Consider the following 64134-nt stretch of genomic DNA (forward strand, 5'->3'; position numbering starts at 1 on the left):
GAGCCCCGTACGTATCCTTCTGTTCTCCATCAGGAGCTCCGTACCTATCCCTCTGTTCTCCATCAGGAGCTCCGTACCTATCCTTCTGTTCTCCATCAGGAGCCCCGTACCTATCCCTCTGTTCTCCATCAGGAGCTCCGTACCTATCCTTCTGTTCTCCATCAGGAGCCCCATACCTATCCCTCTGTTTTCCATCAGGAGCCCCGTACGTATCCCTCTGTTCTCCATCAGGAGCCCCGTACCTATACCTCTGTTCTCCATCAGGAGCCCCATACCTATCCTTCTGTTCTCCATCAGGAGCCCCGTACCTATACCTCTGTTCTCCATCAGGAGCCCCATACCTATCCCTCTGTTTTCCATCAGGAGCCCCGTACGTATCCCTCTGTTCTCCATCAGGAGCCCCGTACCTATACCTCTGTTCTCCATCAGGAGCCCCATACCTATCCTTCTGTTCTCCATCAGGAGCCCCGTACCTATACCTCTGTTCTCCATCAAGAGCTCCGTACCTATCCCTCTGTTCTCCATCAGGAGCCCCGTACCTATCCCTCTGTTCTCCATCAGGAGCCCCGTACCTATCCTTCTGTTCTCCATCAGGAGCCCCGTACCTATACCTCTGTTCTCCATCAGGAGCCCCGTACCTATCCTTCTGTTCTCCATCAGGAGCCCCGTACCTATCCCTCTGTTCTCCATCAGGAGCCCCGTACCTATACCTCTGTTCTCCATCAGGAGCCCCGTACCTATCCCTCTGTTCTCCATCAGGAGCCCCGTACCTATCCTTCTGTTCTCCATCAGGAGCCCCGTACCTATCCCTCTGTTCTCCATCAGGAGCCACGTTGAATGGATCCCTCTACTCTCCAAAAGCAGACCTCACCACTAACCTTGTACATAGCCATTTACCCTCTTTTTTCTTTCAAGTCTCCCCCAAGCCCATTATTGTCCCCTTTTGCCTCCTAGTGTCATTTTATTTTTACATTTGTGCAGCTCATGCAAGTTTAGTGTCATTCTCTCCCTTTTCCTCTAAATGCTGCTCATTAGAAATTTTCCCAAAATAAAGATGGCGCCACATAGAAATAGTTTTGGGCTTGGGACATTGAGCACCAATGTTCCCTGTAATTTCTTTTTGGCAGTGCAGGAGAATTATCAGAAATCAGATCCTTTTGGCAATAGTTACCACCTGTCTCTAAGCAAATGTTTTAGGGCTCTGTTACCTGCACCTTGGGCAATATGATCTGTGCTGTGTGTGTATATTAAAACTGTGCTGTAGCCATAGCTCCTAAAGGGACCTTTATACCTCTGGACCCCCGACCAGCCTTGTCCCTATTGTTACTCCCCTGAGGAGCCTAATAAAGCCATATTTAAAGTAGTACAGGGCTGCTGAACCTGGGAGGTTAAACACATCTGAATGCACAGGAACACACTTAATAAGCAAAGTTAAGTTTGGTTCTAGTTCCCCTTTAGGAAGATGCTCAGTGATTTGGGGGCATTATTTTTGTGTAGGTTTCCATTGCTTTGTTACCCCATTCCAGCAATTCTTTCCCTCTCCATGTGTGTTGTACTTCAAAATGACAAAAGAAAAGAACTCTACCACCCAGTCCCCTGAACCCCAGAATAATGACACACACAACTGCTTTGTAGTCAGTCTGTGAAATCACAGGTTTATTAATATGATGGAATGCTGGGTCTGTAATTGGGTTCCCTCCCATCTGCGGCTCCCAAATAAACTCCTGATGGAGGCGCTGCCCAAAGGCAGAGCTTAGGATAGGAGAGGGGCTGCTATGACCCTTCCCTGAGAGCCGCAGATGGGAAGTGACCCTGACCCTTGTTGGGCTTTTTGGTCCTGAGGAAGGCAAAACCCTTTTTGAGAAGCTTGGGCCAATCTGCTTCACTACAGGGAAAAATTCCTTCCTGACTCCTTAACGGCAATCGGATTTACTCCCAGGATCAATGCGTCTGATCTTGCACAGCATAGGGCTAGGAACCCAGCAAGAATGTGGCTGCATGCACATGAACTTTCCAGCCGCTTGGTGCCCTCTGCATACCTCTCCATTCCATTTGCCTCCCCGGCGGCCTGCAGAACCCCGCACCTGCAGCCCGACAGATGGAAGGGAGAGAAATACAGAGGCCCCCTAGTGGCTGTAAGGCCCATGTACGTATGCCGTCTGATGTTAAATAAACCTGCTCTGGGGAAAAAAGTCAGTCAGGTTAAAAGTCTGTTTGTCTGTCTGTCTGTCTTTCTGTCTGTAGTCCTGTGTCAGTATGTGAATGTATGTCTGTGTGCGCATCTGTCAGGCCGTATGATTGTAATGTGTGTAGTGCTGTGAGTATGTGAGTGTGCGTGTATGGGAAATGTCTGTAGCACCCTGTCACATCACCCTGCCAGCTGGATACTATTCTGGGTGCTCTGTAGATGGTACAATAGGAAGATGTTGTTCCATTGGGTGCTGTTCTTCCTCTGCTGATCTTGCTGGCTGATCATCCTAGAAACATCTGTAACAAACAGAGAAAATGGGATTATTGGGATTATGCTCCAAAAACTCTGGGTGCATCTCTGATACCTGCACCTGCCTCTCCAGCCTGCCCTGGTCTCTGCCTTTAGACAAGGCTGAATTTATAAACTAGGCTTACAGTGAGGGGGTAACAAGGGTTTCAGGGGTATTTTTAGCCTTTTCCCACAATGCTTTGTTAGGTCAGTACTTGTAAGTGCTTTGCTTTTCCCAGAGGCTCTTAGAATTAGATTGGGTGCAGGAAAGGGGCAGAAGATCAGGCAGTTGGATTAATACTAAATTAACTAACTCATCTCCCTTGCCATAGAAGAATATATAGATCCCTCACTGCAGACCCCCAAAATAAAACTGTTATCTATGTATAAAAGTGCATGTATGGAAACCCATGAATATTTCCCAGGACAGAAATCTATGCATCCTTGTAAGTGTGCAAGCACTGTATGTGAATGTGTGCGTGTAGGTCAGTATAATATATACCTGCCACTATTGTTAGAGTATTTATAGGTGAATATGGCACCACAATACTCCTACCTGCTACCGAAGCACGACCTGATGTCAAAACTGCCTCCAAGCACCACGAGCTGCCGCCTTTCTTGATGTTACTGCCGCTGATCTCCTGCCTTCTGATGACTTTTGGGAAGAGCTTGCTCCTGCCTCCATTTTAGGTGTTATTTTTGGTGTTTCTCTAGGCCGCCTGCTCATCTCCATGATTGGTCAGATTCCTGGTGGGTGGTGGAACCAAGTCTGGAAAGGTTTCTGGAAACACACCTGGCATAATCTTGTGAAAGAAGATCTTGTTGACTGATACCAGGTGGGTGATGTTACCCATGCACTCCTGCCATAGGGGGCCTAAACAGTCTCTGGGGTGCACTCTGTTCCAGGGGTCATATTGAAAGATTTGGTCTGCAGCTGTAAGGCAGCACTGAGCCAATAGAGATGGTGGGTAGGCAGGGAAGCCATACTTTGTCATGCTCAGTGCTGCGATGCCTCTAGCAGCTGTAAGGGCATTGGCTGCTCTGTTGATTTTGGCAGCCGGACATTCCTTGTTGGACGGAAACACAGCCTCCTTAATACCAACCGCTCTAAATAGGACATTAATGGAGCTGTGAATCCATCTTCACAGAACAGCGCTAGAAACTGGTTGATTTTAGGAAGGCTTTTTTCCATTACTTTGCAGGCCAAGTACAGGCAAGTGCCACCCATGACCTTCAGATTGGCAGCTTTTAGGGGAGTGCAGGCCAGAAACCTTTCCAGATAGTTGACAGCCAGGCACAGGGTCTCAAAGTCCAGTTTAAATGCCCTGTGTGCAATAATCATGGTGATGACGACGTCCTTCCAACATTTTGCATTGATGTCACTTTGATTTGCTAAAAAGTTGTGAGGTATGAAATCCTCTTCCAGGCTTTTCTTGAACACGTAGCAGGTCTCTCCATAGTCCATGAAGGTCTGCAGCGTATCCGCCATGTTCCCAAAGGTGTTCCATGGATCCTGTACAGGTGGCGCAGGGCTGCACTCATACTTGGGCTTCTTCCAGTAGCACCAGGGGTTATGATGGCTTCCCTCCTGGGTGTCAGGGATAGCCTCTCTCTTTCTCTTGTTGAAAAAATTTGCCATATTTCTCACTCTCTCTCTAAATTGCTGCTCTCTCTTCAACCGCCTCTCAGCAACTGTCACTCTTTCACTGTCTCTCTCACTTGAGAGCTGCTGCAGCACTCCCCAGCATGTGATCTACACTGATTGGCTAGAGAGGAGTCTCATTGACAGAGCTTGATGATAAACCCATAAGTTTTCTATCACTCAACTCAACTACTGTCTAGTGGCCTCATTTTATGCCCTAAGTCTTAATTTGGGCTTTGGATATCTGACTGTCAGATGAGAATCAGGGTAGATGAACACAAGTTTATGTGTTTGAATATGAAATATTTGCAATGTATAACTTTAATCGAACCATGAGAAGGGAACCTTGGGTGATAGCAGACTACTGAAACAGTTGGAAAGTATAAATCTGTTGCTCTGATTCTGGAACCAGACAGACCCTGACCCTGAACAGAACACAGAGAGGGACAGTTACATTAATATGGGGAAAGAGGGGGACATCAGAAGAGAAAGCAGCCACAGAAGGTACCAACAGCAGTCCTGTACAAAGACTTATGTCACGAAGGACAAGAACACTCCTTCCTACAGCTCAAAAGCTTCTTTCCAAAGGTGATAGAAGGAGTGGTTGATCAGCTAACCTCCTCTGTGGAGGTATTCATTGAAGGTATCACAGTCCTTTATTGCCTCAATTATCTCTGGTCCCATATGTGGTCAGAATAGCAGAATCTTTGGCTTTGCGAAGGCATGCATCTATGCCCAGGTGACTTGAGTGTATTCTTGCTATCATTTCTGGGCACAGAGTCTTGGGTATAATGACTCTATGTCCTTTATAGAGAATTCCATTCTGTATAGTGATTTCTCTAAAACCCCAGTAGTCCCTGATGCAAATGGGTACTCTTTCTTTCTGATCAGGCCATCCAGACAGAACAGTTGTCTTTAATGACTGTAAGGCTTCATCTTGTTCAGTGTGGTGCTCTATTTGTTGTAAACGTATGTCAGATACTCTTAAATATTCAGCAAAGTTGATCTGTTCAAGTTCCTTGCAAAAGGCATTGTCAGCATAGATGGAGAATATTTCATAGTCTGGTGTTTCAGGTTTTACTTGGGTTTTGGATAATGGTGCTCTTGACAGAAAGTCTGCAATATACATTTGTGATCCTTTCTTATGTCACATTTAGATTGTACATTTGTAGCTGCAGCATCCTGAACTATAAGTGTCTTGGGGCTCCTAGTAGAGGTTTCTTAAAAATACTTTCCAGTGGCTTGTGGTCAGATTCAATTTTGATAAGGTTTTTTCCATGTAGGTATTGATCATATTTCTGACAGCCAAACACAATAGCCAGACATTCTTTTTCAATCTGTGCATATCTTTGCTCTGTTGGAGACAATGTGCGTGATGCAAAGGCACCTGGCTGGCCTTGTTGCATTAAAGTTGCTCCTAGTCCCTTTTCGCTGGCATCACATTGTACTGTCAACTCATTTACATCATAGTATCGTAGTACTGGTTGTGCAGTTAGCAGCTTTTTTATTTGCTCAATAGATTCATCATGGCTAGATTGCCAGATCCATACACTGTCTTTGTCTGTCAGCCTTCTTAATGGTTCACATACATCAGACAAGTGAGGTAGGAATTTGGATAAGTAGTTTACAAATCCTAACATTCTTTGAACTGCTTGCACATTCTCTGGGTTTGGCATCTCCAAAATGGCTTTTACCTTGTCCGGATCTGGGCGTAAACCCTCAGCTGTCAGTAGATGCCCCATGTATGGTACTGATGATAGTCTCAGTCTTAGCTTCTGTTTGTTTAACTTTAGGTTAAGCTTTCTGGCTCTTTCTAAGAGTCTAATCAGATTTTTGTCATGATCTGCTGTGGTGTCTCCACACCCATACACCAAGATGTCATCAGCAATAACCTCCACTCCTGGCAGGCCATCTACTGCTTCGTGTTGTCTACGCTGGTATTCCTCTGGAGCAGTGGCAATCCCAAAAGGCATGCGTAGCCACCGGTAATGGCCAAAAGGGGTCCAGAATGTGGTGAGATAGCTGCTGCTTTTATCTAGTCTAACTTGCCAAAATCCATGTTTTACATCCAACACAGAAAAGACTTTTGCTTTTGCCAAGCTTGGCAGTATTTTATCTATGGTGGGCATTGGATAATGTGATCTTTTAAATGCTTTGTTCAAATCTTTAGGATCAATACATACTCGTAACTTGCCTGGTTTCTTGACTGCAACCATGCTGCTTATCCATGGTGTTGGGCTTCAAAACTCCTAGTTTTTCTAATCGAATGATCTCCTCTTTTAGTTCTGCTTTAAGAGGTGCTGGTACTTTCCGTGGCTGGTGTTGCCCTGGGGGCACTGTTGTATCAACCTCTAAATGATATTCTCTGGGTAGACATCCAAGTCCTTGAAAGAGATCTTTATAGTCACTTGTGATCTGTTCGTATGATAGGGGTGGCCTTTTAACATTTTGAGTGTTAGAATGTGCTGTTGTTAGCACCTCATGCTCTGTATTTACTGTGAGTAGTCCCACTTTTCTGCAAGTGTCTGCTGAAAGAAGTGGCTTGTGAGTACCTTTAACAACCTGAAAAAGAAGGCGATAAGCTTTGCCTTTATATGTGCAGTTTAGAGTACACTGTCCCCTTGGTATCATATAAGTGTCATTGTACCACTTTAGCTTAACATGGCTTTTCTGCAACATTGGGTTTCTTTCTTTAGTGATTTTGCAATAATCCCTGAATGTCATAAGATTAAATGTGGCCCCACAATCAAGTTGACAAAGTATTTGTCTTCCTATTTGCTTACTTGTTCCGAGCTGTAGTTGTACAAACCACTGTGACCCTTGGGTTCTTACAGATCCTATTTGATGTATGACAGTAAGCACTGATTCATCTGAGTAGCAGTTTTCTGTCTCTGTAGTCAGATGCACTTTGTCATTTGCCCTCTGCATACAAACTCTGGCAAAGTGATTTTGCTTTTTGCACTTGCTGCAAGTTTCCCCATATGCAGGGCAATGCTCTCTACCCCTGGGATGGCTGCTTCCACAATATTTGCAATTTATGGTTTCACCTTTGTAGCCTTGCACTTTTGTCTGCCTTACTGTCCTGCATTGTTTGTATTTGCAGTTCTGTGAGCTCATGGCTTCTGCACATGTCTATAGCTTTCTGCAGGTTTAGTTCTGGCACTCTTAGCATTCTCTTTTTGGCACTGACATCTTTTGCTCCCAGTACAATTCTGTCTCTGATAAGCTCATCATGCAGTGCTCCAAATTCACAAGTTGCTGCTAGCTGTCTCAGTTAAGTGACATATTGGTCTATGGTCTCTGACTGGCCTTGGTGTGGGCTATTAAATATGTATCTCTCATATATGATGTTCCGAGCAGGCATGAAGTGGCTCTGTAATGCATCCAGAGTTTTCTGTTCATCCTGCTTGTCAGCATCAGAGAGTGTGAGGTGCTGATAGATACGCAGTCTCTCCCCATTACAGAACGTAAGGTAGCCATCCTTACCTTGGGGTCTTTTTTGTCCAGTTCTGTAGCTACCTCATAATCCTCCCACTGTGATCTGAAGAAAGTCCAGTTCACTGCCAGATCTCCTGTGCAGTCCATGGGACTTGGGGTAGGGAAAGTGTTTGCAGCCATTTTCTCTCCCAGTGTCTGCCTGTTGCTGAGATTGTCAGATTATGCCTTTTCTATCCTTTTTACTGAACTTTAGTGGCTTAATAAACACCAACATTTCTGCCAGCTTCTGACACCATGTTTCCTGAGGCCTTGCTTGCTTGTAACAACAAACTTTATTGAGACACAAACAGACAATATAGCAAATCTTAGAAACAGTAGTACTGGTCCAGACAGTAGATGGCAGCACATATTAAGATCTCTAGATATGTGAACAACCACTAACCTTGTACATAGCCATTTACCCTCTTTTTTCTTTCAAGTCTCCCCCAAGCCCATTATTGTCCCCTTTTGCCTCCTAGTGTCATTTTATTTTTACATTTGTGCAGCTCATGCAAGTTTAGTGTCATTCTCTCCCTTTTCCTCTAAATGCTGCTCATTAGAAATTTTCCCATAATAAAGATGGCGCCACATAGAAATAGTTTTGGGCTTGGGACATTGAGCACCGAAGTTCCCTGTAATTTCTTTTTGGCAGTGCAGGAGAATTATCAGAAATCAGATCCTTTTGGTTATAGTTACCACCTGTCTCTAAGCAAATGTTTTAGGGCTCTGTTCCCTGCACCTTGGGCAATATGATCTGTGCTGTGTGTGTATATTAAAACTGTGCTGTAGCCATAGCTCCTAAAGGGACCTTTATACCTCTGGACCCCCGACCAGCCTTGTCCCTATTGTTACTCCCCTGAGGAGCCAAATAAAGCCATATTTAAAGTAGTACAGGGCTGGGGCGTGGCCAGCAACTCCATGTGAGAAGTCGCACTTCGGGTGAGCTCCGCTTCCAGGGCCCGCCTATCCTGAAACAAATATACCCCAGCGAACCAACACGGACCCTCACCACATACACTGGGAAGTGCTACCCCAGAGGAACCTGATGGGTCAAAATAAAGCACAAAAAAGAGCCTCAGAGACGGCCGCAAGGCTAGAGAAATTTACCCGGGACAACAAGAAGGGACAAGATGGCGACCAGAGAGCAGGCCCCGAGATCACTATACCTGATCTCAACAAAGAACAAGAACAGCAGTCACCTACACTGCTGGATGTAATTGCAGAAATAAAATCTACCAAAGAGGTCTGCAGTACGCTAATAAATGCTAAAACTGACGAAATTAAACTAGACCAGTCCATAATCCGACAAGACTTTCAAAGACTCCGCGAGCGCACTACAGCCGCAGAACAGCGCCTTAGTGAACTGGAAGATGCCTGCGCCCCAGTACAACGAACGATGCAAAATCTCAGCAAAGATGTCCAAAGCTGCCTCACAAAAACAGACGATCTGGAGAATAGGCTAAGAAGGAACAACCTACGCCTGGTCGGTTTCCCTGAGAGAGCCGAGGGCTCAACACCGGAGGAATTCGTCTCAACGTGGTTCCTAAGCAACTTCGACCGGAATAAACTGTCGGGAGCCTTTGCCGTAGAAAGGGCACATAGAGTGCCGGCGAAACCCCCACCTCTGGGCGCACCGACGAGACCTCTCCTGGCACGTATACTGAACGCGATCGACAGGGACGTCATACTCCGAATGGCAAGGGAAAAGAGTACCCTGCAATACCAAGCCAGCAAAATCTCCATCTATGCCGACTTCTCCTCCGAGGTGCAAAAGCTCTGTGCCAAATTCCAAGACGCCAAACGGAGACTCCGGGCAGAGAATATCCAGTACGCCATGTTTTATCCAGCGCATCTCCGTGTAACAACCAACGGTAGCAACTTGTTCTTCACCTCGCCGCAGGAGCTGAACCACTGGCTTGACGTGAGAAACAACGCACCCTAACCATCTTCCATCAAAGATCCAATCATACTTGTGATCCCGACCGGCCAGTGCATACAGTTTTATGTTATTACCTTTCTTGGTCCTTGAACTATCACCACTACACGGCCAGACAGAGCTCCACACTATGGACGCGTAAATATGCACACTTTGAACAATATATTTATCCATAGTTTTCTGAACTGCCTTTATGTTTATGAGTAATACTGCTGGGGTAAAAAAGACCCCAAACCCTGGTTGGGGAGCCCATAGGAGGATCAGCCCTAACTCTTCCCTCACGGCCCTTAACGGCCAGGCTGCATAGCCAACCCCCCCACGAATATACAAGATTGTGCACTGCATAAAGTTAAGCCGGCTGCAAGTGACAGCCGAGAGTTTTGGGTACTGTTGGGTATAGTTCCACCTAGGTTCCAAATGGTGGAAAGGGAGGGTCAGGGCAAGTTAAGCGCACTTGCGCAAGTATGGTTTATGCTCGTTAAGTGTTGTAAATGCTCAAGGAAATATAGCAATCTGGTAACGGTACAAATACAGGAGGCTAGGACCATGGTCGGCATACCGCACCAGCAGCTAACTAATGGCGGTTAATGTTATTTCCTGGAATGTGCGTGGCCTCAATAACCCCATTAAACGTAAGTTAGTACTAGATCACTTAAAGCATAACAATGTGCACATTGCCCTCCTGCAAGAAACCCACCTGGTAGGCAGCAAAACAATGGCGCTCAAACGCCCCTGGATAGGGTGGGCATACCACTCTTCCTACTCAGTTTACTCAGCGGAAGTGTCTATCCTAATACATAAGCAGGTACCCTTTCAGCTAGAAAACCTAAGCATTGATCAAAAAGGGAAATTTATCTTCTTCCACTGCAAAATTGGGCAATATGAACTAATCATAGCAAACGTGTATATACCCCCCCCACTCAGATGAATGTGTTAAGATATGGGTGGACTACTCCGCAAAATATCCACACGCCCTGAACCCACTAGCTGGGGACTTTAATACGGTCCTCACCCCAGATGTCAACCGTCTACGGAGAGTAGGATCAAATATTGCAGAACCCGCCACTAACCTCCGGTACCTAATGGAGGAACTGGCTATGACTGAGGTCTGGAGGCACCAACATCCCCATGAAAAGCAGTTCTCCTGCTTCTCAGCCTCTCACCTGGTATTGTCAAGGTTAGACATGATATTTGCCAATGCAAGTCTTCTCCCCAAAATAACGCAATCGAAATATCTGCCTAGGGGTATATCAGACCATGCACCAATGTTGGCTATCTTATCAATCACTAACCCCCCAGCAGCTACCCGATGGTCAATAAACCCAGTCTGGTTCCACATACTTAGAAATCAAACTGAGCTAGATGAGGAAATCCTCGAGTTTTTCCAAATAAATAGCGGAACTGCAGACACCCTTACAGTATGGGAAACTTTTAAAGCCTACGTTAGAGGCACGCTGAATTCCCAAATCAAGGCCCACAAAAAAAAAAATAGGGCTGCAGTGGTTGAAACAGAGAGCAAAATAGAGCAAATGGAATATCAGGCCACTCAAAATCCCACAGAAGACAACCTAAAAATATTGTAGCAGTGGCAGGAAACATACGCCAAACAGCAATGGGAAATATCTAAACACAAGCTCTTTTTCACTAAAATTAACACCTTTGTGCATGGGGAAAGGGCGGGCAAGTTGTTGGCATATATGGTTAAAAATCAATCTAGCCCACCAGCAATAACTACACTAAAAGATAAAAATGGCCAGGCCCAATCTGACCCCGAGATGGTTAACGGTATACTATCCTCATTCTATAAAGACCTATACTCCTCTAAACTTGTAGCCTCACAAGAGAGTATTAAAATCTATTTGACAGCCTTAAAGCTGCCAAAGCTGAATTATTCCTTGTAGATTGTAAGCTCTTTTGGGCAGGGCCCTCTTCACCTCTTGTATCGGTTATTGATTGCTTCATATGTTACTCTGTATGTCCAATGTATGTAACCCACTTATTGTACAGCGCTGCGGAATATGTTGGCACTTTATAAATAAATGGTAATGTAATGTAAGACTACAAAGCCTTCCTCGAGATGCCCATCACAACAGAGGAAATTGCAGATGCTATAGATTCCTTCCCCTCAGGGAAAGCCCCTGAGGGGAAGGAGCTGACGGAATCCCGATAGAGCTCTATAAAAGGCACTCCAAAACTCTCTCCCCAATGCTCCAAAAAGTATATGCAGAAGCCCTACGGGTGGGTACCCTCCCTCCCTCAATGTATGAAGCTGCAATAGCTCTTCTGGCCAAGCCGAGTAAAGACCCCCAGCTGAGCGAATCCTACCGCCCAATCTCCCTGCCAAAACATTGGCCAAGAGACTGGCACAAGTGGTTAAATACCTGGTAGGGGAAGACCAGACAGGTTTTATCCCTGAAAAAACAACTGCACTTAACCTGAGAAGGCTGTTTTTAAATATGTCAATAACGCACACAAATAGCAGTACCAGGGCAGTCGTTGGACATTGCGAAAGTGTTCGACACGGTAGAGTGGCCATTCCTATGGGAGGTCCTGAGGGTAAATGGTATCGGCCCAAATTTCATATTGTATGTTAAGCTCCTATACACTAAGCCCATTGCAGCACTAAGGGTGAACTCTGACTTAACTAAGCCATTTGACCTATCCAGGGGAACCAGACAAGGGTGCCCTCTATCCCCCCTACTATTTGCTCTGGCCATTGAGCCGTTTGCCCAGGTGGTCAGGCAACACCAGCAACTGGTTGGGCTTGAAGTAGCAAACAGGCTTGAAAAAATTCAGTTGTATGCAGATGATACGCTTGTGTACCTGGGGGATAGGGGCCCCTCACTTGATATTCTTATCTCCCTTACCACCCAGTTCGCTACGGTCTCTGGTCTATGTGTCAGTCCATCTAAATCAGTTCTGTTCCTGCTAGATCCCCTCAAAGAGGGGGAGAACTTAGATAATTGTCCACTCCAAGTGGTTCAAGAGTTCACATACCTGGGCATACGAATAACAAGCCCACTGCCTAAGTACTACGACCTGAACATTAGACCTCTCCTAGCGTGGGTGCAAGCCAAGACTGAAACATGGGCGGCACTCCCCCTAGGTCCAATGGGGCGCATTCAACTAACTAAAATGATAATAACCCCAAAAGTACAATATGCACTGTGGCACTCCCCAATATGGGTAACAAAACAGTTCTTCAATGCACTTGACAAAATTTTGAAACAATTCATTTGGGGGAAAAGTCGTAGCAGACTCGCAGTGGAGACCCTGCAACTACCACAGGGTGCTGGTGGACTAGCCTTTCCTTACATGTTCCTCTATTTCTTATCTGCACAGCTATCACATTGTAGGCAAATGGTGGAACGCACTGCTGAAAAGAGCATACATTACCTGTGGAGGGCGGTGACCCCAACACAAACTACCCCCCTGGGGGGGCTCCTTGCCAAAGGTCCCACGGTCAAAGGCACTAAGAATAACCCTCTCCTCGCTCTACACCAGACAGTGTGGCGAACTGCACACCAAATAATGAATGATAAGACAATGCATCCCCAAACCCCAATCTTTAGCAACCTAGAATTCCCATCCCTAAGAGCTACCCAACCCCACCCAGCGTGGTTAGAACATGATGTATGTATACTGGGGAGTGTGTGGGGAAGAAAAAGTATAATCCAATTCAGAACCCTTCAGTCAGAGTGTGGAATCCCCAAGTCCCAGTGGCTAATGTATAATGGTATTGCCACAGCACTCAGGAAGCGTAATAATGCCAAGAAAATAAAAATTGGTATCTCAGATATAGCCATTGCCATAACCGAAGGTAAAAAAAAGGGGCTCATATCTAACCTCTATAAGAAACTAATAAAGCAAAAGGTCCAGGCCAACACCATCAAAGCACTAGCTAAATGGGAGACGGATATCCCCTTACTAAATGACTCCCAGTGGCAACAGGCGCTCAAAACCCCAGCGCAAGTATCCCTAAACTACAAATACAGGCTACTACAGCTCTACATTGTACATAGGGCCTACCTTACTAAAAGTAGGCTACACAGAATGGATGCCAGTATTTCCCCCTTATGTAACAGATGCGGGCAAGAGGAAGGCACCCTAATGCACACATTATGCTCCTGTGCGAAACTGAATGCATACTGGACCGAAGTGCTAGGTACCCTCTCATACTTGTTACAACACCCCATTCCAAGGGCTCCTGAAATATGCCTACTAGGCGTGACAGCCTCACTAAAACTCCCTACCCCAGATCTGCAATTTCTGCAAAAAGTGTTATTCATAGCTAGAAAGGGAATCACAAGGCTCTGGAAATGCTCTGACCCTCCAAAATACTGCCAATGGTATAGCGCAGTGGGGGACCTGTGCAAAATTGAGAAAGCTGCATACATTAAGAACGGAACCTACAATAAATACCTAGCTATATGGAATAAATGAAATAATACGCACAACTTAATGTCTTAAAAACCAATGTGATATAACCTACTACTCATGTACCCTATCGAGATGCCTTGTAAAATAACTGATGTCTAACGCCTATGTAACAGAAGTTTTATCCGAATGTCCAATGTACCTATGTATTGCTATGTATTTTTCTTTTTCAATAAAATTACCTGAGCAAAAAAAAAAAAAAAAAAGTAGTACAGGGCTGCTGAACCTGGGAGGTTAAACAGCATCTGAATGCACAGGAACACACTTAATAAGCAAAGTTAAGTTTGGTTCTAGTTCCCCTTTAGGAAGACGCTCAGTGATTTGGGGGCATTATTTTTGTGTAGGTTTCCATTGCTTTGTTACCCCATTCCAGCAATTCTTTCCCTCTCCATGTGTGTTGTACTTCAAAATGACAAAAGAAAAGAACTCTACCACCCAGTCCCCTGAACCCCAGAATAAAGACACACACAACTGCTTTGTAGTCAGTCTGTGAAATCACAGGTTTATTAATATGATGGAATGCTGGGTCTGTAATTGGGTTCCCTCCCATCTGCGGCTCCCAAATAAACTCCTGATGGAGGCGCTGCCCAAAGGCAGAGCTTAGGATAGGAGAGGGGCTGCTATGACCCTTCCCTGAGAGCCGCAGATGGGAAGTGACCCTGACCCTTGTTGGGCTTTTTGGTCCTGAGGAAGGCAAAACCCTTTTTGAGAAGCTTGGGCCAATCTGCTTCACTATAGGGAAAAATTCCTTCCTGACTCCTTAACGGCAATCGGATTTACTCCCAGGATCAATGCGCCTGATCTTGCACAGCATAGGGCTAGGAACCCAGCAAGAATGTGGCTGCATGCACATGAACTTTCCAGCCGCTTGGTGCCCTCTGCATACCTCTCCAATCCATTTGCCTCCCCGGCGGCCTGCAGACCCCCGCACCTGCAGCCCGACAGATGGAAGGGAGAGAAATACAGAGGCCCCCTAGTGGCTGTAAGGCCCATGTACGTATGCCGTCTGATGTTAAATAAACCTGCTCTGGGGAAAAAAGTCAGTCAGGTTAAAAGTCTGTTTGTCTGTCTGTCTGTCTTTCTGTCTGTAGTCCTGTGTCAGTATGTGAATGTATGTATTTGGAAAGACACATGTATGGGACTGGCACACCTATAATTAATAAAATTTAACCTTTAATATGGAAATACTAAAACATATAAAGTTTAAAAAAAGATAGAAAAGCAAGAAAAGAGGTTTCTAAAATCATTACCCTATGCTTTATTTATAACTCGTACTGACATATCTGTGATCACTGTCACATGACTGCTCTCTCGAGGTTTTTTAATTAAATTCCTCAGATCAGTATAGCAAATGTAACAAATGCATTAAGTGTAAGCAGTTCTGCTGATGATATCCTGATCTCTACTTTGTTGCAATTTGACCAGCAATTGTATCAGAATCGTGTGGTACGCTTCGGAGCCGGAGTACAGGGTAAGTTTTTAACCTGTTTATTTCACAGGATTCTATGCATCGGAGCCGAAGTACAAGGTAAGTTTCTAACCTGTTTATTTCACAGGGTTCTATGACCTCCTGACCTCCCAAACTGTTACGTTCGGATTTGTAGTTAATAAAGAAATACTACCTCTTGGCACATTCGCGTTTCTTTATTCATTTGTATATACTTTGCAATTAGCCGACAAATGTACCTGATTCGTATGTAGCACACAGGGACAGGAACGTACGGTAAGTTTCTAACCTGTTTGTTTCAAGGTTCCCCAACCGTCTAGGTTATGTCACTCAAAGCGTTATTGATATAAGTTAAGAGTTTAGTTGTGGCATAGACATAAATCTAGATCGCTGCACCAAAATCAACACAGATTAGTCCGGTGGTCATTAGCAGTTGACCTAAACTATAACTCCCACATATTGTTTAAGTAAGGGAGAGTTTCTGCTTCCATTATAATCTACAACGCTTATTGGGTGAGGAGCAGTCGGTCTTTATTGTGCACATGCAATCGGGACTTAGTCCCCCCTGATTAGAGTGAGTTTTGTAAATGGTATTCCACTTATTTATATTATTATGTCCCTGCCTTCTGTACCTGGCGTGGTGGAATCTCAAGAAATGCGTAAGTGTTAGATAGCCAGTCTTACTCAAACGTTGCATTAACAGAGCTCTGTGCCTACACCTCGACTCTTTTACCTCAGCACAGATATTAACCCCAGAATTATACGCTCCTCCCAATCACACTTTGACGGTGAGGATTTACAATAGCGAACTCAAGTTCTGAAGCGGTAGAATCTCTGTGCCTACACCTTATTGTTCTTTACCTCGGCACGGAGATTTAAATATGTGGTAAAGGCTGCCAAACACGAAAGTTATTGTGATTCCCTGCAATCACTACAGGAGTTGATCGATAAAACAATTGGTTTGCAAGCTAATTACAGCTGTCAGACGTTATTCAGCTGATTTCAATGGTCTGACAAGGGAAAATAGAATCTCAAGGTGTCCCTTTTCCCACTCAAAGGACAACAACATTAATGTCCACCCTTGTGAGCCATTGTTTACGCATTCACTGATTTTGCTTAACCGCCTGCTGCTAGCCCCCAGTACTCCAATATCAAGTACACAACTTAAGGACTACAGAGGCATTCTCTTTTAGCCGACAGTATCACGCAGTCCTAGTCCGTGAGCGCCGATACTTATTAAACTCGTGCCGAGTTTAATAAGTATCGGCGCTCACGGACTAGGACTGCGTGATACTGTCGGCTAAAAGAGAATGCCTCTGTAGTCCTTAAGTTGTGTACTTGATATTGGAGTACTGGGGGCTAGCAGCAGGCGGTTAAGCAAAATCAGTGAATGCGTAAACAATGGCTCACAAGGGTGGACATTAATGTTGTTGTCCTTTGAGTGGGAAAAGGGACACCTTGAGATTCTATTTTCCCTTGTCAGACCATTGAAATCAGCTGAATAACGTCTGACAGCTGTAATTAGCTTGCAAACCAATTGTTTTATCGATCAACTCCTGTAGTGATTGCAGGGAATCACAATAACTTTCGTGTTTGGCAGCCTTTACCACATATTTAAATCTCCGTGCCGAGGTAAAGAACAATAAGGTGTAGGCACAGAGATTCTACCGCTTCAGAACTTGAGTTCGCTATTGTAAATCCTCACCGTCAAAGTGTGATTGGGAGGAGCGTATAATTCTGGGGTTAATATCTGTGCTGAGGTAAAAGAGTCGAGGTGTAGGCACAGAGCTCTGTTAATGCAACGTTTGAGTAAGACTGGCTATCTAACACTTACGCATTTCTTGAGATTCCACCACGCCAGGTACAGAAGGCAGGGACATAATAATATAAATAAGTGGAATACCATTTACAAAACTCACTCTAATCAGGGGGGACTAAGTCCCGATTGCATGTGCACAATAAAGACCGACTGCTCCTCACCCAATAAGCGTTGTAGATTATAATGGAAGCAGAAACTCTCCCTTACTTAAACAATATGTGGGAGTTATAGTTTAGGTCAACTGCTAATGACCACCGGACTAATCTGTGTTGATTTTGGTGCAGCGATCTAGATTTATGTCTATGCCACAACTAAACTCTTAACTTATATCAATAACGCTTTGAGTGACATAACCTAGACGGTTGGGGAACCTTGAAACAAACAGGTTAGAAACTTACCGTACGTTCCTGTCCCTGTGTGCTACATACGAATCAGGTACATTTGTCGGCTAATTGCAAAGTATATACAAATGAATAAAGAAACGCGAATGTGCCAAGAGGTAGTATTTCTTTATTAACTACAAATCCGAACGTAACAGTTTGGGAGGTCAGGAGGTCATAGAACCCTGTGAAATAAACAGGTTAGAAACTTACCTTGTACTTCGGCTCCGATGCATAGAATCCTGTGAAATAAACAGGTTAAAAACTTACCCTGTACTCCGGCTCCGAAGCGTACCACACGATTCTGATACAATTGCTGGTCAAATTGCAACAAAGTAGAGATCAGGATATCATCAGCAGAACTGCTTACACTTAATGCATTTGTTACATTTGCTATACTGATCTGAGGAATTTAATTAAAAAACCTCGAGAGAGCAGTCATGTGACAGTGATCACAGATATGTCAGTACGAGTTATAAATAAAGCATAGGGTAATGATTTTAGAAACCTCTTTTCTTGCTTTTCTATCTTTTTTTAAACTTTATATGTTTTAGTATTTCCATATTAAAGGTTAAATTTTATTAATTATAGGTGTGCCAGTCCCATACATGTGTCTTTCCAAATAAATACAAAATTCCTATCACACATCTGTGCACCCTATAATAGAGCTGTAGTGCGAGGTCTTCTCTAAATTTACAAGTATGTGAATGTATGTCTGTGTGCGCATCTGTCAGGCCGTATGATTGTAATGTGTGTAGTGCTGTGAGTATGTGAGTGTGCGTGTATGGGAAATGTCTGTAGCACCCTGTCACATCACCCTGCCAGCTGGATACTATTCTGGGTGCTCTGTAGATGGTACAATAGGAAGATGTTGTTCCATTGGGTGCTGTTCTTCCTCTGCTGATCTTGCTGGCTGATCATCCTAGAAACATCTGTAACAAACAGAGAAAATGGGATTATTGGGATTATGCTCCAAAAACTCTGGGTGCATCTCTGATACCTGCACCTGCCTCTCCAGCCTGCCCTGGTTTCTGCCTTTAGACAAGGCTGAATTTATAAACTAGGCTTACAGTGAGGGGGTAACAAGGGTTTCAGGGGTATTTTTAGCCTTTTCCCACAATGCTTTGTTAGGTCAGTACTTGTAAGTGCTTTGCTTTTCCCAGAGGCTCTTAGAATTAGATTGGGTGCAGGAAAGGGGCAGAAGATCAGGCAGTTGGATTAATACTAAATTAACTAACTCATCTCCCTTGCCATAGAAGAATATATAGATCCCTCACTGCAGACCCCCAAAATAAAACTGTTATCTATGTATAAAAGTGCATGTATGGGAATCCATGAATATTTCCCAGGACAGAAATCTATGCATCCTTGTAAGTGTGCAAGCACTGTATGTGAATGTGTGCGTATAGGTCAGTATAATATATACCTGCCACTATTGTTAGAGTATTTATAGGTGAATATGGCACCACAATACTCCTACCTGCTACTGAAGCACGACCTGATGTCAAAGCTGCCTCCAAGCACCACGAGCTGCCGCCTTTCTTGATGTTACTGCCGCTGATTTCCTGCTTTCTGATGACTTTTGGGAAGAGCTTGCTCCTGCCTCCATTTTAGGTGTTATTTTTGGTGTTTCTCTAGGCCGCCTGCTCATCTCCATGATTGGTCAGATTCCTGGTGGGTGGTGGAACCAAGTCTGGAAATGTTTCTGGAAACACACCTGGCATAATCTTGTGAAAGAAGATCTTGTTGACTGATACCAGGTGGGTGATGTTACCCATGCACTCCTGCCATAGGGGGCCTAAACAGTCTCTGGGGTGCACTCTGTTCCAGGGGTCATATTGGAAGATTTGGTCTGCAGCTGTAAGGCAGCACTGAGCCAATAGAGATGGTGGGTAGGCAGGGAAGCCATACTTTGTCATGCTCAGTGCTGCGATGCCTCTAGCAGCTGTAAGGGCATTGGCTGCTCTGTTGATTTTGGCAGCCGGACATTCCTTGTTGGACACTCTTCGAAGGGAAAAGTGTTCCAGGAAATATTCGATGGTAGGAGCCCCCAGACGGAAACACAGCCTCCTTAATACCAACCGCTCTAAATAGGACATTAATGGAGCTGTGAATCCATCTTCACAGAACAGAGCTAGAAACTGGTTGATTTTAGGAAGGCTTTTTTCCATTACTTTGCAGGCCAAGTACAGGCAAGTGCCACCCATAACCTTCAGATTGGCAGCTTTTAGGGGAGTGCAGGCCAGAAACCTTTCCAGATAGTTGACAGCCAGGCACAGGGTCTCAAAGTCCAGTTTAAATGCCCTGTGTGCAATAATCATGGTGATGACGACGTCCTTCCAACATTTTGCATTGATGTCACTTTGATTTGCTAAAAAGTTGTGAGGTATGAAATCCTCTTCCAGGCTTTTCTTGAACATGTAGCAGGTCTCTCCATAGTCCATGAAGGTCTGCAGCGTATCCGCCATGTTCCCAAAGGTGTTCCATGGATCCTGTACAGGTGGCGCAGGGCTGCACTCATACTTGGGCTTCTTCCAGTAGCACCAGTGGTTATGATGGCTTCCCTCCTGGGTGTCAGGGATAGCCTCTCTCTTTCTCTTGTTGAAAAAATTTGCCATATTGCTCGCTCTCTCTCTAAATTGCTGCTCTCTCTTCAACCGCCTCTCAGCAACTGTCACTAACTGTCTCTCTCACTTGAGAGCTGCTGCAGCACTCCCCAGCATGTGATCTACACTGATTGGCTAGAGAGGAGTCTCATTGACAGAGCTTGATGATAAACCCATAAGTTTTCTATCACTCAACTCAACTACTGTCTAGTGGCCTCATTTTATGCCCTAAGTCTTAATTTGGGCTTTGGATATCTGACTGTCAGATGAGAATCAGGGTAGATGAACACAAGTTTATGTGTTTGAATATGAAATATTTGCAATGTATAACTTTAATCGAACCATGAGAAGGGAACCTTGGCTGATAGCAGACTACTGAAACAGTTGGAAAGTATAAATCTGTTGCTCTGATTCTGGAACCAGACAGACCCTGACCCTGAACAGAACACAGAGAGGGACAGTTACATTAATATGGGGAAAGAGGGGGACATCAGAAGAGAAGGCAGCTCTTCAAACTGGGCCCAGGCATTTACTTGGGTAAAAGAAAAGGCATCTGATGATTGTATTGTGCAGTAGTGATTTTGCATGTCGGCCCGGGATCTATTGGTTTGGGCAGGTTGGGACCAACATTTGTATTTTTGTAGTAGGTCGCCCACTAGTGTGGCTGCCCCGCCCCCTGCATGATGTCAGTGATGGGGTGGGACCGGCACAGGTCTGTTAATAGACGTGGATTCTTAGTTCCTGTTGGGGTGCGGGTCAACTATTTGTCAACCAGCACATCACTATTGTGCAGATATACAGGGCTGCCATCAGAAATCATGGGGCCCCTCACAACAACATTTTTTTGACAGGCGCCTGCTTCTGTTTAGCCTGAACAGTTCAGGTAGGGTCCATTTACTTTTGTAGGGGTGTGAACTGCAAGAGAAATAGATTGATTAAACTTCGAACAGGTTTTAATGTATTTCTAAAGAAATACCTTGATATAGTAATTAATAGACAGATAAGGGAAAGGGATATATCCAGTAGGGCTAGATGTCATGTTAGGGCTATGAGTTCTGCGTGTGGGTGCACTGTTCGGGCACAGCCCCCCCCGCCCAACTTCCTCCGGCTTCCCCCGGCTATGCCCCCTGACTCCCCGCTGCATCCTCACTTTTATAAGGTTGCGCCACATGCGTACTGACGTCACACATACGCACGGGACACGACCAATAGGATTACCCGCTGACCACCAATGACAGGGCCCGGAATTGATTAAAGGGCGCCTGAGCTACTAAGAAATCTGTAGCACGCCCGTGGTCACAGCCAACTTTGTAGTTATTTAATGGCAATCCATAATATATAATTACCCCAAAAAGTACTGCTTGGTTGTAGGGAGTGATGCAGAGCAGGTAACATAGAGCCGGTTTAAGATGGGGGGCAATAGCACTGGGCCCCCTGGTGGGACATGGCAGCATCCTTTGGCACCCATTTAGCTGCTTATGAGTGCAGGGCTCCCTTGTACCTCTCAGTGCTGCCCTTTGTGCTTTGAGCCAATTTTTGAAATTAAAAAAAAAGTTTAATTTTGGACAACTGCATGGTTTTCCTTGCAGCTACAGCGATTCCACAGTTTTGTTGCTTTCATCAGTACAGCTCTAGGCTTAAACAATTCATCTGCAAATTATGAAGGTAGATTGGCCCTTGTAAGCTTATGGTAACGCACTTGGGGGGGGGTTAGCAAGTCCCTAATAAACCAATAGCAGTAAATGGAAATCTACCGAAAACACAGATTTTCCACTTTTTTTATTATATGAAATTTACTATATACACTTACAAATATATGAAAAAATAGTAAATTACAATTAGACCTTAGCAATGTGCTGTAAATTACAAGGTTTGGCTGTGATTCGACTTCTAACCTACATTTTTGCCCTTGTTGGTTGAGAGACCACCCTCCTTTGTATTTCGGCAGAGTCTCTCAGTATGGCCATCTAATACTGAGTGCTTTAACACCGAGAGAAAACCTCATACCTCCCAACATCTGGCTACTTCAAGACATACCCTAAACCATATCTCCAAAACCATAATCACTTGTTTGAAAGCCCTGCCCCTATTTGAGACCATTCCACCCATATCTGGACAATTGGGAGGTATGAAACTTTTTTTTTTCTTTTTTGTGGACAGAAATTAACTTTGAGAAAACTCTGGAGAATGAAGTTAATTCCTTCTATTCCCTACCAGTTAAGCCAAACTCTGCCTAGAGTAAAGACTCTGAAGACTCCCATACAGTTACAAGCAACTGACTTTGGCTCTTTACCATCTCAGGAGGAAATCAGTCCTTTTAAAGGCCAAGGATAGTGTAAATCACAGAGCATTACCTATATGTCAGGCAGCCCTCAGCGACTACAGTTTCTAAAACCCAGGTCAGTGCGCCTCTTTGCTGAATATCAGCATGGGATTGGGCCGGTGAAGTATTCAAGGAAGAGGAACACTCGCCCAGGGTTAGTTACATGGGGTTGCATAGCATATAGGCACCCCCCGTGATTTACACTTGTCCTTTATAGTCTTAGAATGAAGACACGCAGGCCATCTCATCTCTTAATTCCTCTTCTTCTCGGCAGTGTATAGAGTCTTCATCACTGTACAAAAGTCCATTCCATGCCGTTTCATCTTGGTAGGAGTGTCCATTATTTCCAGTCCAACTGCCTTTCCTGCTCTGGCTTAGCAAGTCACTGGCGGCACTCTCCATCTCATCAATGGTCATCTGACAGGCATCTGCGATCTCACGTTTGGCGAAAGCGACAAACTTGGGGTCCCGTGCATAAAGCCCTAGGCCTTCTGATATCAAAACCTGCGTTGAATGCAGTTTTGGTTATTGTGGCTGCCTTTTAGATTATAAGGGAATGGATTTATCAAATGGGAGAAGGTTGGCTTGTTCCTACTCACCGCCTCCACTAGACTGTCAGCGCTGCCTCTCTTCTCGGCAAGCCTCTGGCCCGGCACACGCAGCTGGGTGTAGTGGCAATAGGGTGCTTTGCTATCCTCTTCCTGATACCAGCGAGTGCATGGAATAGTAGGCAGGGCGCTGTCTTCCTCCACCAATATAAGGGGTGCATAAAGAAGGCGCCCACGCTTTGGTGGGTTGGCCCATGAGTGAGTGCCATTGGTGGAGTAACTATTTCTTTGCCAAGAATCGGTACTTCCATAAACCTACACAGGGCAGAAAAGCAAGTGAAAGGGAATTATGAGTAGAAAGGAATACAAGGAAAATAAGACCAGAGGAGACAGCTAGAACAAGAAAAAGTGAGAAAAGTTATGTCACCTGGCCTCTTGTTCTGCATGGGGGTGCATTCTGATGGTATGTTCCTGGGATGGGTATATCATCACAGCTCCCCTGTCTCTTCAGGCACTGGATGCTAAATGCAGACTTGGTACCTGGAAAGAGATTAATTTCAAGTTAACACTGGCCATGTTGAAACTGTAAATGGAATTCTTACTTGCAATGTACTTGCCGTAGGTAGAAGCAGCAAACTCTACTTACCTGGGGTAGGAGGCAGCAGGCGCCTTCTTTGGGTTGCTCTTCCTTCCAAGGTGCCATTCGCTCTGAAACTAGATGGAGGGGCAGCCGGAGGAGGCAGAACTTTCACTCTTTCCTGAGGAGATGCTGAGCGCTGCTGAGACTCCTCCAAACTAGACTGGCTGAATAATGAGTTACAAAAACCAGATTAGCCCATTACTTTTATAATATTCTGATCTATCAGGACATTAAGTTTCATGTGGCCAGCTCAAGCCCAGATATTTGAAAACATTGCAACATCAGCCATAGCATAGCTTCCAGGGGTATTTAGAAGAGCAAATAGATCTTCCCGGATCTCAACCTAAACAGCCTTCAGACTGAGCCCCCTGCCACTGCTCCAACCACCCCCCTGCAAGGTGTCAGGCCTCACACTTTGGATCCAAAACAAAATACCAGGGGTAAAAGAGACAGATTTATTATCAGTGATAGTAATTCTATATGCCTTTTCCTGGAAATGCACATAGAACTGGAGGAAATGGTCTTTTTGAATGCAAGATCTGATCAACCATATTCCCAGAAGCCTAGGCATAGAGCATGCGCAGTGCTTCATACAATATCCCAGCGTGTACTGCTGCACCACCAGGTTCCCTCCTAAACTGCTTATGTTTTCCATTTCTTGAACCTTATTTGGCCGATTACCCCACCCCCACCCCCTTTTCTCCAAAACTGCATTGGTTTTTGCATCAAAAAAAGAATTCTGGAAATAACGCAGCCGAAAGAAGCCTATCAATTTTCTGCATTCTCCGTGAGTATATGTTGTTTTTCTTGTCCTTTAATCCTCTTGTTCTTAGCATGATAATACTAGTAATGGCCTTTTACCTCAGCCTGTTTAAGTATTATCTACAAAGGTGGCCACACTCTTTAAGATTCCCTCAATGGGCAAGGTCACAAAATAAGCAGATCTCCGCCCTTTTTGGCTGGGCCAAATTGGGCTGATCTGATTGATCTATCAGACCCACATAGACTTGACTGCACCAACACTCTGATGTAATCCCCAGCTCATTGGATTTTTTAGAATTGTCTGATAGATATCTGCTCAGTTTGGGTCAGGTATCAGTAAGGCAGACTGACTCGGCAGCATTTATCAGTCTATATATTACCACAACAACACATAAGTCAAAGAAAACCCACCGCTGTATCTCATTGCTTTGGTCGTACCCCGGTGAGGGAGGTCTAGATCTCAGCTCATGTTCTGCTGCACTCTCCTCTTCCTCTTCATGCACAGTGGGAGTGATACCGCTGCCTTCTGAGCTTCTCCTGTTTAGAGCAAAAATGATATCCGTCTTAAGCTTAATAGAGAGATGGATTCTATAAATTACTGTCACTTTTATACTTTTATACACATATCTTCTCAAAATAGTGACTTCTTTATAAACTGCTTTAACCGGCAGGTTAGCCATGCCCCCTGTGTGTGGCTATATACCTGTTTGGAGTTTCTACCTGATTGACCTATGTATGGCTGCCTTTACCTCCGTGTGGTCATCTGCCTCCTCTTCATGCTGGACGACACATTGGGTGGTGGTGTGGGTGGGACCAACAAACTGTCCTTAGATCCTCCTACAGACCGATTTATTAGTGATGATCTTCGAGACATTGGTAGCTGCTCTTCTCTTCCTCCTCCAATGGAGTTAGTAAGAGATACTACAGATCCAGAAATCTTATTTTCAGTTGCCTGCACCAAAGTTAAGTTTTCGCACAATGATTTGTCTTCTGAAACCTATAAATGAGATACAACCAGTTATATCCATTCATGGTGTCTCTAATTCCATTTTAATAACATTACCTTTCTTCCTTTACCATACCTCCCACCTAAAAATGTTACACCTTTGCCCACTCCCTCTTTAGCTAATGGCACACCAATCCTAGACCTGCTTGTACTCACTGCCAACTTTCTATTAAGCCCTGCTTATGCTTTTCTTACCTGAAGCCCCAGTGCTCTGAATCCAGAGATATCTTCTTCCTCCTCTAGCTCAGTGGATATCACTCGTCGTATCTCTGAACCAAGATCCTGTAGGCTCCTCAGCCCTGCCTAGGAAGGTCGCAGGAGAGATAAAGTAGTAACACGGATAGTTCACTGAATATGTAATGATGTAGTGTATGTATAGACCTGACACTATGAGGCCACTTGGATACTAGTAAAAATCCATATGTAGCACCATATGATCAAGTCCAACCTTCTCTCTGGTGCCAGCAGTATGGCACTTGGTCAGTGTGCTCTGAGCTGCCCCAGGCTGATACATCAGCTCTCTGTATAAAGTATATAACATTAAAGCTAATAATTTGTGGGGTTTAGTTTCTGGGGGGTTATCTGCTTTGTGTGTTTATTGTTGCAAGTAGATCCTAGTTACAGAGAATACTGTGCTATGTCTACTGACCTGCAGTGTTGTGGAATTACAAGGCAAATTCTCTGTTCCCAGGAGCCCCTTTTCTTTTCTTCGGCGAAACTTGCGAAAGTAATCCTGGATCAGGAATGTGGCATAAAATTTCCCAACCGTCACCTCCTCCTCTTCAGAGATACAAAGAGAACACATGGGAGTCACATCCTTGTAGCTGCATCAGTTTGATCAATCCAATGGACTAAATACATTATTTGAGGGATTTCCTGCATCCTTAATTATGTATTGGCATAGCTAATAAGATTTCTGATTGGCAGATACTTAAGGCCACACCCCAATACACACAGGACCTAATTCTGCTGTTTTATTCATCTTCAGCACTTACCTTCAGGAGGGGGAATCACCTCATCTAGTATCTTCTGCTTGGTTCTTTTCCAGATCTTTTTGATGACAGCTCTCAGTTCCTCATTGGCAGTCTCTAGGTTACCTAGGAGGGACACAACATGTTATACCAGACCTCCAGTTCCAAAGTGTGAGCAGCTATTAATGTTATGGAGAAGCAGGTTGTGTGGGACACAACATGTTATACCAGACCTCCAGTTCCAAAGTGTGAGCAGCTATTAATGTTATGGAGAAGCAGGTTGTGTGGTGTTAATTTACTGGTTGGAATTCCTGTTAAAATTGTAAATGGGGCTCTGTATATTGTATGGTATAAGGTATGTTTTTCTCTATATTATTCCTGCTTGGCATGAAGGCCTGTGAAAGGTGTGAAATTACCCAGAATGCACTGCTACATTAGTATATCATGTGATGTGGGATTATGTAGGGAGAACATCTATTAATGCAGTATGAAGCCCATGATGGCAAATAACTGCCCACAGGATCCAACTATAGAGCCAGAGACCAAATGCTTGGATCAGCCAGATTTGTTACCGTATTTGGAGGCCAAATTATCCAGACAGCTGCTTCAGGCAAATAAGTGAATCTTCTATCTAAACACATTTACGTATGGCACTACCTAACATAGAATGTACTTTGGGGTTTTTCCACAGAATGCTTTGCCGCATTTTCAGATTCCAAATGGTGGGCCTCACCCTCCTAGAAATGATTGATGCAGAGATGTTCATTGTGACACGATGAGCAAGTAACACCCCTTACCTGCCACCTTCTGTACAATAAGGGTAAACTTCCCTAATCCCCCCACAATATATGAAACCCACATGTACATTTGGAGGTTCAGGAATAGGGAAAAAAGGGGGATACAGATCCTCACCAGGTCTCCTCTGCCCCTGGGTCCATCTGCTCCCCATATTGTTAAGCCACTAACAGCCATATGTACCAATGCCATCTCTTGGTTCACTCAGATCACACATATAGACTTTTATCTAGAAAGCTGTTGCCTCACTTGAGGCACTTACCTTCAGTTTTAATCTTGAGTGATGTTCGAACAAGGGCAAAAAGTGTAGCATTAAAGGTGACAGTCCCATCTGCATTTAAAGGCATATTCATGGCCACCAGCCTCTGGGGAGAGAGTGAATATTAAGAAAATGTTTAATTATAATTATATATATAATTATAAGTTTAATAATCTAGAGGAATTTGTGCTATAGACAAAAGTGTGATGCTATGTTCCCAAGCTCTTGCATGCATTGGTCAACATTTATAAACCCCAAGCCTGACAGCTGCACAACAACCAATGCACCCCTTTAGATTTAACAAAGACATGTTTTTTTTATATCATTTCATTGTTATAAACTTTTAAATAGGAGCCACATGTACTTTGTTAGTTTACTTTTCTTTTTTAAATGTATTTCTCACCTTACATGCTACACGATGGGGGCACAGCTTCCCAAATCCCAGTGGAGGCTGGATCCTGCGAAGCAAGGTCACAACATCCAGGTGCTTGATGCGACCCCTAAGAAAGGAAAGATAATGACATTTTTATGAGGGTAGGAAATGCTGCTGTGATGCAATTATGTGTTGGGTATAGAAGCGAAGGTGCTAGAGCAGTGGTTCTCAACCTTCCTAATGCCATGACCCTTTAATACAGTTTCTCATGTTTGGGTGACCCCCAACCATAAAATTATTCCTAAGACCATCGGAAATATGTGTTTAGGTGACCCCTGGGAAAGGGTCCCGACCCACAGGTTGAGTCCCGCTGTGCTGAGGATGGTAATGGGTGGCTACAGCTAGTCATATTTTGATTGATTTGTCATTCTTTGGTGATAAATTGCCCAACCATCACTTCTCTTGACTCTGTGACCCCCCCCCCCAGCACTGAATACTCATCTGCCTCTCACTGGTGAGTGTGGAGCGTCATCAGCCAACCAGGAAGTGTCCACACAACTCCCTGGTTCTGATCAAAATGATTAGCTCACAAGCCAAACAAATGACTACACTTTATATATGTGACCAACAGGGCCTCATTGGGAATTCTCTTCTACCAGGGCCCCATAAAAGTGCAAAATATGTACCCACTGTGCCAGATTAAAAAGTACTAAATATAGATTCTCAGAGACCTGTACATGAGTCCTCTACAGCTCTACACCCCTAATGTTTTCTTACTGGCCAGAACTGTCCTTAGTACTGGTTAGGCCCATTAATTATAAACAAACCTGCCCTCTTCCGCAATTTCTGAACTACAACACTAACATTTGGTCGGGTCATGCTGGAAATTGTAGTTAACTGGAAGCTGCAAGCTGGACAGCCGTGTTGAGATCTCTGTGAAGTACAATAAAGACCAAACCTGCCACCCTTATTTTAAAATGCTGCTCACAAAATAAAGACCCTTGGAAGTTTGCACTGCTGGCACCCCTTTACAGGCAGCTCTGGCAGTGGCCAAACTGTACAGTATCATCTAGCAGTCCCGTTAATAAGATATTCAGAAATCAGTCCATGTATGGCTTATTGATTACAAACAGTTGCTGCTGGAGATCGTGTAAAGGTCTTAGGTAGTTGGTGTCTAAGAAGAACTAGTAAGCATCTGCCACATGGGACATATTCTCAGCTTATGTTTATTTGCTGGCTAAGAATCCACCCCTTATGGCAGGAGCCTTAATGCAGATGAAGGTCTCAGACAGGACTGTGACACACACAAGCAGTTGTGGGGGATAAGGTTATTGGAAGATAGCCACTGTCAGCAGTCTGGTATCAGGCAACAGGGTGTGGGCACAATTCTTACTTAGCTTCGGGATCGTATTCCGACCAGATCCTCTTAAACTCATCTAAATGATGTGGGCCCAGAATTGACCAATCCCTAGTGAGGTAGTCAAAGTTGTCCATAATGACAGCCACAAACAGGTTAATGATCTATAAGATAAAAAGTGTGAGCAAAATCAATGATGAGTTCCTACACCTACCTCATGCCAGAGGGGCTGCTGTAAGATGCCATAGACAGTCACAATTTAATGGGCTGGTGGGGAGCTGATTGGGCCCCTGTGTATTTGAAATACCAGGGCCTATTTTGAATCCAAGTCCAGGCCTGGAGGTGACACATTTTTTTAGAAAAATATCTATCTCTCCTTTTTGTTTTATCTCTCTAGGAAAACTATTTGCTTCCCCAGAATTATGCACTCCAGGCTCCAGGCTCCAGGATCCATTGACACTGAGATCATTATGCTGTCTCTTTTGGCCCTACTTACAAGGAAGGCGCAGAGCATGAAGAAACTGATGAAATACACAATAGCGAAGTTACTCCCACAGGTAAATTCCTCCCCAGGACCAAAGTCGGACTCGCTGTCACACCGCTTCCCAGGCAGGCTTGCCAACATGATGTCTTGCCAGGCCTCCCCGGTTGCACACCTAGAAAATGGAGAAAGGAGAGGGTTTGTATGTGTGTGGCTGTGCCTTTAATTGATTTAAATATTGCTGTCCATGACCACCAAAACGTGGCAACTGTAAGGAGAGTCTTAGTACCTGAACAGTAAAAGCACAGCCTGAGGAAAGGTCTGAAAGTTGTTATTTCTGTTGATTTGACTCGCATCTTGCATTGCAATTTTCCCAAATGTCTGCAGAGGAGAACACAAGAGGTCACAGAGCCCAACTACAGGGAAGTAAAAAATTGTTCCACGTGGTGAGTGAGGCCAACAACAACTGTTTATCAGACCAGTGCCTGGACTTGCCCAACTTTACATTCATTACCATGCTTTATGCACTTACAGTGTCCTAAGCTCCTGTTTGCGGTATCATCCTGAGTCCTGCTTGTTCCAGTGTGCTGATATTCTGAGTCTAGAATGTATTCCTAATGCCTGCTATTGTTTCTCCATAGGCCAAGGGAGCAGCATCTAGCACATATTGCCAGGACTAATCATGGTGTTCCAGAGTATTGCTGTTCTTCAGGGGACCCACCTTTGATCCAGACCAAAGGTGTGTGCTCAAGCACATGCATGCAAATGGTACAATTCCTAGTTCTCTTGTTCTTGTAACTTCCAGCCCTGTTTCGGTACACTTTTTTAGATACCTGTGACGTATCCATCTATTCAGTATTTATCTCCTTAAACCAATTAAGCAGAGCTTTCTGTGTATAAGTTTTCAGCCCAAATCTGATTCTTGCTGCTGTGCCTTCCTTACAGTCTAGCCAGCAACCCAGTTCAAGTCTGGAGATCTGTACCTTTACGGCAGAGATCCCCAACTTTTTTTACCCTTGAGCGACATTCAAATGTAAAAAGAGTCGTGGAGCAACGCAAGCATAAAAATGTTTGTGAGAGGTGCCAAATATGGACTGTAGATGGCAATTTGGTAGCCGCTGAGTGGACTGGCAGCTTGCAGGAGGTTCTGTTTGTCAGTACACCTAGTTTTTATGCAACCAAAACTTTTCTCCAAGCCAAAAATTCAAAAATAAGAAGCCACTGAGGCCACTGGGAGCAACATCAAAAGGGCTGGGGAGAAACATGTGGCTCACAAGCCACTTGTTGGGGATCATTTCTCTACCCAATGCTTCCTTCACATCCCTCCTTACAGTCAGTTCCATAACTCTAACCAGATGTATTTCCCCAGAGGAAGCTATCAGTCCCAGAGCATTAAGTGACCTTTTAAGTTTAAGAAATTTAAGGTTAAGAAATTTTAGGTTCCACTAGGCTCAATTGAAAGGAAATAAAGTGGCGTATAAATAAAAGAACATGGAGCTGATGGTGGATTCTTGGGATGTTGGTGTTCCTTAAAATCATCCTAAACTTACATAAAGAAGCATTAGGTCCCAGGTATCTACCCCTTGATACTGAATGGCACAAGTACTTTCAACAATGCTTCTACCTCAGGCACACTCACAGAGTTTAAGGAAGAAAGTGCTTAGGATGTTAACTGTCATAGGCACAATGTATAATACCAAACAGCGCACAATGCAGAACACAACCAAATCACTCACCTGCATGCCGATGACAGCGTAGATAAAAAATATCATAGCGATGAGCAGAGCAACGTATGGCAAAGCCTGAAATTAGAGGAAATGAATTATTATGGGAAAGCCAGAGAAGGGAAAAGAGCATAATAAAAGCACTGAACATGGAATTATGTGTGAACAACACAGAGAGGAATATGGGAAATTTACAGATGGACATTGAATACAGACAACAAAGAGAACACGCAATGCAATATTTACACGGGAGGTGATAAAGTATAACAGTTAAAGAGACAAAGTATAAGGGTTAAAGAGACTGACCCATCATTAAAGAAGTACTAATAATGGGGTGCAAGAGTATAAAAACAATGGTGAAGGCCACACAGTATGCACAATGACTCTGAATGTAAATTAAGGTTGCTGGAGTGTGTAAAGAGATGTGTATATAATGCAGTGTAATTGAGTAGGGGGACAGGGATGAGCTCAGAAAAGAAAAGAAGAGGAAGGCAATACTAAAGCAACGGAACAACTGATTTATTAATGCAGAATTGAGGTGGCCATACACTGGCTAATTAAAGTTAATTAAACTTAGCCTCTTGAGTCTATTGGACAGGTTACAAAATCCTAAAAAGGTCTCCAGTGACATAGGTTTCTTACTGAGGCCTTTAATATGTGAGACCTATCTCTGTACTGCCCCATACGAACAGCCACATTATGTACCACTTACCTGGAAGGATTTGATGAATGTCCACAGCAGTGTCCTGATTCCCTCTCCTTTACTAAGAAGCTTTACCAAACGCATGACGCGGAAGAGCCGGAAGAATGTGATGGAAATACGAGAGCTATCCTCTGAACTCTGGGGGGAAATGGTATCCGGAAAAAAAACAGGATAAAATAGTTGATAAAGACTAAAATCTGGGGATACACAAAGAAGGCAAGCCACAAGTTCTGTAGTTCCAAATGGTGTTCCGTGATTTAATGAACCCTGTGTAAAGTACTGGTGTATTCAATGTGCATTAGTTTAATAAAGCATGTTAGTAGTTAGGACAGCCCAGGAGAAAGTTAGAGAGCCCCACAGAAGTGCTTGAACCCCCAGCCAAGGCAGCCATTGGTCTTACATTCTCTGACTTAAAACGCACATGTTCCATGGTTATTATAAACAGAATGAAGAGATGATCCGATGATTAAACCTACCTCACCAACATGCCATCCATTCTAAAGACGGATATAGAGTAGAACAGTTGGTTTGATGAACGTTGGAAATTAAATGGATCATGGATATAAGGTGATGGTGGTTGGGTGATGAATTCATACATGAATAAAGCAAAGTGAGAGAGACAATAAAACAATTATTAAGGGTCAGTTTCTGTTCTATACTTGGACACACTAGTTAGTGATGCAAGGTTCTACAGGGACTTAAGATATTACAAACAAGACGTCATATAAGCAGTCAAAGTAGTGTTTACCAACAAAGCTCTTACTCCTAATCTGAAATCCTGTCTACCCACTCAGGGTTTTAAGGCCCACAGCACACCAGAGTTTGGCTCTAGTGAAAGGTCACTGCTGAAGCTGCCTGTCATTGAAGTAATCAGCAATGGCTATCTGTCACCTCAGATGAACATCACTTTCCATTCCATGCAGCGTCAAACTGACCCATTAGGGTGCCAAGAAACTTCCTGGTAGCCTCAGGTGTCAATTGGCCCTCTGCTTACCCAACTATTTGGTCTTGTATGCCTATATTTTGTTCATTCCCCAACTTTGTCTGTGATCAAAGAGGAAAAGTGGAGGGAAAGAGAGATCATCATCTCTCTTTCCCTCCACTTTTCCTCTTTGATCACATACAAAGTTGGGGAATGAATGGAGAGAACAGACTAAGAGATCACAAATCCTATTTTCTATATAATAATTCCACATTTTATTAAGCTGTCCTGGGACTTACATTGACCTCGGTGACTGCAATATCCACAAGGCTGCCCACTACAATGAGAGCATCAAATGTGTTCCAGGCATCGCAGAAATAATGCTGGTGGCATAAAAAAAGAAATAATTAAAATACATAGCAAGAAATGCCCACAGGGAATACTCAATAAGAGGTAACTAATAACTGACTACTGGGTGGTTCTTGAATGCTAGGTGGAGTCTTACAAAAATATTATTTCTATGTTTATATGTTCCTGGCACCAAGGGAAATGATTCTGCTCAAGTTATACTGCATCTTACCACATTAAAACCTGGGGGCCTATGGTTTGGTCTCATAAACCAGCACCCAGTGCACCATAGGATTTAAACTCCATGAGCCTTGCAATGATACACAAGTTGACAAATTGTCAACCCTGTGCTTGACCTTAACCCACCATCTCCCATCTGAGACCCAACCTAACCAACGTCACTGGAGGAAAGGGGCATTAGTTTATAAAAGAAAGTGGAAGGCTAGAGTTAGATTTAGCTTGGATTTATATAATGGATGGAGTCTGGTCGGAGCATATTTGGGCAAGGCTAGGCATAATGGAGCAAAACCTCCAAGAAATCACATCCATGAGGTTGACACCTCTGCTTTATAGATCTTTATAGATCTCTGCTTTATTGCTTGGTGTTATAGCTATGGAGGGGCTCTGGTTTGAGATCCCTGTTACAGCTCCCATTAATAAATGTATGCACTAGAATCAGATATAAATAATCCCCTTACCAATAATTCTCTCTGCTGTTAAAAGTCATTGGATTAGTAGAGGGGAACAAAGTTATAAAGGCTGGTCTCCCTACTTGTGGTATAGAGCTGCTCGGTTGCCTTGTGCTTTATTTATAAAATAAGACAGACACAGCAACTTATTGTCTGTGCTCTCCTATTTTAGGAGAAACTACAAAAATTAGAATAAATGGATACAGGAAAAGACTAAAACAGACTAACTACTCGATAGGTAGGACTGACCTTGGGTCGAAATGCCATCAGCTTTAGCACCATTTCCACGGTGAAGAGTCCAGTGAAGACCATATTCAGGATATCCATTGCATAATTAAAGGGCTTGGACTGCTCATAATGCTGCCAAGAAACACAACTACAAAGTGTTAGTTGAGTCATTTATATGTTTATGATGGCATAGCTCTAAGGGTGAAGACACAAGGAAATACTAGTAGCAGCTACTTGTCATGGCTACTAAAATAGCAGAGGCAATTAGTATTGTCTATGGCAGGGTTTTTTCTGGTGTTTAGGTGGACAGTAGCAGATGGGGAGATTGTGCATCATGTGCAGGTTATGGGACAACTAAACTATTTACATGTGCAGCATACCACACACATTATGGTTAGTGCAGCAATTCAAAGAACATACAATTTAGATGATAGAATGAATGTCACATACTGTCTGATGAATGATTTCAAGAAAAGTAAAAAATGAGGACACTCCACCTGCATGGCTAAAGCAACAGTGTTGAGCAGGATAAGGACAAACATGATGTACTCAAAGCCAGTTGAGTTGACCATGTACCAGACTTTGTACTGATACTTTGCCTTGGGGATGTACAGCCGCAGAGGCTGAGCCTTCAATGCATATTCCACACACTGGCGCTGGAGAGAGGAAAAAAAATAGTATGAGTATATAAAGACCCGGTTAGCTAACTTGGAACTAACACATGATCCATAAATAAAATACAAAAAAAAAAACCACAGGATCCAAGGTTACATAGCAGCAAGATATGATAGCTGCAGAGTAAAACAAGGACATTAGGTATATCAGGTTTACTAGAGCATACATACCATCACTGGGCTATCTAGTCAGTATAGTGTTAAAGGAATATAGCAACCAAGGCACCTGGTTCTTGTCCAGTTCACAGTTCTTGTACTCCTGCTCTCCTTGTGCTCGGAAAGTGATAATCACAAAACCCACAAAGATGTTCATCATGAAGAAGGCAATGATGATAATGTAGACAATAAAAAAGATGGAGATCTCCACACGGTAGTTGTAAATAGGTCCTACGTTCTCCCCATAGGCATCAATGGCTTTGTATAGTAACCTGAGGGGAGAGTAAAACAATGTACACTGTTCTTTTTACCGCATCTGGCTCATTGTTCATTCTGGAACACCAGTATTCTCAAGGACCTAGCCTATTTGCTGGAACAGCAAAGCAGGCTGAAATTTGTTCCACCAGAAAACTGCCATAGGGGAGTCAATTTTATGTGCCATTAAAATGTAATTTCAGACTTGTTCTGCCCTGTGCTATTAATCATTTCCTGACCTAAGCTACAAATGAATGACTTTGATATTTATGGGGAAAAAAGCAGACAAAACAGGAAAGGGAATAGAGATCATTGCTAACATCATGGTGGCTTGTAATTTAGGGTCAATTAAAAGGAATGTCCACAAAGATAGCAGATATACTGACCCCTGTGACTTATGTAGCCCTGTGTCCTGCACCATCTTATGACCTGGATTGATGACAGGGAGCTAAGTATTTTCACCCCATTTTAGCATTGCTCTATTATGCAGGGTACAAGTACACCATAACCCCATTTATACTTACGCTGGCCAACCTTCAAATGTGGACACTGTAAACAGAGCCATCATGCCTGACAGGACGTTGTCAAAGTTGAAGTCACTGTTGTGCCAAATTCTTTCCCGCACCATGGGGTGTGAAACGTCCCCTTCCTTATAAATAATGAATGTGCCCCTGCATGGAGTAAGAACATAGGGTTTATTTGTAAATACATCGAATCAAAATCAGAGTGCATATATATAAATATATATATATACCTTTAAACGATTATTGCAAGCGCACTCCAAGGACTTTTTCATAAAAAACAATCTTTATTATATCATTGCCATCTTATCAACGTTTCGGCTCTGGCCTAGAGCCTTTCTCAAGATATGCTCTAGGCCAGAGCCGAAACGTTGATAAGATGGCAATGATATAATAAAGATCATTTTTTATGAAAAAGTCCTTGGAGTGCGCTTGCAATAATCGTTTGAAGGTGTAAATGGATCCCTAAGCTGCACCCGGGCAATAAGCAAAGCTGGCTGAATAGTATTTCGGAGTGCGAATTGTGATGCGATTGTATATATATATATATATATATATATATATATATATATATAAATCTTTCGAAAGTAGACCGCTCCACACAGGACTTATGGTGAACAAAAAGATTTATTTGTAGAATATAACAAATGCTGACGTTTCGGCTGGCGTTCCAGCCCCACTTTAAGAAAGGCTGGAACGCCAGCCGAAACGTCAGCATTTGTTATATTCTACAAATAAATCTTTTTGTTCACCATAAGTCCTGTGTGGAGCGGTCTACTTTCGAAAGATTTTTGTTTAAATACATGAGGACTGCACCCAGGCAAGTTTAACCTTTGAAAATCGTGAGTGCCTACCCTACGGATTCTGTACTATATATATATATATATATGTGTGTGATGTGGTCAATGACCCCTTTAACCATGCACGCAACTTATCACAGCAACACCAAATTGCAAAACAATCGTTTTGAATTTGTATACAGGTGTATGTATGTAGATGTGAGATACAAAGGCTTGGACAACAGATCCCTTACTTGCACTCCTCTGGGCTGCGTTTGGCCTCATCAGTGCAACTGTAAAACTTGCCCTAAAAAGATACATCATTATTAATATGCTTTTGTGTGTTCGTAACATCAATACAGAAACAAGTATATGAAAAAGAAAGGTATAGAGCAGACAAGATGGCCATGGTTGCATGACACCAACAAAATGAAGACCAGCAAACAATGCTATGGGCACAGGCAGGAGGACAAAAAGACACAAACTAAGGCAAAGTCATATGTATATAGTGACCCAAACATTGGTATAGGTCAAAGATGACAAGGAAATTACTCAACAGGCACAACTAAAGCTGGATGACAGAATATAAGCATATCCAGAAAAAGGGAAAGACCATAGACCCTTGTCACAGAGACAGGACTAAAAAAAAAAACAGCAGCAATCAACTTTAACAAAGGAACAAGTCTAACCATAAAGACAGATGCAAGTATAAAAAACAGCAGTACAGAATAACAGAGGATCATAGGAAAAAATGACACAATTAATTAGATTGACATGCTGAAAAGACATGATTTTGGGGATCCCACCTTGAAAAGCTGAACACCTATGCAGGCGAACATGAACTGCAGCAAAGTAGTCACTATCATAATGTTACCGATAGTGCGGATTGCAACAAAGACGCACTGGACCACGTGCTGAGAAGAAAGGAGAACAAAGGTGTTAACCAATGGATTGATCTACAAGGTTTCTACTAAATTACTAGTTACCCCTAGGTATGAACAGGATCTCCTGCAACTGGAACCCTGCAAGGTTTGTGCCTTGTATATACAGGTAAGTTATTATACCTTAAGCCCCTTGGCTCTGTTGATGGCTCTTAATGGACGCAGTACTCTCAGAACACGTAGAATCTTTACAACGGAGATAGCGCTAGAACTGTAACAGATACAAAATATTAGAGCAGAAACTTTTTAAACCAACATAACTAAAGCAGTACATTACAGTTATAGAATACCAAACTGGAGGGGCAAATCAGGAATTGGTTCTATGGGTAGCTGAGAGCTTCTTGGGAAGTGCACACCATTAATTTCTAACTCACTGGATTCCAAAACTGATGAGAGACACGCTGACAACAAGGAGATCCAGCAGATTGAACCAGTTCCTGCAGAAGGAGCCCTTGTGCAAGAATGCACCATATGCTGTCATCTGGAAGAAACAGCAAAGAGAGGAGGTGAGACTGCATGAAAGAAAAATGTGAAGATTAAAAATAGGAAATATCGAGAGAGAAAAGAAGAGAAGAAAGGAAGAGTAGAAGCCAAGGAGGATGGAAGGGTATAAGGAAAGAGAAAATGTTAACTGATTCTAGGAATCAATAAAAGTAGAGAAGAAGTCTACAAAGGGTAGAACAAGATACTGGGAGTAGAAGTAAAAACATTGGGACAGCTATAGGTTCCCCCAACCCTAAGTATTATAAAAAAAGGACACAGGCTTTCAAGAAGGATACAGAAAAGGAAAAAAGGGACACTAACTGGAGGAAGGAGCATGGGGGCAAGAGAAGGAGGGGTCGTTGGTTCTTGTCACCTTCAGCAAAATCTCCACTGTGAAGATAGACGTGAATGCATAATCAAAATACCCCAGGATCTGCAAAACAAGTGTAGCATGTGACATAATAATTCTCAGGACATGATGGGGATTACTTTGCCACCACAGAAAGCACAGGTAAATATGAATACTCACATGATTACGAAAAGAGTGGGCGCGGATTGGATCTTCGGCTGCCAGGGAAATGCTGCTGAGGATGATGAAGACTAAAATGAGGTTGGTGAAAATGTGGTGGTGAATCAGCTTGTGGCACCCAACGCGGAGGCTGTGAATCAAAAAGAAAGACAGAGGGAGAAGGGTGAAGGTGTGAGGAAGAAGAAAGAAATTAACCACATTGAATACCAGCATCAAAAAAGACATAAGATACTTATGTTGTCTACATACCTCTAATTAGCAAGTCTAAAATAGTATTCATATTAAACTGAGAATAGTCCTAATCTGAGTGAGAATCACTAACAACAACGGAGATCAAGGATCTTTAAAGACAGGGTTTAACGAGAGAGTGAAGGGTTAAAGAGAGAAGAGTCAAAAAGGCAGATTTAGGAGATGCTTACAGGTTGGTGTTACTGAGGATGAAGAATGCACTGCCCTCGGGAATGGGAAGAACCTTCTCCTTTGGAGCAAAGTCAGCAATTTTATCCAAGTGTGATTCTGGGAGGCTGCCCTCATCATCTTCCTCTTCTTCAGCTAAAAGAGACAGAGTATGGTTTGGAACAATATCACTGGGGAAATATTAGTAAACATAGTCCATTAATCAAAGTTTGCCAGAAAGACAACTATATAGTACTATTATATAGAGAATAAAGTAGCCTCTATAAGTAGGATCCTAGAATTCACCAGGGAGTGCCAAAGATGGCTTTGTGGTGCTCACATGCTCTGGCCCAGTCCAGTCAGTGAAGTCGCTGGTGATTACCTTTACCAACTGAGGACTTCACTATTGGTCTGATACTTACAGAGCCGGGCCAAGAAGTATTACCACCCAATGGCCACATCATTTGGTTTTAAAGGACAAATAATAGTGGAATCAGTGAAGTGGGCTAATGTTCTTCTTTTCGAAAAAAAATCTGCCAACCCAGGCAAATTTTCTCTTTAGGGCCAAGCTGATGCAAGCACAGAGGGTGCTGGGGCACCAAAGCAGTGTGGTGGTGCAGTGCTTAAAAGAAAAGTACTATATGCTTGTGGATTTTGGTAAAATAGATACTAGTTGGGGTCTGAAGCTAACAACTAGAATCAATGGACCCCCCTAACCACTTGGATAAGGGTAACAAATTGCCTTTTACACTTACAGGCTTCACTCCCTTCCTCCTCCTGGTTTTCATTCTCCTCCTCACACGGAACCTGCAGGCAACACAAGTGATGGAAAAATCATATAAATGGGTTTTCCTGTTCGACTCAAGTTGCAGTACTAATCAGACCAGAGCAGAATTTCTATAACCTAAAGAAAAAACAATGTTTGGCCCTTTCCAGCCACTGCCCCAAGGACAGTGGACCTGTCACTTATACTTGGACAAAGTATATATACACTCTGAGTATCTCCCCTGGGAGTGCTGGTAGTTTTAAATCTTCTATTTTTCCAACAACACAACTGTGCCGTAAATATTTTCCAGAATCTTTTATGCTGTGGTTATCCACAGTAAAATTACCTTGACAGAGTTTTCATCCTTCTTCTCTGATTTGTTGTTCACCCTACAAGAAAAAAATAAGTATGAATAAGCAAAATGGAAAGGATCTAAATGCTATAGCACTATGGTTGTTGGCATCCCTAGGAGGTCCAACCTTGGGTCAGGACCCCCTTAGCTCATATCAAGATTCCAGATATAGAAACTTATTCGTTTATGAGTCCTTCAGCCATAGTTCCAAGAATATCTATGGTAAATACATTTTCACCTCAAATCTCACCCTAACTGACCTTCAAGATGAGCTTTCAGATATATCTAGGAGAAAAAATAAGCATTTTCCCAAATGTCACCCTATCTAGCCTTCAGGACAATCCCCCCTGCTACTGCTCCAGGTCCCCTGGTGGTTAAGCCCAACAGTTTAGGAACTCTAGGTATTTGCTTACTTTTTATCTTTGCTATTGATGTTGTCACCATCAGCCAGATTGTCCACAGCGATGGCCAAAAAGACATTGAGTAGGATATCTGAGCAGGTAGGTCAAGGAACATGTGATGATTCTAGGAACATTTACATCATGGCTCCTCACTGACCTACTTACTCAGGATAAAGCTGGTAAACATGCTGGTTACAAAAACAATAATCTAATATCACAAGAAAGTTAAAAATTCCCTCTTCCCCCCTCTCAAACAGCATTTTTACACACTATGCAATAGGGGTCTCTAGTAGGTAATTTCAGAATACCCTGGCACAATAATCATTATTGCTGTGTTATTTACTGACTTGTTAAAGGTTCTTATTTCAAATACTTATGTTTTTTTAAAATGTAGCAGTTTTTTTTCTCCCCAGTGTGAGATTGGGGTACCAGGGGCCAAACCATAGAACCTGATCTCAAGGGCTCCACTCTGAGTGGTGTCATCCACACACTGTATTGGGACAGTACAGGAAAGAAGAGTACAGAGGGAATTAATTCAGGTGGTGCCATGGTGTCTGTAAATGAAAACTATTTATGCCCACTAGAACTGGAGCCCAGTTGGAATTTTCCTGGTATCCCAGCGGGCCAGTTTGACCCAGCTTCTGCCTTTGGTGTGAACAGTGTTAACATAAAAGGGGTCCTGGAGAACTAATATGCTTTTGGGGTTGGCCCAGAGAGAAGTTTTGCCTGTACCTGGTTGTAAAAGCTTTAAAGATACACAAAGATGAACACGCTGCCGAAGTTCGATACTTGTGAAAAGTGTTTATTGTGCCAACAAACCAGGCCTGGCACAATAAACACCTTTCACAAGTATCGGAGTTCGGCAGTATGTTTAACTTTGAGTTACATTTGACCCTTGGCAGTAAGATCAGCAACTTGCATCCGACACTACAACAAGCGGTTGGTATAGTGAAGCATTATCCATATTCTTTGCAGCTTTAAGGATACAGTTACCACATATGAAGAGGATGATAAAATACACACAGACCAGCATTCCAGGGAAAAATGGTCCCCCATACGCCATTATCCCATCGTACATGACTGCATTCCAGTCCTCACCTGTGAGTATCTGAGTGAACCCATAGAGAAGTCAAGTCATTGGCCAATGTAGAAAGGACAAGGAAAGGAAAAATAAATCAGAAATACTTTCACAGTGAAAAGCTTGCTGTATATCATAATTAACCTATACCACTTGCCACTTGTCTATAACCAATTGCTGTGAGAGTGGGCCCAAGGACTCACAGTCGGACATTGACCCTAGCTAGGTTGTGTTTCATACGATATCATTGTCATCACCATAGACCATAGGGCCATAGGGCTCTGATGACCAAAATGTTCCATATGGATAAATGCAATTCTAGTGGTAATATAATATTCTAGAGTATTTCCACAGTCAACAGCACTCCTTTGCTCCCTTTATCTTCCACCTTCTATATTTCTCTATTCCCACTGATACTCTGGTGCCACTGAAATGTACATGGTATAGTGTGTGCAGATATGAGCAACAAGTATGCATTGCAATTGGATAATTCAATGTCTGAAAGACACAGGGGATTGGCCTTTACCTGGAAGACAGTAAGCAGGGCCTGAGGGAAGGTGTCAAATGTGCTCCTCTTGGTCTGGGTCTCATCAAAGTTGAATTTGCCCCCAAAGAGCTGCATTCCGAGCAAGGAGAAGATGATAATGAAGAGGAAGAGAAGCAGCAGCAAAGAAGCAATGGATTTCATGGAGTTCAAAAGGGAAGCCACCAAATTACTTAGTGATGCCCAGTGTCTGTAGGCCAGGAGAAAGAATGCAAAAGTAGAAGACAGTACAAACCATATGATTATCTATGGACTCTAATATTTCTGTAGAACACTAGGTGGCACATAAAGCACATGCACTGATTTCTACTCACATCTATCTATCTATCTATTTTTAAGGTGGCCATACACTGACCCATTGGCTGAACATTTTGATATTGTACCATTTGGTTTGCGTGTGCTGGGTTTATTGGAAAGGTTGAACTTGATGGACTTGATGGTCTTTTTTCAACCCCTATGTAACTCTATATGGCCATACGCCAAATAATGACTGGCTTGTAGAGCCAAAGGGCCAATAGTGAAATCTTTCAGATCTTCAAGCAGTTGCTAAGGTAATTTTAGACCATATTTTCTTGGTCTCCTTTGGTCTATTTGTTTGAAATTGCCAAAACTAACCAGCCAAATTTTTGCCTCCATACAGTGAAAGTCTCTTCCATCACTCACATTGCTCTGAAACAATAAGAGCAACCTCCAGCTCGGCCCTACTGACCTGGTGACCTTAAAGATCCTCAATAGTCGTACACAACGAAGAACAGAGATTCCCAGAGGAGACATGATGTCAAATTCTACAAGGACAGTCTCCAAGATCCCACCACAAACCACGAAGCAATCAAAGCGGTTAAAGAAGGACACAAAGTAGGCGTGTAACCCAAGGCTGTACATCTTGAGAAGCATCTCCAGTGTGAATAGAGACAGAAGCACCTTGTTGGCATACGCTATAAATAAGAGCAGAGAGTTTGCAATGGAAATGCTATTCTTACTGAGACCATTTGGTTTCACTTCCTTATGCAAGCATAAAAGTAACTAAAGTCCATAGGAATGGGTGCAAATGTTGTATATGTTGATGACATTAGTGTGCAAGTGCGATAATTATGTTGGGAAACCCTGTAATAAGGGATAGGGTACTTGAATACATTGCAGTTCACAATACTATTAGTTTGTGCCAGCATGGTTTTATGCGTAACAGATCTTGCCAGACTAATTTAGTTGCCTTTTATGAGGAGGTGAGCAGGAACCTTGATGCTGGAATGGCAGTTGATGTCATCTACTTGGACTTTGCTAAAGCGTTTGATACAGTACCTCACAGAAGGTTAATGATCAAATTAAGGAATATTGGCCTAGAACATAATATTTGTAATTGGATAGAGAACTGGCTGAAGGATAGAGTACAAAGAGTGGTGGTAAATGGAACATTTTCTAATTGGACCAGTGTGGTTAGTGGAGTACCGCCTTTGCTTTTTAACTTGTTTATTAATGACCTGGAGGGGGGCATAGAGAGTACTGTTTCTATTTTTGCTGATGACACTAAATTGTGCAAAACTATAAGTTCCATGCAGGATGATGCCGCTTTGCAGAGCGATTTGACAAAATTAGATAACTGGGCAGCAAACTGGAAAATGAGGTTCAATGTTGATAAGTGCAAAGTTATGCACTTTGGTAGAAATAATATAAACGCAAACTATCTACTGAATGGTAGTGTGTTGGGGGTATCCTTAATGGAGAAGGATCTAGGGGTTTTTGTTGATAACAAGTTGTCTAATGCCAGGCAGTGTCATTCTGTGGCTACTAAAGCAAATAAAGTGCTGTCTTGTATAAAAAAGGGCATTGACTCAAGGGATGAGAACATAATTTTGCCCCTTTATAGGTCCCTGGTAAGGCCTCACCTTGAGTATGCAGTGCAGTTTTGGGCTCCAGTCCTTAAGAAGGATATTAATGAGCTGGAGAGAGTGCAGAGACGTGCAACTAAACTGGTTAAGGGGATGGAAGATTTAAACTATGAGGTGAGACTGTCGAGGTTGGGGTTGTTTTCTCTGGAAAAGAGGCGCTTGCGAGGGGACATAATTACTCTGTACAAGTACATTAGAGGGGATTATAGGCAGTTGGGGGATGTTCTTTTTTCCCATAAAAACAATCAACGCACCAGAGGTCACCCCTTTAGATTAGAGGAAAGGAGCTTCCATTTGAAGCAGCGTAGGTGGTTTTTCACGGTGAGGGCAGTGAGGTTGTGGAATGCCCTTCCTAGTGATGGGGTAATGGCAGATTCTGTTAATGCCTTTAAGAGGGGCCTGGATGAGTTCTTGATCAATCAGAATATCCAAGGCTATTGTGATACTAATATCTACAGTTAGTATTAGTGGTTGTATATATAGTTTATGTATGTGAGTGTATAGATTGGTAGGTGTGGCTTAGGTGTGCTGGTTTTACTTGGATGGGTTGAACTTGATGGACACTGGTCTTTTTTCAACCCTATGTAACTATGTAACTATGTAACTACCACCATCCAGAACATGGTGGTAATTCCAAGGTTTCTTCAGTGGGACCTTAAAGAATTCTAATGGTGTTTTATCACCGAGACCTGGAAGCCTTCTAATTTTGAAAATGTTAGCCACAACTTGCAACCAATGCCTTTCTGGCCTTTTATACCTTGAATCTCAGTCAGCCAATCTGGCTGTTGGTAATGCTCTGATGCAATGGTCAGCGTGTTGAGGAAGACGAGGAGCAGAACCATCCAGTAGAAGGTGACCGATTTAACAGCCAGGCGGCATTTCCGTCGAAAGGCTCGGTTCCACCGCCTTATCTTACGGCTAAAGGGAGATAAGATAAGTATAGATTAGAAGATATCCCAGAATACTTGCCCTAAAGTGGAGAGAAACCCCCCTCTACCAGCTGTGTCATTGATACCTTCATGATCTCCCAGCATAATGCCGTACAACAGAGATTACATTAGGAGCAGCTTCCTAAAGTTTTATGGAAAGTTTTGTGTCTCTTGTTCCTCATCCCTTTAGATTGGCAGCTCTTGTGAACAAGGCCTTCTAATTCCCCTGTTTTGTATATATGATGGTGTAATGGTTTTAAAAGATGTCCAAACTCCAACAAGACACTTACCAGCACCCAGTCTGTGACAGCTTGCTCCTGTAAAGAGAACAAAGATGGCTTCACAAAAGTCAAGAGGCTATTCAAGAATTTCTGGCTTATTGCACACATACTGTAGCTGCAGCTCTGTTCCCCTGCTTTTACTGCATCCTACATCCTTGGCACCAGGCCTAAGCCCCATAAACCCTAACTTAACTTTTTTGAACAGAAAAAGAAATAGCAGTTAAATCATTACTGAAGCCTAAGAAAAGCTGCAAGATATATTACTCACAAACAGCGGGCACAGCAGTTAGCATGCTCCTCGTCTATATTCTCGGTGTTCACAGAAGTGGTCTCACTTGCTGGAAGGCTAGCTGGAGGCAAATAGCAAGGACACCTTTAAACAAGCATTGGAAGCTAAATGAAAGTTAATTCTAATGACCTACTCCTTCTCCTAAAAAGGGTTTAGAAATCCACTGCTGCTTTATGGGTAGAATTATGGAGTTACATGAGCCCTTAATATAAAATTAATAAAGCTGTGACATAAAACTCAAATGATGTCTACAGACTCCACATTATACAGGGTGATCCTGCCAGCTCTACATTGTGCACTGTAGCTCTACCATGTGCAACTCTTCTCCATTCTGTATAGAGTAACCATGCACGCTCTACAGTGCTACCATATGTAACTCTCCAACCTTTAGTGTGACTTTGCCAGCTCTGCTGTGCTACCATTTGTGACTCTTCTCCTTGACCCTGCTGGCTGTACAGGGAACCATCTTCTCAATGACCCTGCCATTTATATAAATGTATAAATGTTCCCATGTGCAATCTTCTCTAGTCTGTAGAGTATCTCTGTATTGCTACCAAGTGCAACTATTCTTCAGACTATAGAGATCCTGCCAGCTCTAGAGTGCTACCATGTGTAAATCCTTTGCCGTCTATAGTGTGATCCCACAATGCAATGCAATGCTACAATGCAAACTCTACAGTGCTATTATATGTAACTCTTCCCTATTCTATAGAGTGAGACTGTTAGCTCTACAGTGTTACTATGTGTAACTCTTCCCTAGTCTATAGAGTGATACTGTTGGTTCAACAGTATTACTATGTGTAACTCCTACCTAGTCTATAGAGTGATACTGTTAGCTCTACAGTGCTATTATGTGTAACTCTTTCCCAGTCCATAGTCCATGTTTAACTCTTTCCAGTCTATAGAGTAAACCAGGCAGATCTACAGTGCTACCACGTGTAACAATGCTCCATACTATAGAGTGGCCAGCAAGATCTATTTGCTGTCATGTGTAACTCTTCTCCAGTCTATGCAGTGACAATGCCACTGCTACAGTGCAACCATATGTAATACACGATTGCTCAACAGTTTACCATGGGAACCCAAATTAAGCAGTGGTTTTCCAAGACCAATTATAAGGAAAAATGGAGTAGAATCCTAGATACATCTATAAAGACACATTTTATCCAGTCCAGGCTAGCCACAGAAAATATGAAATATGAAATTTCAGTCTGTTCTAGCTACGTCTACAAAGAAGACTCCCTGTGTTGTGTAATCCTATGCACACATCATGTCATAGCTAAATCTAGCAATGTCACTCCACAGCACAAGACAAAGTGTTAGGATGCACAAATCACTGGGAAATAAGACCAAACGTGACATGAAACGTGAAATCTAATAAAGTGATTCTAGATGCTGCAGTCTACTGCAAAGTTCTACAGTAGAATGTTAGAGTGTGGAAAGATCACAAAACACTAGGGGTGAAGACCCAGTGTGACTGTGGAATCTGTTCAAGACAAGCTTGGAAACCACAGTCTACAGGAAGGGTCTAGAATGTGAGTCACAGTGGGGACAAGGCCACAAAACACCAGGGAAACAAGTCATAGAGTTACTGTGGGTCTCTGTGGAATGGTTAGCATGCAAAAGCCATTGAAGTCTCCGCTTCCTCCTGCCAGTGATGTCAGCCAGAGACAGGCCTGCATGTGAGAGACAGACGGACGGCTGCAAGTGAGAGAGACACACAGACAACCCATGTGACAGGCACATGAGATAAATATAACGATGCTGAACAGGAAATGTCCTTTTGAAGGCAAACTCAGTAAACTGAACCACGTTTAAAGGTACAAATGAACAAAAGTCAAGTTATCTATAGAGACGAGTGGACAGGTAACAAGAACATATAAAGCCATCAAGTTGGGGGCTTCTGAGTCCTAAATCATTTCAGTTATGATGATTAGTTTCTCACACCTATGATATATTTATATATACTGAAACTACATCATCAATCAAGACCTCTGCCAGGACTTCAATACTCCCAGGCCCCTCACCAGTTGCGATGTTGTATTGTTATACCCTTATAGTAAAGGTAAGTAAAATTATAACCAACAGTTATCAGTAGATGTGCTTCCAGAAATATAGGAAAATATATATGAAATAATGTGAAATTGGCAGTTGCTTACGGTGCCGCTCATCTCTGATTTCTTGATCAGGTTCAAGATCTTCGGCCTGGGTGATCCAGTCTAGGTATCCCTTGAGATCCTCTTCCATCTGCTGTTTCTCCCTCAGCTTTTGGAAGTCCCCTCGGGCCTTGGCCTTTTCTCTTTCTTTAGAAAATTCTCTGAAAAGGAGATGGAAATTAACTGTGAGATCAAATGTTTGGGTTAAAGGGGAGATATGCACCTAAAAATGGATCATTGTTACATTTTCTTAGCACAAGCCTTCTTTTTACTCTACTGTGCATGCACAAGCATACGTCTGACAAGGAACGATATCTATATTTTCACAGTAGGAATATATTTTGTATAATGAACTTACCCACTCAACACACCCAATACAAGGTTCAAAACAAAGAATGATCCAAAAATAACAAGGCTGACGAAATATACCCAGGGAAGCTCATAACCCATGGCATCCTGCATCTAAGGAACATAATATTTCAGTTAGAAACAGACAAGCTCATTACTATTATTGCGGGGATATAATGTTATTAAATAATAGCAACATAATAAAAATGACTAATGGATAATTCTGCTGCAGTATCGCTGCAGCAAATGTAGTTGTTATAGGTGTAAACATATACCAAGGGATGGCAAAGCTGCCAAACAAGCCCTGTTATTATAAAGTGCCACCTACCCAGTAGAGAACATCTGTCCAACCTTCCATAGTGATACATTGGAACACAGTCAGCATGGCAAAGAAGAAGTTATCAAAGTTTGTGATTCCCCCGTTAGGCCCTTCCCACTTTCCTCTGCACTCTGTATTGTTGAGGAGACATTCTCTTCCGTGTCCTGAGAAAGCACAGGGGGCTGGTTCCTCCTCTGAAACTAGATCTAGCATGAGGAGGAAAAGGAAGCTGGGCGTGAGAAGACCTGGAAAGACCACCAAGTTGCTAGGTCTAAAGTCTAAACCAAAACTACATTTTTTTGTGGTATGAAGATTATATTGTGTGCTCTCTTCTTGTGTTCATGTAAGAATTAGGGTCTCCAGTGTGATTAGATGGCCAAGAGGGAGACCTGTCTCAAGTCTGCAGTAAAAAATGGCAAGTTGAGCAGAGATCCTGCCTGCTGGGATACTTTATACCTAGTAAGTCTTATTTGTAATATATGTAGAACCAGTTATACACAATACCATTTCCTAAATGATGAATTATAATAAAGGAACAATGTCATACAAACAAGCCAGTGTTGGCCATGGACAGTTCCACCTGGTCCAGAATGGCAACCATTAGACCATCAACATTAAATATACAAGCACCCCTATTGTGCTGGTATTCTTCTGTTTATTCTGCAAAATATTTTCATCACACAACCTTTTCTTCCATTAGGAGAATCCATGACACTATAAGGGTCTAGGTTCAATTCCAGCCAGGGCATTATCTGCAACAAACTTTGTATGTTCTACCTGTGTCTGTGCAGGTTTCATACAGTTACTCTGGTTTGTTCCTACACTCCAAAGGTGCAGGCAGATTAATTGGCTCCTGTGTGAATAGTGCTTGTTTTAGATTGTAAGCTCCACTAGGGCAGGGAACTGATGGGAATGATGTATAATTTCTGTAAAGCTCTGCAGAATATGTTAGTGTTATGCTCAGGGCTGGATTTAACTTCTCGGCGCCCCGAGGCCGCCCCCGCCACCCACGAGTGCGCATGCACGAACGCGCGGCGCCCTCTCCCCCGAGTGCGCATGCGCGATCGCACATTTAAACTCCCATACGGAGCAGTGGGGAGAGGTCCCGACTGCTCCGTATGGGAGCCAAATTTAAAAATTCTGTTGCGGCGGGGCGGCATGCCGCCCCTAAACTTGTGCCGCCCTAGGCCTGGGCCTTTGTGGCCTTTCCACAAATCCGGGCCTGGTTATGCTATTAGCACTAAGGGGGCACACAATTGCAACTATATTGGCATCTTCTATGGAGCACTTTTATCTGTGGGATTGGTGGTGCAAGGTTTACTCTGTACACCAAAGGACCTGCCATAGACCGATGATATACACATAGCTCCCCAACTAAATGCTGCTCAAGCTAGGGGAGTCACCTAGCTTGGTGCTAATAAATGGGGGATGCCAACACTGCTTTGTATGTGTTAGTAGCCAGAACGAGTAGAGCATTATCTGCTAATCCTCCTGAACTAAGGGGATAAAGGCAATTAGTCACAGGACAGTAACATGATTTAACTGACACCTCTAGTCAGCACTGTGCTGGGTGCAGTTCCAGCTGGGAGAAAGGTTTGTGGTCAACCGTTTAAGTTATAGATACTTGGATAGCTGATACACTAAACACATCTAAAGCATTATTTGAAACATGCCTCTGAATATTATTGAATTTCCCGAGTCCCCCAGTCATCAGAAGTCTATTATAATTTGGCTTTAATTCTATTAAGGGTGTACATTATGGAAGACGTTGGAATGCACTGTAATTAAAGGTCCATTTTATGTTTGCTCTGGCACATACCTGAACCAATGTAGAAACATGTCTTGTGCATCCGACCAATGAAGAGCTCCAGCCCAATAATGGCATAAATGATGATAACAAAGAGGACAAGCAAGGCAATGTGCAATAAGGGAACCATGGCTTTCATTATGGAATTTAATACAATGTGCAAGCCTGTAGGAACAAAAAGGAGTGTTTATACAACTTATCCTTTGGACTAGTAACTCATGGAAAGGCAACATTCTGAGGTCATGATGTTCTAGAACCAGCTCAGGGAAAAGACACAGGGGTTTCAGGCCAGTCCGCATTTCTTTTAAAAAAAAAATCTAAACTCAAACTTCTAGAGCTAACTAAAGGAAAGAGAGCTTTTAAAACTCCAGTTTTTTCTAGAACTGACTAAAGTAAAGGGATCATTCTAAGTTCTACTTCTGCAATAACTAACTCAATGAAAGGCAACATTTTTTTAACACCAGCTCATCTAGAACTAACTTATGGAAAGGGCATTCAAAGTTCAAATTTTTCTAAAACGAATTCAAGGAAAGGGCACAACCTAAGCTCCAGTTCTTTTAGAACTCTTCTAAACCCCAGCTCTTCTAAAGCCAACTCAATGAAAGAAGTCATTCTAAGCTCTAGTTCTTCTTTCCAGTTCAGGAAAAGGAAATATTTAAAGTTCTAGCTTTTCTAGACCAAATTAAGGAAAGGTAAAAAAAGGGAATATTCTAAAACAAACTCAGCTGACTGAAGTTGTAGCCCCAAATCAGCTGCAGCTTGGAAAGTTGCCTTCTTCTTGAACTAGGTCAGTTAAATTAGGTTTTTGATCCAAAGCCTTTGCTTTTTTTAATAAAGTATGTCGCTATTAAATGAGGAGCACCCAACTGTGTCTCAGGTCAGAAATTTATATGAAATAAATCACACTACTGGCTCCCCCCAGAGTTCATATAAACCCCACCACGAGGAACATAATGATTTAACACTTTCTATAATGTTCTTACTTGGGACTCCAGATACCAGCCTGAGAGGTCTTAACACACGAAATGCACGCAGAGCTTTCACATCAAACCCTCCTGGCTTTCCACTCATGTGGTGGGCATCTCCTTGCTTGTGAGAGAACTGTTCCAAAATAACACTGAATAACCTGTGGGCAAATCCAACAACCCACAATGTGCTTCAGAGCATTAAATGTTTCCAAACCAAATCATGGAACAATAGCAATGCAGCGAGTGAAAGGACTACTGTAAGTAACTGCACGTTTTCATCAATGCAAATTTTTGCACTCCTGACACTATTTGGCCAGGGTTGGCCAATCAGCAGCAATTCAGACTTTGCAATTGTTAATCAAGTTCTAAGGTTTTATTTGCAAAATTGCTTTATCTCAAATAAGGGTGAAGTTACCATGTGAGAGTGGGTCAATGTCTGCCAAATGGCTTTTAGGATAAAATCAGAAGTGTCAATTAACGGGGGACTATCATTATCTTAAAAAAAAACAAAAAACAACAAACTGAAGCTGGTGTTTAAAACAGATCAAGTGCAATATATGGAGAGTATCAATGCTTACCCAATAACAACAATGACAAAGTCCAGCAGGTTCCAGCCGTTTCTGATGTAGGCACTAGGGTGCAAGACCAGCCCGTATGCAATTATCTTTAGGAAGGACTCCACGGTGAAGATAATGAGGAAAATATACTCCACTTGTTCCTGTGACACATCAAAAATTCTTACTGGTACCTCCTCACTAAAGGCAGTGCCACCCTCTGTAGGCAATGGCTTAAAGGGCCTTTTCCCAAAGTCCCTGTCACACATGGAGAAAGCCCAGTGTGTCATGTGATATATTGGAAAGGTTAAAATGGTGCTGTGTAATTTTCTATCACATTAGAGGTTCAGATTACACATAAGACATTTTAAAATGGTAATGCTTTTGACTGGTCTGCTTTAGCTGAGCTTTCTCATCTGTCCCATACCTCTAGACATGTTAACATTAAAAGCCAGGATAATTTAGGCTATGCTGATACACATCTCCCAATCTTCCTGGGAAACCATGCCTACAACCCAAACTCTTTTGGGGTCCAGACTGGGATTCAAAATAGTTCCTGTCATTTTTAGTACACAGAGGCCAAAATAGCCCCCACCAGCCCAATTACTAGTGACTGTCTAGGCAGGGGTGCCCAGACTTTTTCCTCTGGCGATCTACTGTTGACTCTTCCTATGCGACGCAGCGTATATACGCACCCACCCCTGGTCTATGGCATCTTACAGCAGCCCCTCTGGCATTTGCCAGAAACAACAGATTGCCAGTCTGGGCCCAGGGCCAAAATACAGGACTACTGGGAGGTAGTAATGCACAGGCCGGAAAGTCATAGACCCAACCTGACCCAACATTTGTCTGCAATATTTATACCTGAGCCCTACACCATCCCCTCCCCATGGACCAAAAAGGTGGGTGGTGATGTCATCAAGGGGTGCGATAGACGAGTGGCATTTCTGCATTTTCTTCCCACAATGAAAGATGCAACCAATAGAATGAGACACAGGTGCCATGTCTGACCTTAGCCTAGAGCCTCCTTCCTACCGTATTGTCTGTCTCCCCAGCTACTCCTAAACTATAACTCCCAGCATGTATGTAATGAATACTTGGATCTACAATAGATGCCTTACTGCTCAGAATGGAGGTCCCTCCAGTTACAGGGAAAAGCCCAGAGATTGTAGGATTACAACTCATTACTGGCTGAAGAGTCTAAAATTAGCCATAACTACATGGAGCTTAGGCTGTAAACCCAGCTGCCTGCTCATTACGCTCCCCTGTGCACTGCTGGCATAACAGCTACATGCAGCTTTAGGAAAACTGATTAAATAGTGTCCCATTGCTTGTAAAATTGGGCATCAGTAGAAAGTCAAGTGCTATGTGTGCAGCGTTGCCCAATAAACTACACTACAAAGGCAAGCCTGATAGACAAGCAAAAGGAACCCTAGAGCTGGAGTTTGCCCCCAGCCCCCAAAAAATCTGAAAATATAATTGTGTTTAAAAGTTGAATCTGTTTGTCCTTTTGTTTTCTCTGCACTGCTGGTTCTGACTTTTGAAAAACCTATGCAGAAGCCACATATGGAATATAACCAATGTCAAATTTGCCCACCAGGGTACCAGGAAAAATACAAGCCCCCTGGGCTTGTCCCACTAACTGCTTGCTATGTGCCAGCAGCGGCCATTGAGCCCCAGTGATGCTGAATATTACAATTTATTATCTGAAATGCCTTGGATTTTACATATAAAAGAGCTTTCTCTAATAGAGGTATTTCACCTTTACATTACCTTTATGAATCCTTTAACTGGTTTTGATTTGTTCTAGTTTTTTAATGGTTTTCCTTTCTCATCTGCCTCTTTCTAGCTTTCAAACAGGGGTCACTGACCCTAGCAGCCAAAAACTTTTATTCTGTGAGGCTACAATTGTATCTATCTATTCAAACTACCGCCTGGTTGCTAGGTTAAACTGGTCTGCTGAAACTCCGAACTGGAGAACCAAAGACCAATTGCCTTTAAATATCACTGTCTATCATACTAACTATAAATACATATATATATATATATATACTGTATATATATAGTTACATAGTTATATAGGGTTGAAAAAAGACCATTGTCCATCAAGTTCAACCCATCCGAGTAAACCCAGCACACAACCTATACTAACCAATCTATACACTCACATACAGAAACTATATATACAACCAGTAATACTAACTGTAGATATTAGTATCACAATAGCCTTGGATATTCTGCTTGTTCAAAAACTCATCCAGGCCCCTCTTAAAGGCATTAACAGAGTCTGCCATTACCACATCACTAGGAAGGGCATTCCCCAACCTCACTGCCCTCACTGTGAAAAACCACCTACGCTGCTTCAAATGGAAGCTCTGTTCCTCTAATCTATAGGGGTGACCTCTGGTGCGCTGATTGTTTTTATGGGAAAAAAGAACATCCCCCAACTGCCTATAATCCCCTCTAATGTACTTGTACAGAGTAATCATGTCCCCTCGCAAGCGCCTCTTTTCCAGAGAAAACAACCCCAACCTCAACAGTCTAACCTCATAGTTTAAATCTTCCATCCCCTTTACCAGTTTAGTTGCACGTCTCTGCACTCTCTCCAGCTCATTAATATCCTTCTTAAGGATAGGCCTTACCAGGGACCTATAAAGAGGCAAAAATATGTTCTCATCCCTTGAGTCAATGCCCTTTTTTATACAAGACAGCACTTTATTTGCTGTAGTAGCCACAGAATGACACTGCCTGGAATTAGACAACTTGAGATCTACAAAAACCCCTAGATCCTTCTCCATTAAGGATGCCCCCAACACACTACCATTCAGTAGATAATTCGCGTTTATATTATTTCTACCAAAGTGCATAACTTTGCACTTGTCAACATTGAACCTCATTTTCCAGTTTGCTGCCCAGTTATCTAATTTTGTCAAATCGCTCTGCAAAGCGGCAGCATCCTGCATGGAACTTATAGTTTTGCACAATTTAGTGTCATCAGCAAAAATAGAAACAGTACTGTCTATGCCCACCTCCAGGTCATTAATAAACAAGTTAAAAAGCAAAGGCCCAAGGACTGACCCCTGCGGTACTCCACTAACCACACTGGCCCAATTAGAAAATGTTCCATTTACCAACACTCTTTGTACTCTATCCTTCAGCCAGTTCTCTATCCAATTATATATATATATAAATAAGGCAAACTGCTCATATAATGCAATAATGCATGAAATAAACCCAATAAGATTGTGTATATATATATATATATATATATATATGCAACCAATAAAAGCTGTCTTACCAGGTTGTGATTGGCAATGTTGGAATCGTCCTCGGGAAACGGAATGTAGACACCCAACGCCACGCAGTTGGCGAAAATAGTCATGAGAATGAGAATATCAAATGGTCTGAGGGTATAGCATTGAGGAAGAGAACATTATGCTCATCAATGTGGCTTCTCTATTATCTTATATAGGCAATATATTGCGTTTATAATGAAATATGGAAGCAAGCTTGTGCTGTGATACATGTAGCCCTGCATTAGCTATATTATCTTAAATTGACATTGAAACTGCTTATCAGTCACTGAACCTCCGGGCCCCTAAACCGATTGGGCCCTCTACTGGTCACGGAGTCTGCTTCCTTTACAGATACACCCCTCTAGATATTAGAAGTTGCATAGCAAAACATATAAAAGCACAGTCCTGGAATGGAGGATTTCAGAAAGGAAGAAAAGGTCAGCAATGCAAGAGATTAAAGGGTAAATACACTGTTTACCAAGAGAGCTTACCAGGAGGCATAAGGGCACCCCTGGGGAAAGAAAGGATATTTCCCCCTGAGGCATTTGAAGACAGGAAGGATTTTTGTACCATTACGGTGAATCTATGTAATAATGATACATTGTTGGTCACGTACATACGTCACTGACAAAGGATACTTCCATTCTACAATGCTGATGCAGGCCCTTCGAATGGGGTTGCTGAGGTACAGACAAAAGAGAGCCCTGGGGCTCCTATGCACTCCCCCTGTTCCCTGGTTCTTGTGCTTGCTGTGGTACTGCCGTTTCTTCTGCGCCTGGGAGCTGGCAGTGGAGTTTAAGGTGTCGGTGCCATTCATCATTGGCCCACCATCCATGGAGTATCGCCAACAGGCCAGCGCTGCCTCTGCACTTGCCATGAACGGCTCAGCCTCCTCGCTGGAGTATGGAGGAGCAGGGCCTGGAATTGGTAAAAACAAGTTACCTGAACATTTGACACCTGTCACAGTGTCTCTACACATTATATAGCTTTAAGAAGGGGCTGGATGGATTCTTAGCAAGTGAGGGAATACAGGGTTATGGGAGATAGCTCTTAGTACAAATTGATCCAGGGACTGGTCCGATTGCCATCTTGGAGTCAGGAAGGAATTTATTCCCCCTCTGCAGCAAATTAAAGAGGCTTAAGATGGGGTTTTTCTACAGTTAGCAGTTAGGCAGGTTATATATAGGCATTATGGTTGAACGTGATGAACGTATGTCTTTTTTTGACCTAACTTACTATGTTACTATGTTAAGTGACATGGAAAGAAACAAAGAATTAAAGGGAATATAAACCCAATAATAAACCTCAATAATTTGACCAATGATTGAAAATGTAGTTCTAACCTTCTGCTATACATTCATTTCACATTTTCAGTGTGGTTTTACATAACCCTGCAAACTGCATTTAATATTCCCATCATCACTTGCCCCTTTGCCCCTGCACCTGTTCTAAAGAAAAAATAGTGTGCTTTGTGGGAAGGGGGATTCATTCTCCTTTAAAGGAAAACCATACTCAGAATAAATACTGAACCAACAGACAATTTATATCATGTTAAGTGACCTATTAAAGAATCTTGCCAAACTGGAATATATATATCAGTAAATATCTTTTTCTTGAGCCACAATTTTTTAATGGGCTGTGTGTGTTCTCTCAGAGATCAGCTGACAGGAAATAATGCAGCTCTAACTGTAACAGGATGTAGTGTGGGAGCAAAAAGACTTAACTTTGTCCTTTAATTGGCTCATGTGACCTAGCATGCACATGTGCCCTTGATTTATTTGTGTGCACCGTGAATCGTATGATGTCAGGGGCAGCCCTTAACTCTAAAAATAGTCATTTTCTAATTGGGAGTACCCAATAGAACATACTACTAAAAAAAGTATATTTTTATGAAAATGGTTTATTTAGATGAAACAGGGTTTTACACATGAGCTTGTTTATGCAATATATTTTTATAACGAGCTACATTGTTCGGGGGTATAGTTTTCCTTTCAAAGGCCAGTAACACCACAAAATGAAAGAGGATTGTATGCGGTTTTTAGTAATTTAGTGACTCCAGACACACCTACTGGAAAAATACCCTTTTCTCATATATAATAGAACTGCTGCAAACAGACATAACCTTTAAATGTAAATAAAATATTTTATCTTTATGGTTTTACTGTCCCTTGTTGAGGGACTACATGTCCCAGAAGTCTTTAATTCTTGAAAAAATATGCTTAAATGTGCTGGGGGCTGTCATCTCCAACGTGGGTAATCTCTGTTGGAGTGATACTGTTTAAATCCTATGTAATTATAAAGTGCAGTGTCCCTTTAATCTAGAAAGGGTATTTTTGTGTCACCCAACATAGAGACACTGGATAATTCTTATTAATCACATCTATATTCCCATAACCCTGATTAATTGTCCTGTATTTGTGTGGAAGGGAAATAATTGAATATGTTCTTAGAACACACATAAAAATAGCAAATCACTTGGTTCAACCCAGGCCTACAGACCCCCCAATCAACAACTGGCATCAGTACTAGGGTCCATGTAGGAGAAGCCAATATATACTATTAATATACTACTACCAGGTCAGTTTTGAAAGGGAGATGCTTATGCATTGCAGCAGGGGAGCATGGGATGCAACTTGACCAGGGATCTGCCTTTTATGGCTAGAAAGCCTACCAGAGCCCATCCTGGCAAACTGATGGCTTGGGTGGGGCCCAGGTGCACTCAATAATTTTTTAATAAAAGATAAACCAGGCAGCTGAACAAAAGATCCAAGCATCCCAGTCTTGTAACCCATGACAACCTATTGCTTTCATGAATCTATCTGCAACAGGCCAAACAGACCCTATTGCTAATTGGCTGCCAGGTTTTAGCTGCACCATATGCCAAGCTGCAGGGGTAGAACGGGGGCCTGCAGCAGAGAGGGGATGAATAAAATTGTCGCTATTGCCCTGCACAGCTGTTGCTCCCCAAAGTGCTATACAGCACCCCACCAAGTAGCCCAGACATACCTTTGTCATTCTCCTCTGGTTCTGACATTCTCTCCAAAGAATTGGCTTCCAGGGGCCTGTAGATGTGGTAGTGCTCATCAAGTCGCTCTTTCAAGAGCTTAAATCCCTTTGCTCCTCAGTGCTGCACCCCCAAATCTTTAGTGCACCCAAATCATACTGTCCACTGGCCTCTTCTTCATTCCAGAGCTAGAAAGGAGGAAGCAGAGAGAGATTAATGGAGGCACGAGACTAAAGATGAAATGGACAAGATAAACCAAAATAATCTGTAGAAAATGAACTAGGGAGGTGAGGTGAAGGTATTATAGGGGGGGGGGCAGCTACAGGTACTCACCAGGGGGACATAAGGGTGCCAGTCACCTCCCCATGTCGTAGTGCCCTTTCTCAGGCTGTGCCCGCATCCTGCAGGGTTCCCTCTGCTCTCTCTTCTTCCTCTCCCCCCCCACCTCCGGCCATCAGGGGATTACCACAGATTGAATGCTGAGCCTTTAAAACAGGTGGGGGGGAGGGATCTGTTCATTTTTTCCCCTGATATTGGAGATGTATAGAAAGTGCCAATCAAATAAAATAGCTAGGCGCCGACTGTGATGCACAAGGACTGTAATAGAATATTATACACATCAATGCATTTTGTATAGGGATTAATCAGGGGGCACAGTGACAGACAATTCAGGGACAAGTCATTAACAGTGCTATGGGAATTCCTTATTCACTTTGCGCTGCCACGAAAGGGGAGGGGACTGCGAAGCGCTGCATGCACTCATATTATTGATAGGCAGGAGGGTAATTAGGTAATTATATCAGCTGTTTGCTTTCCTGGCGGTTCTACAACACACAAGAGGGCTCATTTAGGGCTCCTACTAATGGTTGTTCCTGCGCTCAGGGTTGAACTGCGGTGTGCGAGGCCCACTAGGGCTGCTACCCCTCCTCTGGGGCAATTCTGTATCCTGTATGTGCAATTCTATTCTATTTTAGTGCACCCCACTTGGACTTTTTATGGTAGATGGGGCATGACAATCATGGTTGATTTTGGCGTCCATACATTTGTCTGCCCTTGGGTATTTAGAGGACATGTCATCTTCAGGACCGAGCACTTGTTTTTTTTTCTTTAAAATTGTCCTGTTTTTGGGGCTACAGTTCTTCAAACTCTTAGGCCTCTTTACATGTGTATGCACTGGCCTGACTCCCTAAAATACTTTTTATTAAATTGATCTATAATTTACAGGCAAAAACTGATTTTAGAAAAAAAAAAAAAGTACCATCACTGGTATAAGGTCCTGGTGGGCTTGCCTAAGGCACGGCAAGTCACATGGCAGCTCTCAGTAATGTAAATATTATTCACACCCTTAGGTAGATATTATTCAGTTGTGTGTAGGACCACTCCTGGACTGGGATTCAAAATAGGCCCTGGAATTTCAAGTACACAGAGGCCCAAACAGCCCCCACCACACCCACAACAGCCTAATGAATTGTAACTGTCTATGGCCTCTCTGGCATTTACCAGAATCCAAAGATTGCCAGTTCAGGCCTGGACAGGACCCCATTCTACCTTGCATTGTTTCATGTATATAACGTCAGCTTCTGTAGTTCTAAAGCTATATAACACATTAAATATTCTTCTGTCTGGGAAACTTAGGCACATTTATCTGGGCTATCCTAGGAGGACCAGACCCACAGTTTTTGTACCCCCTAAAGAGACAGGTAATATGTCATAGCAATGTGTACATTTATTGCTGGTACCAAACAAGGAAGAGGTTTTGGGCTACTAGCAACTGTAGCCCAAGGGCACCTGGAAGGACCCCTGTTTGACACCCCTGGACACACACAGCAAATGGATCAGGCGTGACACAGGGTTTGACTAAAGAACATTTTAGGGGCTGTCTCTATAGTAGGGTTGCCACCTGTTCGGTTTTGACCCGAACAGTTGGGTTTTTCTAAGGCCTGTTCAGGTCTCAACGGTGTGTTTGGTTTTTAGAGTTGTGAAACCCAAACAATAATGTGGCCAATAAATGAAAAACAAATATTAATATCCTCACCTCAACATGGCTTAGTTATCACCAAGTACAGGTATCGGACCCCTTATCCGGAAACCGAATTCCGAATTCCGAATTACGGAATGCCCGTATCAATTTTAATCAAATAATTCAGAATTTTAAAACTGATTTCCTTTTTCTATGTAGAAATAAAACAGTACCTTGTAATTGATTCCAACTAAGATATAATTAATCCTTATTGGATGCAAAACAATCCTATTGGGTTTAATTAATGTTTTATTGATTTTTTAGTAGACTTAAGGTATTAAGATCCAAATTACGGAAAGACCCCCTTATCCGGAATACCCTTGGTCCCGAGCATTCTGGATAATGGGTCCTATACCTGTACAGTTAAATTCTCATTACAGAAACAAAAAAAGGAAATCAATCAATTAGCATTTTTCTAAACTTAGGGGCCCATTTACTTACTCACGAACGGGCCGAATGCGCGTTTTTTTTCGTAATGATCGGTATTTTGCGATTTTTTTCGGAAAATTATCGCGACTTTTTCGTTACCAATACGATTTTTGCGGAAAAACGCAAGTTTTTCGTAGCCATTCCGAAAGTTGCGATTTTTTCGTAGCGTTAAAACTTGAGCGAAAAGTTGAGCTTTTTTCGTAGCGTTAAAACTTAAAAGGCACGACGTTTTGCGCAAGTTTTAACACTACGAAAAAATCGCAACTTTTTGCGCAAGTTTTAACGCTACGAAAAAATCGCAACTTTCGGAATGGCTACGAAAAACTCGAGTTTTTTCTCGCAAATCGTATTGGTAACGAAAAAGTTGCGATAATTTCCGAAAAGTCGTAAAGGCGCCGAAAAAATCGCAAAAAAATACGAAAAAGTCGCAAAATGTTCATTTTCCAATCGGAATTTTTCCAATTCGGATTCGAATTCGTGGGTTAGTAAATCAGCCCCTTAGCATTGCCGCATTTAAAAGCTTTTTGGATAACCAATTACTGTATAATAGATCCAATACTGTTAATTAAAGGATTGGACTTACTCATCAGGCAGAATATAGATAGAGATAGGGTTGCCGCCTGTGTGGTTTTGAACCGGACAGTTTTTGAGAGGGCTGTCTAGTTCAAAACTTGACAGAATTCAGCCAATTGCATATGTGATGAATATGCTGTTCAGTTTTGGTCTCCAGTGCTCAAACGGGACATTATTGAGTTAGAGAGGGTCCAGAGAAGGGCAACTAAGCTGGTAAAGGGTATGGAAAGTCTCAGTTATGAAGAAAGACTGGCCAAGTTGGGTCTGTTTACACTGGAGAAGAAGCGCTTAAAGGAAAAGTAACACTAAAATTTTGTTTGAAAAAGTGAAAAAAGCTATTCTATCCCGGCACCAATAACTGCCCTATCCTGCAAACCACTTAATATTTTGAATGCTTTAATAGAAAATATTTTTTAAAACTAGGCTTCCTGTCAATTGAACTATGGCGATACAGCGACGATTGATTGATCGAGTCAGGCTAGACTCGATCAATTGATCGTTGCATAGTGGATGCTGCTCCTTCCTTCGCCGTATCGCCGTAGTTCAATTGACAGGAAGCCAAGTTTTAACAGGTATTTTCTATTAAAGGAGAAGGAAAGGATAAGTCATTTGGGGGTGCCAAAATGTTAGGCACCCCCAAGTGACTTAAATGGCATACTTTTTACCTCGGGCTGGTGCCCCTGTTAGGAGAGAACAGCACCAGCCCGGGGTAGCTGCGAGCGCTTCCTCTTCCGTATTCGCTGCGCGCGCATGCGCCATAGAGTGAAAAAGCCGAACTTAAACATAGAAGTCGGCTTTTCACTCTACTGCGCATGCGCCAGCCCAAGGATTTCGCCGGCAGCACGAAGACGGAAGGAGGAAGGCTCGCTGCAGGTACCCCGGGCTGGTGCTGTTTTCTCCTAACAGGGGCACCAGCCCGGGGTACAAGGTAAGCGATTTGTCACTTGGGGGTGCCTAACATTTTGGCACCCCCAAGTGACTTAGCCTTTTCTTCTCCTTTAAAGCATTCAAAATCTTAAGTGGTTTGCAGGATAGGGCAGTTATTGGTGCAGGGTAGAATAGCTTTTTTACTTAAAAAATTTTAGTGTTACTTTTCCTTTAAGAGGTGACATGATAACTATGTATAAATATATAAGGGGAGCATATAATAACCTCTCTAATGCTTTATTCACCAGTAGGTCCTTCCAACGGACACGAGGGCACCCACTTCGTTTAGAAGAACAGAGGTCCCATTGAAATATTCTGAAAGGTTTTTTTACTGAGAGCTGTGCCGTTGAGAAATTCCCTCCTCGAATCAGTTGTACTGGCTGATACATTATATAGCTTTAAGATGGGGTTGGATGGGTTTTTAGCAAGTGAGGGAATACAGGGTTATGGGAGATAGCTCTCAGTACAAGTGAGGGAATACAGGGGTAGGGGAGATAGCTCTCAGTACAAGTGAGGGAATACAGGGTTATGGGAGATAGCTCTCAGTACAAGTGAGGGAATACAGGGTTATGGGAGATAGCTCTCAGTACAAGTGAGGGAATACAGGGTTAGGGGAGATAGCTCTCAGTACAAGTGAGGGAATACAGGGGTAGGGGAGATAGCTCTCAGTACAAGTGAGGGAATACAGGGTTATGGGAGATAGCTCTCAGTACAAGTGAGGGAATACAGGGGTATGGGAGATAGCTCTCAGTACAAGTGAGGGAATACAGGGGTATGGGAGATAGCTCTCAGTACAAGTGAGGGAATACAGGGGTATGGGAGATAGCTCTCAGTACAAGTGAGGGAATACAGGGGTATGGGAGATAGCTCTCAGTACAAGTGAGGGAATACAGGGGTAGGGGAGATAGCTCTCAGTACAAGTGAGGGAATACAGGGGTATGGGAGATAGCTCTCAGTACAAGTGAGGGAATACAGGGGTAGGGGAGATAGCTCTCAGTACAAGTGAGGGAATACAGGGGTAGGGGAGATAGCTCTCAGTACAAGTGAGGGAATACAGGGGTATGGGAGATAGCTCTCAGTACAAGTGAGGGAATACAGGGTTATGGGAGATAGCTCTCAGTACAAGTGAGGGAATACAGGGTTATGGGAGATAGCTCTCAGTACAAGTGAGGGAATACAGGGGTAGGGGAGATAGCTCTCAGTACAAGTGAGGGAATACAGGGTTATGGGAGATAGCTCTCAGTACAAGTGAGGGAATACAGGGTTATTGGAGATAGCTCTTAGTACAAGTGAGGGAATACAGGGGTAGGGGAGATAGCTCTCAGTACAAGTGAGGGAATACAGGGTTATGGGAGATAGCTCTCAGTACAAGTGAGGGAATACAGGGGTATGGGAGATAGCTCTCAGTACAAGTGAGGGAATACAGGGGTATGGGAGATAGCTCTCAGTACAAGTGAGGGAATACAGGGGTAGGGGAGATAGCTCTTAGTACAAGTGAGGGAATACAGGATTATGGGAGATAGCTCTCAGTACAAGTGAGGGAATACAGGGGTATGGGAGATAGCTCTCAGTACAAGTGAGGGAATATAGGGGTATGGGAGATAGCTCTCAGTACAAGTGAGGGAATACAGGGAGGGGAGATAGCTCTCAGTACAAGTGAGGGAATACAGCGTTATGGGAGATAGCTCTCAGTACAAGTGAGGGAATACAGGGTTATGGGAGATAGCTCTTAGTGCAAGTTGATCCAGGGACTGGTCCGATTGCCATCTTGGAGTCAGGAAGGAATTTCCCCTCTGCGGCAAATTAGAGAGGCTTCAGGTGGGTTTTTTTTGCCTTCCTCTGGATCAACTAGTAGTTAGGCAGGTTATATATAGGCATTATGGTTGAACGTGATGGACCTACGTCTTTTTTCAACCTAACTTACTATGTTATTCCATATCAGTCACAAGGCATGGTCATCTCTGCCGCCAGTGGGCACCATGTACTGCACTGTGTACCCAAGGTCTATGTCACTGCTGGGGAACATAACCAAGCTTTATAGATGCCTATGTATAATAACAATAATAATATGAATGCAAAGGCAAAACTATTGGGCTTACAAATCTTGCAACCAATGCATTG

The 64134-nt window shown here is 43.0% G+C and overlaps 2 protein-coding genes across 3 annotated transcripts; both read right to left on the minus strand.

The window, feature by feature from the left end:
* Positions 1 to 19251: 19251 nt before the first annotated feature.
* On the minus strand, positions 19252 to 20235 carry LOC101730848 (cyclin-O protein B). The gene has a single exon (XM_004917373.4). The coding sequence runs from the start codon at positions 20233 to 20235 to the stop codon at positions 19252 to 19254; it is 984 nt and encodes a 327-aa protein (XP_004917430.1).
* Positions 20236 to 21985: 1750 nt separating this feature from the next.
* Positions 21986 to 58586, minus strand: cacna1f (calcium channel, voltage-dependent, L type, alpha 1F subunit). 2 transcript variants are annotated; one of them, XM_031891455.1, is made up of 49 exons: positions 58398 to 58586; positions 58067 to 58252; positions 55699 to 55978; positions 55063 to 55168; positions 51789 to 51928; positions 51226 to 51368; positions 50255 to 50407; positions 48445 to 48641; positions 48127 to 48230; positions 47772 to 47929; positions 47205 to 47288; positions 45592 to 45673; positions 45333 to 45359; positions 44871 to 45031; positions 42937 to 43162; positions 42210 to 42417; positions 41593 to 41713; positions 40618 to 40696; positions 40199 to 40241; positions 39842 to 39893; positions 39110 to 39242; positions 38691 to 38820; positions 38535 to 38594; positions 38053 to 38159; positions 37802 to 37889; positions 37544 to 37651; positions 36992 to 37044; positions 35962 to 36108; positions 35253 to 35454; positions 34850 to 35008; positions 34374 to 34484; positions 33387 to 33470; positions 32642 to 32662; positions 32175 to 32303; positions 31475 to 31540; positions 30028 to 30119; positions 29754 to 29913; positions 29294 to 29421; positions 27931 to 28027; positions 27531 to 27633; positions 26498 to 26599; positions 26152 to 26282; positions 25698 to 25805; positions 25246 to 25493; positions 24908 to 25033; positions 23741 to 23898; positions 23522 to 23634; positions 23146 to 23409; positions 21986 to 23050 (listed from the first exon to the last, which is right to left on the minus strand). In XM_031891455.1, exons 2-49 carry the CDS (start codon positions 58092 to 58094, stop codon positions 22766 to 22768), a joined length of 6105 nt encoding a protein of 2034 aa, XP_031747315.1. In that variant the 5' UTR covers positions 58095 to 58252; positions 58398 to 58586; the 3' UTR covers positions 21986 to 22765. The 2 variants fall into 2 exon arrangements, with proteins under 2 accessions (XP_031747315.1, XP_031747316.1); XM_031891456.1 differs by lacking the exon at positions 47205 to 47288.
* Between the last annotated feature and the right edge of the window lie 5548 nt (positions 58587 to 64134).

This window comes from Xenopus tropicalis, chromosome 8, assembly GCF_000004195.4.
Source record: "Xenopus tropicalis strain Nigerian chromosome 8, UCB_Xtro_10.0, whole genome shotgun sequence".
Lineage (NCBI taxonomy): Eukaryota > Metazoa > Chordata > Amphibia > Anura > Pipidae > Xenopus > Xenopus tropicalis.

What these genes read in the sequence shown, in the direction of transcription:
- LOC101730848 (XM_004917373.4), bottom strand. Translation starts at nt 20,235, where the DNA reads ATGGCAAATTTTTTCAACAAGAGAAAGAGAGAGGCTATCCCTGACACC.
- cacna1f (XM_031891455.1), bottom strand. Translation starts at nt 58,094, where the DNA reads ATGTCAGAACCAGAGGAGAATGACAAAG. An exon ending in GGACAGATGTTCTCTACTGG is followed by an intron (nt 48,231 to 48,444) that starts GTAGGTGGCACT and finishes TATGTTCCTTAG; the next exon opens with ATGCAGGATGCCATGGGTTA. An exon ending in GTAATTCCACAACACTGCAG is followed by an intron (nt 25,806 to 26,151) that starts GTCAGTAGACAT and finishes CGACCTTCCTAG; the next exon opens with GCAGGGCTGAGGAGCCTACA.